Source organism: Uloborus diversus, chromosome 4, assembly GCF_026930045.1.
Source record: "Uloborus diversus isolate 005 chromosome 4, Udiv.v.3.1, whole genome shotgun sequence".
Classification (NCBI taxonomy): Eukaryota; Metazoa; Arthropoda; class Arachnida; order Araneae; family Uloboridae; genus Uloborus; species Uloborus diversus.
In genome coordinates, this window is record NC_072734.1 from 184,196,708 (window position 1) to 184,268,796 (window position 72,089).

The window sequence follows — 72,089 nt, forward strand, 5'->3', positions numbered from 1 at the left end:
GCAGCTTCGGTTATTAGTTTCACAGCTTGCGTGTGACAGGGAAATTTCTCGAAAGTAAACTCTGTAGAATGTTCTTTGCACATTTCTTTCCATTGTTGGTCTTTTAGATGCATTGTAAGAGGTGGCTCTGTTACAACACAGTTTGCCCAATCAACTAAATCAACATAATCAACGGCTTCAAAATTGAGTTTAGAACGCTCAAAAAATCGTACACCATCCGAGCTCTTCGTCTTCTTATTTCTAGAGTTCAGAATGCGCCTAATGTATTTGCCCGAATGTATTTTCTTGAGTCAAACAACATTGTCAACAGTTGCTGTTCAGGATGAGCGAAATATGCATTACTTGAGAGAACTTTGAAAATTATCTCCTTAACGTTGTCTGGAAACTGCCTTGCAAGAGAAATCATTTTCCAAAAATGTTGGGCGCGATAGTGGCAGTTCGGTTTCATTTTTATTTCAAACCACATTGGAGCATAAACTAAAATTACATACTTTACAAGCATTGTAAGGTTTTCTGATGGAGTTGGAGTGTCTATATACAAGCGTAAAAAACGGTTTGTAGTTGTCAGCCATCGTGCATGACTGACTGAGTTTGCCTGGGCTACTGTCAGACACGCTTGAAGGACAACTACCATCTTTTACGGCAAGACAGATTCTATACAAATATTGTTGTTTAGTGCTTAAATTTTTTATATCTTCCATGTCCAAAACCAGAAGATTGCAGTCAATTTTATCAAATTTGACCACCGGATTTTTTTCACAATCTCTAAGAAGTTGTTCGATAGTTCCAGAATATGAATGTGACCTCTTTGTGCAACCGTCCAATTCCAGTACAAGATGCCTCAGTGGCAACTCATTGTGGACATGGACACAAGAGAGGACCCCTTTAATCGCTTAATTCCCAACTGTGGAGTTGTAGAATTACAGCATTTCTTGTCGGGGGGGGGGGGGTTGTCTCTTAAGTGGGTCATAAAGTCGAGAGGAAGAAATGGCTTGAGAAAAAGAAGAATACTTGCGTTCAATTCATTAATCAGTTTAAAGGACTTCAGAGGATTCACATTTTTTTAATACTCAAGGGCTCTATTTGTCAAATATATATAAAATAGTTATAAAATAATCTTAGGAATAATAGAAATAGTTGAGCGCCGTTTATTATCCAGGAGAAACAATTGGAACCGAAGATTAAAAAATTAGCATCTTATGTAACTATTTTTTATTTGAGTGCATTTTTTAAAATTGGCGTACAAATGTCGCATAAAATTGATTGAATTTTCACTGTTTTTTCTAAGTAACGTATTGCGTAACATTTCAGTACTTACTTATTTGGAAACTAATTTTAACTTTTTTTTTTTCATTTTTCCAATGTTTCAGTCTTAAAGGAGCGTAGCTAAATATTCTACGAAATGTATAAAAGTCTTTGAGGATTTCAACTAATTCACTGACAGATACTTCTAATGTTTGCTGAGACTAGCTTCAAACTTTTATTTTCGACCCCCTCCCTTTTTTTTTTTTTTTTGAAAAAGTGCATTTTTGCCCCTTTTTTTCAGTTTTTCAAAGTCAAATAGCGTCGGCTAAATATTAAAGAAATTTAGCGAAATTTTTTATGGGTAATAACGGGCCCATATAGCAACTTTTCCGCACTATCCAAAAACAGACTTCCAAAAAAGTTTTTTCGGCCCACCGTACTGTATAGGATGTCGGATGCACTGTATAGGATCACAACATTTATCGACTTAACAAGTTTTGCAAATTTTAAAAAGACATACAAATCATTTTGAGTTTTAGAAATAACTATGCTTTCGCACCACGACTATGAAAGTTCTTCCAAGTTTCGATTGATTTCGAAATTCAAAGCCACATGCTAAAAGCCACATACTTGCTAAAGCTTATAAAGCACGTAAAATTGTAAAATGTTGCAGTCAATGTGAAGAATACATTGCCTAGCAAATTAGACAACTATACTTAATGACTTATAGTTAAGATATAACGCAAAAAAATATTGACTCGATGATATTATATGAAAACTACTACATTAAAAAAAAAGAATCTGCTTCAAAAAGTTTTGAACGAATGTTTAAATCTGTAGACAAAATGAAAGGATAAATGAAATTATAGGAAAAAATGATTGATTATGTAATTGCATAGATTTTTTTTCTTTTTCTTCGTACCGATTTAATATTTGTCAGCTAAGTATTTTAGCTTACTTTTAAATGAAGAATTAGATATAGTAGTGTACGAAATGACAAAATGGTTACTTAAAACTTACTTTACTCACTAAAAACTTCATGATTTTTTTTTCAAATATTTTACGAATGATTTCGAAGCACCATTTATAAAACGTAAGAGAATTCATGGTGATGATTTACAGCTCGTGATCCATCTTTATCGGTTTTACTTTGTCATCCTGAAATTAAATCTCTGCAAAGAGTAATCATTTTTCAACGCCATCTACGTCTTTTTAGAGACAGAAATGAAGTATGATTCAGAATATCCATTTTTCAATAAAAGGTGAATCGAACATCTTGCTTTGTATCATTGAAAGAACTTCTGAAAGAAGAAAAAAAAGTTTAAAAAAAAAAGTGGCAAAAATAAATACACAAGGAAATAAAATAAAGATTATGTTCAGATATCCAGTTAGAATTCATTAATTTTTTAACAAATTTTTCAGTTCTTCCTTTTTGTTTTTGACAACAGTAAAATTTACTCAGATTTAACTAAGGACATGGTTCATTTCTTTTAAATATTACCTTAAATACTGGTGATTCATCGGATCTTCAAACGCAACTTTCGGCCAAAATGGTATTTTTAATCAAGAAAAAATTTAATCATCCTTAAAAAATAAAGAAATCGTCCTAGAACTAAAACAGCCAACTTTTCCGTGGACTCACAAGAAGTTTATAATACTTACCCTCCCATTCTTCCGACTCTCTTTTCTGCCATTAAATGTATTTCTTAATTACATCAAATGCATCCCTTTAATCATTAAAACAGTTAAATCCCGTTACAACGAATTTCAAGGAGCCTAAAATTTTGTTCGTTGTATCGGGAATTTTGCTGTAAGGGAATGGAAACTATGCAACGGTTATTAACGCGGGACTGAACATTAATTTCGTTGAAACAAATATTTTGTTGTGTTAGTGTTCGTTGTAACAAGATTTTACTGTACTACCTTTTTTTTAAATAAACAAAGTGATTTCTATTTTTAATAGCTGCAGTAAATGAAGATTTTTTTTTTTTTTTTTTTTTTAATTTCTATTGAAATATTTTTTATTTTCAGCTGCATATTTGCGCCGACGGAAAGAAAAATAAGTAGAGACTAAAATATTTTATCTAATGAAATATTTTCTATTGGATAATCATAATTATCTTTTTAATGAGCGATTAAATTTTCGAATTAATTAATGAATGATTAAATAATGCAAAAATTAACTAACAAATAATTAAGGGATGCCAAAATAATGAGTGAACACAATTGAGAATGCATAAAAAAAGAAGTAAACAAATGAATAAATAAGTTAATTAATAAATAATTCAGAATCACGCATTTTTTTTTTTATAAACCACAAATATTACAATGTGTGTATAAAATTCAAAAAAAAAAAAAAATAACAAATGAATTATATTATTTGACATTTAGAGCTATATATTTTTTGACTCGGGACCACATTTTTAAGAACAGAGTTAAAAAATTGATCGATAGGTGGCGCTGGAAACTGAAAATATGTTACCAATTCATTTTGCCCCACTATTAGTTCACTTTACCCCACATTACCTTAACTCTCTTTCACGAAAACTATCTATTGTGCGTAATGTAAGCAATGTCAAGTTACTTCTTTGAAACTGCAAAGCATAATAATTGGTAACTATAACTTGTTTTAATAGAATAATTTTAAAGTCGAGCGCATTTCTGTGTATTTTTAAGAAAAGTGTTTAACCAAACATTAAACAACCAGCATCGCTTATTGTCTCAATTCGATTACGTGTTTAAATCGTTATCTATTCACCTTTCAATCCTATATGATTGTATTATTTCTTATCTTCTACTTAACTTTCAGAAAAAAACGTAGGTTTGTACTTGAAAAATACTCGTAAGTACACTGACTTAAAAAAAAGTTAATTTGAATTTTGACCTCTTTAATTCAAATTCTGTTATTCGCAATCACGAGTGTGTGTGTATGTAGGCGTGAGTGTGGGGGGGGGTATGTGTATGTGTGTGTAAGCATCTGTGTATGTGTCTGTGTGCAGGCATGAGTGTGTGTGCAGTTGTGTGTATAGGTGTGTGTGTATGTGTAGGTGTATGTATGTATGCGTGTGTGTGTATGTGGTTGTGTGTGTTTGTGTGTGTATGTGTTTGTGAATGTGTGTGGGTGTATGCATGTGTGTGTATGTGTTTGTGTGTGTGTGTACGTGCGTGTATGTATGCGTGGAAGTGTAGGATATTTACGCAACCTGGAGACTATTTTCGCTAGAGGAGCAGCATCGTGAGGCGGCCGGTCGACGGTGATACTGCAGAGGGTGCTAGGGGGAAAACAAAATCATAGGACATCAAAACAATCAAATGAAAGCAATAGTAACTTTTAAAATAAGTAAACTGAATGTAAGAAACATGTACTGTAACTTTTTAATTACGTAAACTGAATGTAAAACAATAAGTCCTGTAACTTTTAATATTGGTACACTGACTGTAATTAAACAAGTACTGTAACTTTTAAAATAAGTACTGATTGAAAACACTCTTCATTTATTTTTGCTGCCGTTGCCAATCTAAAATAGCAAAATATAAAAAACAATATTTCGCGAAAAATGTTGTATTACAGTTGCGAGGCCATCTAATACTTCTTTTGGAGCTTCTTTTCTTGAATCAAGTACAAAAAATCACATTTCCTCAAAAAACCTCAATTTGGAAGGCTGTAGCCCTTGGGATTTTTGGGATCAGTGCTGAAAGAAAAAGAATACGAAAATGAAGTTTTACTCCGCTGGATTTACTGAAGGTGGCAGCTTGGGGATATCAATTACGAACGATGTCATCTAACTGCTCCGATTCTTTTGACTCGAGTTAGGTTAATTAGCAAAAGTAAAAAAGTAGGATTATTTTAATGAAAGTCATAGTGAATACTCTAATCTGCTTCTTTATTTAGCAGATGTTTTGTATGGAGGAAATAAATTGATTGCTTCATTTCAAATTGACTAGTATTAGCATGTATTAAAATTAATTGAATAAAAAATAGGCTCATTTTTGAATAAAACTTACTTTTTTTTGCAATAAATCATAATATAAATATGAAACTTATAAAACAAGCAATTTAACTTTACATCACCGTTATTCTTTAAAAAAGGGATCTAAATGTAGGGTGACTGACCCGAGGTAATTCGTACTTTTGGGGATACTATTAACCAGCAGACTTTTATTTCTCTGGGATATTAAAGCACTTGACTTCGGTATGACTACATGTGCCCAATTGTAGTATGGTGTAAAGTTTATAAAATTACGAATTTTTAAACAAATGGCTAAACTTGTCATTTTGAGGAAGGGTCCCAGAGATGCATATGTTAACAAAGATCCTCCCCCCCCCCTCCGGGAAAAAGTGAATCATATGCATAGCTTTCTTCTAAGTCAGACAATACAGGCATTTGCTTAGCGTTTCCAATTTAATTAAAATATGCTAATTAACTGCAGTCGGGTACTTTGTCAAATGATATGATGCCCCTTTCAAAATCGTACCATTATTTAATACTTTTATACTATTTGTTGTCTTTTAGTAGTTTAGATCTGAAGTTTGTTGTAAGTTTAGTTTAGATTAAACAACAAGGATCATCATAAATGCTCTAAAAAAAAAGATTTACGTAAATAATGCTAAAGATTCTGGAAAACCAACTAAAATGTTTCCATGTTCGCAAAGTAAAACGTACCCCTGGACACTCGCTACTTTAATGTTCTTTAGCACTCACTTGAGACTCGTAATCTTACACAAAGAAATAGTACCTCGTTTTTCACGATGCAAACTTTTACTCTTTTATGCTTTGAAATAGAAGTGCCATGATTGAGGTTAAGTTATATCAAATATAAAACTTGCGTATTTAAATTGGAAATTATTTAAAAAGCTTCAGCTAGAAATTAGTCTTACAAAACTGTTCACGACTGCTTAAGATTAGACATTTGGATCGGAGCGCGTGTTTGAGAGGTTGTCTTTTCTGGGGAGTAATCGCGTTTGGTGATTGTTCACAAAGGGCGATTATTAGCGGCATGTGAATTGTTTATTAAATAAAGTATTATTTTCGGCATATTTGGTGAAACGAGAAACTTTGCTATGGTAACCCTAGCTCCGCAACAATAAAAAATCCGATTCAAAATGGCTAAACTTAAGCTGATGTGTCGGCCTATCTACACTGCTTGAAAAATGCTTAGGAACAAGTGATTTATGCAAATTTGTACCTCCGCCACCTGGCCAATGGAAATAAATTCAAGTTTAGATGGCGTGGTAGATCAAGACTCGTTATCTGTATAAAAGACAGTGCATACACGCTCGAAATTCGTACGAAAATTTACGCTGTTTGGTTTTTAACAAAAATTGCGCTGGATGTTAAAAAAGGTTTTTCTCTGAAATTCTGTTTGATTCTTGAAATACTTAAGATTAAAATGTCAGTAAGACATCATTTGAGTATCTACGATCGTGGACGAGCGGTTGGACGACTGGAAGCAGGTCAAAGTGTCACCACTGTGGCTGCTGAAATGGGTGTATCAAAAGTGCCATCTCCCGATTAAAGAAGGACGCTGAAGGTAGAAATGTTTTGCAAAAACCATCTCACGGTGAGTAAATTATGTCGGTTTGTATGCACGGAAGCCCGTACATTGCATCCAAGTTCAACCACGCCATCGTCGAGAAGGATTACGCTGATGTAAGGAACATGTTGGTGGGATCATCAAAATTGGTCTATAGTGATGTTCTTTGACGAATCTCGTTTCAGTGTGACAAGTGATTCTGGTCACTAACTACTGTGGAGAGATCGTGGAACACGTTATGCACAAAAATTTGTTTGCGAACGTGATCGGTACGGCCCAGGCGTCATGGTGTGGGCAAGCATCATGCACAATGGCAGAACACAGCTTCACATTTTTGAATAAGAAAGCGATACGTCGCGAATGTATTGCAGAAATGTTATGCTGGACCATGTTCGTCTTTTTAGGGGGGGCTGTCGGTCCAGATGTTCTCTTTACGGACGACGATACGCGGCCACACTGGAGCATTTAAGTGTCAGACTCACTGCAAAGTAAAAACATTCTCCGTATGTAGTGGCCTACTTACTTTCCCGACTTAAATCCGATTGAACTTACCTGGGAGGCTCTTGGCAGACGTGTTGTGCGAAGAACCGTCCCTCCCAGAACAGTACAAGAACTCAAATCAGCACTGAGAGAGGAGTGGGAAAACATCCCCCAAGCACTCCTCAATAATTAATGGGGAGTATGGAAAACAGATGTAAATTGTGCATCAGTGTCCCTGGTAATCATACATCATATTTAGGTACTCATGTCTCCATCATGTTGACCTAGATCATTTTTTTTGATGTTGTATGAAAATCATCTAAGTAGGATTTTTTTTTTTAATTTTTACTTCATTAATGTAGTAATATCTGTATTATTTTGTACTTATAATAAAGGCACATCCTCCCTACTAACTATATATTTCGTTCTGTTTCTTTAATCATTATCTATTCTTAACTATTCCCAAAAACGTAATCGTTCTTTAGCAATTATCAAGCAGTGTTTTTAGCGGCTCTAACTCGCACGATAGCATGCGTGACTGCATAATTTCTTGGTTGAAACACCAAAAATTCAGTAAGATGTTAAAAATTTGAAAATATTTTTTGGCAGTGCTTGACGTGCAAAAAAAAAAAAAATGCTTTATTTTGACAAGGCTAAGCTGGATCCGGTAACTTAATTGTTTTACTGGTAAGACTGTCATTGTAGGAGCAAGAAGAAGGAAAAAAGTAGTCAACAATGAACGCTATCTACTGGGCGATTCTCGAAAACATGTACCGTGCGGAACGCTATTTTTTTTTTTCCAGCTAACCAAAGCATTTAAAGAATAATGCTGTTGGGGAATAATACATGCTTTAATATACTATCAAAGCGTAACAGTTAATCCCATATTTAATTAATAGTTACTTGAATAAGGTCAAAAACTTAGCTTTACGCACGGGATATTTTTTTGAGAATCGCCCTACTGGAGTTTCAGGTTAATCCACTGGAGTTGTGATTAAAATTCCAAATATCACCAAACAAGTAATTGCTTCGTTTTAATGAAGAAGCAATTTTTACCCGACATACCTTCACGGGCGATTTTCCTGTCACTGAATAAAACCAAATCCGTCCAGATATGGCTGTTCAGAGTGTTACTCCAGTAAATGTTGAGTTTAAAATTTTATTCTTATGTAAAATGTCCGGAGTCAAACGTGCAGTATATCTTTGACTTACAATCAAATATTCATGAACTAAGTTTTGCTTAGTATGATGCTTTGACGATCCAGGAACGAAAAGCAGCTGTCAAATAAATTGGTCAATATGATGTGCTACCAATTGCATCAAATATTCATGAATTCAAACAAGTTCAGCGGAATATATCGCCTTGGATGGCAGCTTTAACATAATTTACTCGGAATTTTAACTTAAAATTGTGAAAAAATGACATGTTACGAAGGAAAATGACTTATTGTTCCGTTATGGAAGCGTGTAGGCATTTAGTTGGCAACAGTCGATTAAAATTTTAAAATTGAGGATTTTCGGACATTTTCTTTTTAAATAATAGGGGAATGTGGGGCAAAGTAAAACGGCTAAGAGATGAATAAGCTTTTTCAAAATGAACAAATTCGAAATTTGTTTTGAAAATTACAATACAACACGAAAGAACATTGCATTGAAACACTATTTTTTATTTTCCGAAGCAATTTTGAGCCTTCAGAAAAACTGGAAATTTTTTCACCTTTTTTTTTCATGGGGCGAAGTGAAGAAAGAAATAATTTTGTAATGAAATGTTTTCTATTTGATTATAAAAAGTAATGTTGATCAAATGAATCGAAATGAAATTTTGAATAAATAAATGAAAAGAAAATGGAACAATAAACAAATAAATAAATTAATTAATATATGAAGAAAAACAACTTCGTAAGCAAAAGAGAGAATGAAAAAGAAAATAAGTAAATGGATGAATAAGTAAGAGAATTGCTAAATGAAGAAATGTTAATGAATAAATTAACAAATGAATATGTACATATTTTAGTCAATGCTTGAGTGAGTAAACAAACTAAGCTATTTCACTTTGCCCCTCATGTACTCGACTACTTCAGCAAAATATATAAAATACCAATAATCTTAATATTAACTAAATAAATATTGCACCGCATATTAGAAAGTCTCAATTCATATTTAAAATTTTAATAACAAGAACTTTATTATATTACTAGTGGTACAATCACGGCTTTGCTCGTAATAGAAAATTAAAAGGTCTTTTGGTTCGCCTGTATATTTACAAATAATGTATGGTGAATTTTCTCGCCAATTGGTTTGTGCCCATGTTACGGTTCCACGTTATGATAATTTCGTAATTTACTCATCCATCTTATGATAATTTTGTTTTTAAAATTGGAATAGAAAAATAACCACATCGAATTTTCGAAAAAGCGCTTCGAGGTGCACACTCCCATGCAACAAACTAACTTTGTGCCGAATTTCATGAAAATCGGCCGAACGGTCTAGGCGCTATGCGCGTCACAGAGATCCTGACAGACAGAGACTTTCAGCTTTATTATTAGTAAAGATAATATCAAAAACTTTAACAAGAAGTTAACTTTAACAAGAACTTTATTATATTATAATATCAAAAATATCTTTTGACTTAAAACAAATCTTACAATAAGAGTATCATTTTTTTAAAAGTTGCCTGTATTATCACAAGCTTCATTCTTCTGCAGTATATATATCTTTTTTTGACTGGAAAAGACTATATGTGCAACTACATTGTTAAAATATAACCAGATAGGTGGTGCTAAAAGCAAATTAAATGTTTCACCTTTTCACTTTGCCCGCTATTTCACTTTGCCTCATATTCCCCTACTTGTATTTAATGGATGTATAAAATTTAAAATGCAAAAATCAATGGTAACTTTAATATAATTTGCTCAGAAATTTTTGACAAAGTCACTTATTTTTGGACTTGTGAAACGTACAGCCATGCTTTGAAAACAATAATCATGTACATTTGTTAAATGTGGGATTTTTTAAAAAACTTGTTTAACTAAATAATATTAATGTTTAATCATTGCATGGAATCAAAACGTTTAACATCCATTGCAGCTTGAATGTAATTTAATGGTTTTTTTCCTTAAATGGGTTTTTCAAAAAAACGACGGGCTGTTTCGATCAAGATCAAACATTTTTTCGGTTGAAAATTGTTTTTTATTTTGTTTTTTAAATTTGCAATATAAGGCATTACACGTAGAAATTTCTAATATTTGCTTTTCAAAATTATATTTGTTCTTAATCATCACAAAGAAACAAAATTGTTAACATCCGTGGCAACTTGAATGTAATTTCAATAATTGCTTTAAAAAAATCACGGACTTTCGAGCAAAATCAAAATTTTTTTCCCGGTTAAGAAGTTGCTGTTGTTTTTTTTTTTTCAATTGACCAGTACAGGCATTAATTGTAGGAGTTTCTAATATTTGTTTTTTTAAATTGTGATCATTGCATAGAAGAAAAATTGGGTAAAAAAAATGGGTAAAAAAATATAGGCTTTCGAACAAAATTGACATCTTATTCGGTAAAAAATAAAATAAAATAGGGTTTTTTTTTTAAAACAATAGTCATTCAAAGTTATTTAATGTAGAGTTTCTTAAAATTTCTTTTCTCAAATAATAGTTGCATCATAAACAAAAAGCTATTTTATTACTGTTCAGTGCAACTTGAAAAATGAATAAAAAAAATAAAAGTTATTGTTTCAGTATCTTGAATTAAATTTTTGGGGTTTTTATTTCGGTGTAAACTCAGTTACATTATTCATGTGTCATATGAAATTTACCTTAATACTAACTTAACAGCCCTATGTTTTTATTTTCCTAACTAAAAGTTCTATGAATAAATTGTGGCAGCCGCTAAATTAAATTTACGATTCTCGCGTTCTAAATAAAACTTGGTCATTCATATCAAACGTCTTAAGTTCAGACTAGGTACCCACTTAACCCTCTAAAAGGTTCTTGACATTTTTATTGGATGTACATATGAAACTAACGTGAAACCACTACAGTTCCATCCTAGTTGTATAACAAAGGCTTAAGGCATGTTAGATTTTTCACCATTCGCTGCCAAAGCTGGCTAAAAATTGCATCTTGGCAAATTTCGACCACACATCATTAGCTTGCATCTTAAGAAAATTTCTTTCTGCAGTTAATTCCTACCTTTTTAATTACATTTACGGCATACCCGGCATTGCACAGTTTACCTAGGAAATAAAAATTGTGTCAAGCAACGCGTGTTCAACAATCAGGCTTAAACAAACAAAAAACAGTAAAGTTTTGTGGCAGATTGCGCAAAAATTACCAAAAAGGCATGAGTAAACGTACTGTCCAACCACGGATTGTATAGAATTTTCAAACGTCCAGATGAGACGAATCTATCTGAATGAGGGGGAAAAGTAAAAATTTGATGCGCGTATTCCGCTCATTTGAATGAGACTCTGCTTCTGAAAAAGCTGACATCGCTAAAAAAAAATAGGGTTGTCCATTTCCGGCTGTAAAACGGATGTTTGTCTTTCCATACAATCCGTGGTCAGACAGTACTAAGCTATTTCCTATCTAAACGTACTATTTTATTTCCCCGGATTACAGAGAAAGCCTTTAAAAAAAGGCAGATTTTTTTTTTTTTTTGAGAAAAAAAATGGCAACAGATCTTTCGTCTCAATAATATTCTTCACACTATAAATTTTAATAAAAGCATTGTTACGGAAAGGTGAGCTGAAGCACTGAATAATAATTTGACTGGAGGAAAACCTTCGAAAAATAGGGATTTTATGCTGAAATCGAAGTATTATAATATTGATAGCTCCGCTATTTATTATCAGAGGATTATGTTATATAGCCAACCGTAAAGGCGGGAAAATTACGAATCTATCGACACCTGGTTCGGTTGTCGGTTAACTGGCGTTCTGGAGAAGTAACTCGGACATAGATACATAGATACATACATAGTTTACACGCATAGATTGGTAACACATAAATATGCTCAATTTTTAGTTACATCTAATATATAAAAACTCCTGTCACGGTGTTAATGTTTGAACTCCTCCAAAGCGGCTCGTTTGATTTTTATGATTTTTTTTTATGTGTAATTGGTAGGTTATGTCATAAAGTATATTTCTTATCACTAGGTTGTTAGGTACACGCCTTGACCAAGTTTGGTGATTGCGTAAATCGATTGGTCTTAACCTTGGAGGTGTCACTAAACACATTACAGTAATAACAATTCACCATATAAACAACCAGTCGCCATATTGTCATTACGGGATCGAGTCGCAAGCTACCTGCGTACGACTCAGCGCGCAACAAATGCAAGTAGCGTTTTCACTGCCTGAATTTTTTATTCACCTCTTCTAATTCAAATTTCATCTCTAATATGTTGCATTAGTTTTTGTCGTGATTCAGGGAACTAAATTTCGCGACCTGCACTTTCTTGACGGGCTTTTTTTGCATTGCGAGAAAGATCTGACAGACGACGTTTCCGAGCTCGCGTCATCATGAGTTACACAGGCTGTGGTTGACTAAAACTCGCGCATTTTTGCTAAATGTCAAGCATTTGTATTTTAAAGCCGCGTTAGGTTCCCAGAGGGAATAATAATCAGTAGCTTAGACCACCGTAGATCACTTAATAATCCTCATGATTTAAACTCTAGCAATAAAATGACAAGATTGCGAAATTTGCCTCTTATAATCATAACTGAGTCAACGAAAATTATCTAAAAAGTGTAAAATAAAAAATCCACCAATTTTTTACTATCATTTGTTATATTTGTGTTTTTGTACCAGATATAAATTAGAGCAATAATTAGCTTCTCCACAGTTGAACAGTCCGTATTCAATAAGCGATTCTTGCATATAACCCAAGAATTATCGATTGGATTGATATAAGGAAAGTTCTCAGGCCATTCCAATTTCTCAATTTGGTTCTCAGATATGAATTTCTTCACCATTTTGGAAGTACAGAAACTATCGAAATCTTGCTGAAAAATTCTCGTTCCAACTGGGTATGTTTTTGAGCAATCACGATTGCTTATTCCTTTCATTTGACCGTCCTTGATGTTCGGTTCCTTTTTCAGCTTGGACCAGGGACACCAGCACCACCGGCCTCTGCAGGCGCGACTCCGAACACTGCCTCCTGGAATCCGTTTCTCCTGGTCGATGGCGTCCATGTCCTACACACACGCGCGCTCATACACATACACACACACGCGCTCATACACATACACACACACGCGCTCATACACATACACACACGCGTTCATACACATACACGCACACGCGCTCATACACACAAGCCTTTACACACATACACACACTCTTACGTTCATACACACAGGTCTACGCACACACACAAGTCTACACATGCATGCACGCGTGCCTACACATACACACACGCCTGCACACACACAATTATATACACGTAACCACCCAGGAGGAGGGGTAGGCTTGGGGGAACAGGAGCTCTTTCTAGAAACAATAGCCCCAAATGAGTAGGGCTCTGTCGCAACTCGTGGTTGCGAAAAACATAATTTGAGTTCAAAATTTCAGCATTCAAATTATTTTTTTTCCAACTCTGGTAAAACCTTTTTTTTTCCAGAATAGTCATATATTGCTCAGAACGCATCGTACTCTCAACAGGCTGCAGAGAACCAACCCCATTGTTACCGAAATACACCAAAACATCGTCTCTTGAAGTCAGACCAAACAACGTAAGTAGAAGCACAAATTTGTAAATTACAGCAGACACGTGTTTCGGCGTTACAGGGAACGCCTTTTTCAATGCAAAAAATAATGAGCTTATGGATGAAAAGACATCCGACAAAAGCCAAGAGCAGATAAGCATGCAGCTTAAAAGATAAAAACAGCGGATTAGCCAAACACCAATGAAAAGTTATAAACCGATCAGGAACCAATAGGAATGCAAGCAGAGGCCAGGAGCTTTCTCTTAGGTACGAACCCAGAAAGAAAGAATTCAGTTGGACAAGGATTAAGCCGAAGCTTAAACAAAAAGAAAAGAAATTGTCATTAACCGTGAATCGCAAGAAAGGAAAAGCAGAATGGAAAACCATGAAATAAAATAAACAAAAACAAAAAATATTCGAAAAAAGGAAAAATAAAGATAAATAGAAGAAAATTGGGGGGGGGGGTGTCAATGAAGACAAAAAGGTAAAAATAAACAAAGGAAGATAGATAAAAATGAGTGGGAAAAAAAGGGGGGGGAATGGGGAAAGGACAGTATTAAAGATATGGGAGCCAAATGTTAGAAAAATATGGAACCGCACTAAGATCGTTAACTAAGTTAGAACTGTTCCTCAAAATATGAAAGGATTCCCAAAAGTCAAGATCTGATGAATTGGGGCATTTTTGGATATTCTGATAAGAGTTAAAATCAAAAGAGTGATTCGAATCCCAACAATGTTGAGCAATACTAGACTTATTTAATTGTTGTTTTTTCACATAATTTTGATGCTCTTTCAAGCGAATTTTTAAAGCACGCCGAGTCTGTCCAATATAGGCAAGTTTACAACTACAATTATTTCTATAAATTCCACAACAATTAAGAGGGTGAATAGGATCTTTAAGAGAAGAGAATGAAAGTTTATTAATAGGAGAGAACACCACCTGGAATTGGAAACGTTTTAGAATCTTAGCAACCTGATAGCTTACAGATGGAAAGAATGGCAAAACAACCAAATTCTTTCTGATGAAGGTTCGGTTAAGAACATTAGTTTGGGATTTATTTGAAAGTTTTTTATAAATGGAATCAATCAAAGTTGGCGGATAGTCTCTATCAATTGCCACAGCTTTAAGATAATTAAGTTCCACTTTAAGAAGTTCCGACGAAGAACAAATATTAATTGCGCGATAAACAAAAGAATTGAAAGCAGAATATTTTTGATTTGGAGGATGAGACGATAGTCTATGAGGAGGTAAAGAGACAGCAAAAGGTTTGCGATAAACAGTAGTTTCAAAACCAATTTCAGTACGAGAAACAAGTACATCAAGAAATGAAATGCAATTATTCCGTTCTTTCTCACAAGAAAACTGAATATGAGGATCAATGGAGTTTAAAATAGATAAAACCTCATCACTCTCAAACTGATTCTGGTTCATTAGAACAAAACAATCATCAACATACCGAACATAAAATTGGAACTGCAGTTTTTGGAACAGCTTAACCTCAAAATAATGCATGTAAATATCACTAAGAATGGGGCTAAGTGGGTTACCCATAGCCAGACCATCTAACATAATATAAAAATTCCCATTAAAAACAAAAGAACATTGCTTAAGACAAGTACGGGTAAGGAAAATTAAATCCTCAATTTCCGTATTGGTGAAATTAAATTCAGAAAGTCTTCTACGAAGGCATAACAATGAACCCTCGACGGGAACGTTCGTAAATAAAGAGTTAACATCAAAAGAAGCCATAAAAGAATTATTTGGAACGAAACTATGAATTTTTTTAACAAACTCAACAGAATTTTTAATAGTAAATAAATTGTGACTCCTAAGGGGAGAAAACACAGAAACTAAATATTTTGCAAGTTTGTACGAAGCCGTACCAATATTGGAAACAATCGGCCTGAAAGGAATACCAGCTTTATGCACCTTAGGTAAAGCATAAAATCTAGCACAATTAGCAATAGATGGAACAACAGAGCGTTTAACATTTGAAGGAATAGACTTAACAGACTTGACAGCAGATGCAATAGTTTTTAACTCTTTATCACTAGGATCTTTAGAAATTTCAGCATATGGCCCAGAAGAAATCAAATCATTAATTTTATCAATATAAGATGATTTGTCATGAACAACAATTTGGCCACCCTTGTCAGCTTTGGTAACAACCAGATCAGAATTCGAAACTAAGTCTTTAACAGAACGGCTAACAGTATTAGCAAATACAGGTTTAGAAATTTTCGAGTTAAAGTCAATATTAGAAGCTATAAGATGCCGAATCGAATCTTTTCGAGAGGAAGTTACGGCACTAAATTTAAAAGCTTTCTCAACAGGAGCAATAAGCTTTGAAAAAGAAGGATTAACACTCACAGCAAAATTATCATTATATTTTAGTGCCTCAATTTGAGAATTACTTAATGGAACGCTAGAAAGATTAACAACAACATTCTTATTAACAACAGGTAAATTATCAAGAGGAACGACATGAGAAGATTTACAAAGCATAGCTAATTTCTTTTTCAAAACAATTTGATGTTTATCAGAGGAACGAGGGGTTCTAGACCAAGAATTTCTGTCAATAATGTTAAAGTTGGGAATGGAATTAGAAACCGAAAGATGTAAATCATAAAGTTCACGTTCAATAAACGATAAATGTTTCCTAGTTTCCTGGATCGAAGCTCTGAGTAAAGCCAATTTCGACCGAAAGATTACTTTGTCAATTTTTACAGAACGTGGTAAATTACATTTCAAAGAAATAAACTTCGGAATAATTTTCTTGCGCCTACACTCTTGAAAAAATTTTAAATGGTTTAAAAAACGAAATTTTTTAATCCGAAGATTGGCAAACCTATTGATTTGAGACATAATCAAAAGCAAAACCAAAACAAATGAAAATAAACAAAATCAAACAATAACAGAATGAATAAGAAACAAGAAGTAAAAAGTCACGATCAAAATACAACAATAGACAAAAATTCCGAAAACAAAAACAAAAACACAAATTGCATAAAAGGCGGAAAATGTAAACGTAAGGCCCGTTTAAGCCACAAATAAAATAAATAAATACCTTTGTGCTGAATAGTAAAGTCAGACCAAACAACGTTAGATGAAGCACAAATTTGCAAATTACAGCAGACACGTGTTTCGGCGTTACAGGGAACGCCTTTTTCAATGCCAAAAATAATGAGCTTATGGATGAAAAGACATCCAACAAAAGTCAAGAGCAGATAAGCATGCAGCTTATGCTTATCTGCTCTTGGCTTTTGTCGGATGTATTTTCATCCATAAGCTCATAATTTTTTGCATTGAAAAAGGCGTTCCCTGTAACGCCGAAACACGTGTCTGCTGTAATTTGCAAATTTGTGCTTCATCTAACGTTGTTTGGTCTGACTTTACTATTCAGCACAAAGGTATTTATTTATTTTATCGTCTCTTGAATCAATTTTACAAATTGGTTCAAGTTCTTTCGTCTGGGAGATTTCCGTTTGTGTTAAGTTTTGTCCTGTACAATGAAATGACTTTTGTCGATAAATAGTACTTTCCCCGAATTTTCAAATGTCTAATTATTGTATTTTAACGTCTTCAAGTAGCGCTTTTTCTTCATTCTTTTAGTCAGAATCTGTTACTTTATCGGCCGATAGGCTTGCCGACTGGCTGCAATATAGTTCCTCTGAAGAGTATATGAGCTAATATTTATATTCCACTCTTTTTTTTTAATTTCTATTAAGTGCTGCATTAGCCTTTGGGGGGGGGGGGGGGTCTTTTACTTTGCATAAGTAGAAAAGAGTCAACTCTTGGTGTTGATTTTAATTTTCGGATACATTTCTCTCTCCGTTTTGGAGAAATTGATCCTGTTTCTCGATTTTGCTTTTTAATGCGGGCCACAGTTTCAATACTCACGCCAACTACCTTTGAAATATCTCTTTGGTCTATGTTCGAAAAGAGTATTAATGTTTACAATTTTGCGGCGTCATATCCATCGCTGATGACAGTGAAATCTCAACTACTGTCCAGCCACGGATTGTATTTAATTTTCAAACGTCCAAAGAAGACGAATCTATCTGAATGAGGCGGAAAAGTAAAAATTTGATGCCGGTATTCCGCTCATTTGAATGAGACTCTGCTTCTGCAAAAGCTGGCATCGCTAAAAAAAACTAATAGATTTGTCCATTTCCGGCTGTAAAACGGATGTTTGTCTTTCCATACATCCGTGGTCAGACAGTAACGTGATCATAGCTGCAGCTTTCATCTACGAAGCTTTCATCTACGAAAGTACCTGCATATGTGCTCTAAAATCAATCTGATTGGTAGATATTGATGATGGGCAAATAATTTATTTTTCAAATTCTTATTTTTTACAAATTGTAGAGTGATTGGTGAATGATTTTAAAATTGATGAAAAAAAAATTGTTTCGATTAATTTGCACAAGGGTGTATATAGGTAAATCACGAGCGAATAAGTTCTTTTCGGAAATTAAAAAAACTTTGAAGCACATAAAATGGTTTATGTCAAGTGGTCTTAAAATATTTCTAATTAAATTTCTTGTAATTAATTTCCAACAATAAATCCTAACGCATAAAAATTACGCCACGTGCTAAAACTTAAAACCATCAGTGATTAGATTACCCTTTAGGATTAACATTTTGAGATTAGTACATCTCTTATAGAACTATTCACAGATATTAGATTACCCGTAAAGATTAACTGATAATATTAGTACGCCTCTCATACCGCTATATATATGATATTTTTGTAGTCATAAAATCTGCAGAAATCTTGTCTAGCTATTACACAGTATGCATGTCCAACCCCTAGGAGATATATAATTTCACCAACCATATGAAGAAAAAAAAAGTTGAACATTATCTCTGCAAAGCTTTTTCGCGGGTATCTCTTCCGTACTGATCTGAAGTTATGACCCTCTAGAGAGCAAGGAAATGTTGAGAGAACGCCATTAACCGCTATTTTTACATTTTTAGGGTTGGGTCAAAGTAAAGTAATTTGAAAGACCTGTGCTCTCACACCAGTTAGTGATATATTCCTTGCTCTGCCTTTGGACATGTTCCCGGAAAAAGAAGAAAATGTGATAGAGTTTTAATGTATAACTACAAAATTATTTTGAATGTATGTAGAGGATTTCAAATTATTTTTTGAAATTCATTACCTTATTATTTGCTGGCTGTGACAGGATGATGTTGTTACTAATTTATAAATGAAAATCTTTTTGTGTTACCAAAAAATAACAACATAGTTAAAGCACAAATATTGCATGCTGTTTTATGGGTATTTTTTGCACAAAGGTCGAGTCATTTTTCTTTATTTTTTTATTGTTTAAAGTACAAATTTGATGCAGTAAAAAAATAGTATAAGCCAAAAGAAAACAATTTTTCTTTGAAAGGGTGCATAATTTGTTACCTACAGTAAAAATACGATAATGTCTCTTTCTAAAGCTTTACCAGTAGTTAATGTAGTTTTGACAAAAAACGCAAAGCAACAAAGGTTGCATCATCTTTCGTGTCAATATGATTAAATACTTCGAAACGAAAAGTACTGTGAAAACAATAAATGAGGAAGCCGTCTTTTTTTTTTTTTTTTTTTTTTTTGCAGCAAAAAAAAGAGTTTAAAAATTTTTGGTATTCTTGAAAACTCTTTAGCTTTAATAATATATTTAATAAAAATAATAATAATTTTTAAAATAATAATTATAATTATTATTATACTCCTTCTCCTTCTCCTCCTGCTACTACTACTACTTGTAACAATAATAATAGTAATAATAATACTTGTAATAGTAATAAAAATATTAGCAATAATACTAATACTACTACAAGGAATAACAAAACTACTATTACTACTACAACTAATAACAATACTACTAATACTACTACAACTAATTACAATACTGCTAATAATGCTACTACAACTAAATAACAATACTACTACTACTACAACTACAACTAATAACACTACTGCTAATGCTACTGCAACTAATAACAATACTACTAATACTACTACAACTAATTACAATACTGCTAATAATGCTACTACAACTAAATAACAATACTACTACTACTACAACTACAACTAATAACACTACTGCTAATGCTACTGCAACTAATAACAATACTACTACTAACTACAACTACTACTATTACTACTACTACTACTAATAATAATGATAGCAATAATAAAAAATAATAATTATTATTATACTGAACATAACATTATTTTTATAATTTAACATCGAAGTGCAAATATTTAGTAGAATGAAGTAAGGATCACGAAGAATCCACAAAACAGAAAATTCAAAGATTTAAAGAATAGTTATAGTCAGCTCCTGATCTACGCTAAGGTTTTACTACTCGTAAGCATACATAATCCCCGGCAATGGCGTTACAATCTCTGGAAAAAAAAACAGGATAATAAAAAAAACTGCTATATTTATAGGTGAATGTAATTTGCAAAAGCAAATTTTAAAGACATAAATGTAGCATCTAGTAAGACTTAGCGTATTCAATGGGCTTCAGCCACACCTTTGTTAGTGTGAAGTCCGATCCTTTATCTTCTGACGCAGCACAACATTGTGTAATGTATTTATATTTAAGGTTACGAAAGTTTTTTTTAAATTTTTTGTTCGAATTGGGGATTAATCAAGACAAAACATACCAAGCGTCATATGATGGGATATTCTTTTTAAAATTTTATCTAGAACTAAAAACGAAAAAGACGAACTGATGTGTGCATCACACGACTTCCTTTCACTCCAATTTAATGTCATTTCCCCATTATTGGCAATTTTAATATGATTCAATTGTTTACTCTCTAAATATCACCAACAGGGGCCAAATTAAAACCAAAATATTTAAAAAAAATCGCCAAATTTGTCGTCAAGTTGGCGACAAAACTTGGCGACCAAAAGACTGGCGATCAATCGCCAAGTGTCCGACAAATTATAACACCACTTGAGTTTACATCGAAATTAACAATGATTTCCCCCCAAAAAGGGGCAAAAAACCCCCTTAGGAACATTCGAATGCAACCAAAAGGGAAGGTGCACAACTAGGCGCCACTAGGAGTCTACGTACCAAATTTCAACTTTCTAGGACATACTGTTCTTGAGTTATGCGACATACATACGCACATCCGTCTATACAGACGTCATGAGAAACCTCGTCGTAATTAACTCGGGAATTGTCAAAATGGACATTTCGCGTGTCCATACGTTCTTAGGCACTTATCCATGGGGAGGGGGGTCGAGTCGAAAAAAAAACTCAATATTCATTCGGGGGTGAGTAAAGTGGAAATTAAGGTCGATTTTTGAGTGAAATTTTTTTCGCGAATACAATACTTACTTTTTTGTAAAAAGAAGTAAAAAAGAAACAAACGTTCAAGTGTACCAAATATATTCTGACCCCGGAAGATTGCATGTCAAGTTCTCCAATTTCCCAAATGGGAATCGTAGCTGCTGAATACAAATAGTCACTATCAGGTGTTACGTTGACGTTGGAAGTTTCTTTTGATATTCTAAACTAAACGCAATTATCTTTCATAAATTGACTCATTCCGCAGAACTCAAATACTTAAAGAACTTAAGATGACTGAACAAATTATTATAAAACAAGTTTGAAATATTTAAAATATTATCATTATTTATGTAGAAATCTTATTTCTTACTTATTGAAAGAATTCGTTAACCTTTAGGGCTTCATCTACATTACTAATTGAAGAATCGCATTTCATTGCTCTTGAAGTAGAACCATATTTCATAAGCATTCAGTTTTCTCGAGTTAACGACTTTTCGAAAGTCATCTGTTAAGATGTATCAACTTTCTTATGATGAATAGCAGCGAGGAAATCTAATGACTTTGCTTTCTACGTCTTTAGTTAAATAAACTCCAAAGTAAAACATTAACTGGCATTCCTTTCCCTAGCTTTGTTTGCTTGAATTTGATCGAGTAGATATAATAAATTATCATCGAATAACCCCATTCACGCAGTATTTTAAAATGCTAGCCCATAGCTTTCCTCATGCATTTTATTATCATCGAAAATGATTATTTAGCTATGAATATCATTTGAACGTTGTATGATTTAATTCAATGACTTCTACATTACTACAAATATATTTTAGCAACACAACAATACCTAATAATATTTATTTAAATTATCATAGCGTAAGTATTTTGCACCCTAATTTTTCATTTAAGTTCCTTATAAATGAATAAAATATTCTGAGTGTTAGTTGTGTAAGTTGCGGGTCTGTTAGTTGTGTAAGTTGCGGTTAGTTGTGTAAGTGGTCTTTAGCTAAAAAAATGTTCAAAAGAAAAATAAATGTTTTTCATAGGTTAAGAATTTGATCGTAATAATAGAACATTTAAAAATTGATTTATTTCTTTTACTTTCATATTTATAATTATACATACGGTCTAAAAAGTCACCGACAAATTTTAAAATTCATTTAAATGTAACAAATTGTAGTGTCAATATATGCATTTTGTGCCATAATACTTCACATGTTCTAGGATTTTTATGACCTTGTTATAAAAAAAAAGAAAAGAAAAAAAGGAAACTTTTTAAAAACAAGGTAAATTACACTGAATGTTATACTGCAACACTAAAAAAAACCAATTCTTACTGTGACAATTCAGCGATTACTTATAAATTTCTTTTTTTTTCTGTTTTTTTATGACGTCATAAAAAAAGTCTTAAACCTATAAATTAGTATGACGCAACAATTTGTTGCTTAGTTGCCTCAAAGTTTCTGCTTGGATAGAGGGTCTGAGCTGAAGTCCTGAGTCGTAGACTATGTACCGTAAAGTAGGGCTACTCAAACCCGAAATTTCGTATTTTTTGCGTGTTTTGCACTAAAGTTTTGGTTAAACCCATAATGTGAACTGATAACCTTGTTTTTACTACTTTTCAAACGTTCTGCTACCACCTTAAGCCTTTTTTAAACAAAAATTTTAACTCTTTATATATATAGATTTTCTATTTTTAAAAATTGGTTTCAAGTAGCCCCGCCCTGGGGCAACTTGATCCCACTCAGAAAATCCATTAGAAAAGGCTGTAAAACAGATCGTGGTATCAAGAAGAACCAATGATTTTGAAAGAAAACTCAAAACGTACATTTAAGCAAGCAAACTATTTATATAAATGTCAAATAATTTATATAAATTAATATAAAATCAACGTATACATAAAAACATATTTTTAGGCAAGCATAATTTCTCAAATAAAAATATAATCTAACTACAGATAAATTCAATTGAAATTATCATTATTTAAACATTAGAAAGAACGAAAACTCCTCTCTGTAATAGCTTGGGTGGATTTATTTTCTCTGATATTATTTAATGCCTGTTCTTCTTAGCTACTAAATACTACATGATGCCCAAGCTTCTTTTGTGGACGATCATTTAATTTCACTTCTAGAGTTGATATGTCAAAATGGGCTGATGCCACTCTCTAAGGTATTTTTCCGGAATTAGTTGAATCTGGACACAATTGTAATTTTTCTTCATAATAATCTGCATTATTTCCTACTTCAAGGGGTTCTCTTTTACTTCCGGATCCTTTTTATCCCCAGATCTTCAAATAGACGGGTATAAATAGTAACTAACCACTTTATTTTAAAAGATTACAAACCTTAATTAACACAATTTAGTGATGAAATGTGGTCTGTGACTGCTTGAACGCTGGGTTCAAGTAGCCCCATTTTAAGGCAACCAGTGCATTTGTACTAACTTATATTAGTTACGTTATTAATTATACAGCTATAACCTTGAAGCACTGTCATTTTATTAAGAAATAGATTACAAACATAAAATTATATTTACCTTGATGACATCAGATGTTTCCATGAACTTACATGTGAAAGCTTGCAGACACTAAAAACAACTGTTTAGACAATTTAGAATCATAACCTCAACCAGAAATAGGCGGGAATAGCAGAAACTTTGTTTCATGCTTCAGCCTTCACCTAGTACAACTACCTGTCAAGGAGAAAGATTTTTAAGTCGATACATTGAGTTTTATAGGACGAGGACAGATTTTAAATACTTTTGCCTCATGGGTTCAAGTAGCCAATGGGGGCTCAAGTAGCCTCATTTTACGGTAATGAGATGTCCGCGATCTTGGGGCTAAACTATAATTTATTTCTATGTTTCTATAATAAGGTAGCTTGTTTTGCTTCTGTTGTTGGTTGTGTTTTTGTTATGCCACTCGGGAACCCAAATCCGAGTAGCGGGGCTACTCAATTTAATTCAGAGAGGTACGGCCTTCGTTTAATCGAGCAGCTATTTAAGTGTGAGTCCGATTTTGCTCAGACAACACGACAGCTGGCAGCATAATCTATGGACAGTTCGATAGTTTAGAGCCGAACCAGAAGTTGAATAACTTCTGGCTTAGCGCCCCCAGAGATATCGTCTCACTTGAAAGACTTTGTGACCACAACCATATTTAACGTCCCCCCAATGAAGAACGGTGTTTTGCTTCTTGACTTTCCACCCTTCGTACACGTTGGAAATTTTAATTTTATAAGTTATTATATCTTCTGTACTGTTATAACGTATGTTTGTTTTCAGTAGTAATTGTGTATCAAGAATAATTAATGCGTATGTTTGAGAATGAAAATCTGGTTGAAAAAGCACGGAAAATTGATTAGGCAACAACATCGATCAAAATACGCAACAACAACAGCATTATTTTTATTCAGAAAACGAAGAATAGTGAGATAAACGTGTAACAAAAAATGACGATGTGTGCTCTCTTTGCGTAAGATCATCTACCATTGATCAAGATCTGAACAGAAGGTAAGTGTCAAAAATACATCAAATTGGCTTATGTAGACTAGAATGATACTAAAAAAATAATTATTATTTGATAGAAGTGCAAATAACTGATTCGTTAAACGTAAAAACTTAATTTCTTGCGTAAGATTAATGTTCCCCTTAATACGAGACATATCATGAAGACAAACTTGTGCCTATTTTTAAAACAAAATCATAACTAAATTTTTTTGTTTAATCATGTAAACTTGTCTAAAAAAAAATTCCTTATTTAAAAATTTCTGAATTCCATTTTTTTCTTATTATTTTTTCTGTAGTTATCCTGATTGTGAGTGGCAAATATAAAAGCTGCTTTATGTTCAGTGCTGTTACTCTAGTTAGTTACCTCGAAGAATTGTAATTAAAGATTTCAACGATTTCTAGAGAATATATCCACTTAATACATTATATAACACAGGTAACTACATCCATGGCGTTTTGAAATATATTATCTCTTTAGATGTAGAAGTAACTTTAATTTTAAGGAACGTTTGTTTATTTGTTACAGAAACTGAACCAATTTCATAACGATAAACGTCTGAAATTTTGCTACCTCATTAGCTTAATAATTTTCAATGCCTTATATTTTCTGTAACCACTAGCAAAATAACAGTTTGCGTTAATAAAAAAAAATGTATTGCATTATAGAACTTTTTAATCAATTTCTTATACCTCTAATATTGCATTAAGTTAGTGTTATTCTTAAATATTTTTTTAAAAGGTGAGTTGTTTTTTTATATTGTCACAAAATTAGACGATACCGAACCATTTTTGGCGTCAAAATTTAATCTGAACTTCTTCTTATACCATCCATCTCCGTACACTATGCCTCGCATGTTGCAGAAAAGTGTAACATTTCCAGATACTGCTTTTAACTGATACACGGCGGAATAATCACATCACAAAGTTGATGAAAGCCTAATCCCGATTTTTTTCCTCCGCTCCTTAACCAAAAAAAAAAAAAAAAAAAACTGCATTTCTAGGGTATTAACTTGTTATTAACATCCAAGTTTGGCTCTATTATAAATAAATAAGTCTATTATTTCATTTAATTCAAAAGGGATTTAAAAACAGAACAATACTTTACGTTAAAGAACTACAAAAAAAAAAAAAAAAAAAAACGATTGGGAGAAGCTGCCTTTATTTGCTTTTGTTCAGAGTAATATTGATAAATTAAAGAAACTTCTATCCCATAACTTTTTATGAGTGGTGATCTTTTAAGTATTGCAATTAAGAAGCAAAAAAGTGGCAATTAAGGGTATTATTAGCTTAGTGAGCTAATTGAAGTTCAATTCTGGTATGAATTAATGGACAGTTTTAGTTAAGGAGATTAAATAAAGTTCGCATTTATTCGCTATTTCTGGACTCTTTTTTTTTTTTCTCAACTGAACTCAGTATTTTGATTAATGCGAATTGTTTTCGTTTTTTAATATGAACTTCTTCAACTGCAATTTGGTGAGTTGTTTCTTTATTTAAATTTGTTTATTTTATAAAGATACATGGAGGATTTCTTCTGCACATAAAAAATGGATTTTATAGTATTAAGCAAAGTAATAGCTTAACCTAATGCGCTTAGTAAGGCAATTTTAAAATTTTTTTCATATATATCTCTCTCAAGCTGAACGCATATAAAAATTAAAATTTCATTGGTTTTTTCATTGTTATTTTAATGAGAAGCTTTCGCTTACATGTGAGCTACAGAATCTAACACAAACGAAGACACAAAAAACTTTAAAATTACATATAATTTATGTCAACAGAAAACAAAAATAATGTGTATGAAAAACATTTTCTTTCAAGCATTATTGTATAAGGTTTGATGTTTACGTTAATCTGGCCGAAAATTTGAAAGCTTGAAATTCCAGTAATGTTCTTCAATGTGCATTTTTCTGCATTTTAGTTAAAACGAACTAGTATAAATGTTTCTTCATTGTGGCTTGTCCTGAACCTTAAAATTGTTTTTAAAGGGAGGGGGGGGGGGAATCGTTTGCGGAAAAATCCAAATGTGCTTGATCAATACTGAATGTGTTTGAGCAACCTTAAATTTATCGTTTATGATATGTGCAACAAGACAAATTATTTGCGTCATACTTCTTTGTATTTTAATCCTTTTAGTTTATATTCAATGTCTTTAGGTTCAGATATAATACCTAATAAGCTTCTTTGTTAAGAAAAAAAACTAAGAACAGGAATTAGTAAATGGAGGCATCAAATCCAATCACTGGCTAAGCAAAAGTTGAGGTGAAAGCCCCAAATCACGTGACTCAACAACGACGAATGTTTGACAAACTTTGCGAATGACTGTCTTCACTCCCTCCAGTTTCTCTCTTCTCAAAGGAAAAAACCCCCTCATATCGGCTTTAAAAATATTTACCCATTTGAATAGCATTCATTATTCAAGTTTTTCACTGGTTTTAAGGAATGCTAAGTAATATAATTTTCAAAACGGTTATTATGTGTTACGAAGCAACATCAATTTAAATTTTTAACACTGCTAAATAATGTCTTACAGGTGCGTTAAATATTCAGGAAAAGCCGCAATGGTCATTTAAATAAAAATCCGGAAAATTAGCCGCAAATGGCCATTTAAATAAAAATCCAAAATAATGTATGGTAACAGAATGTGAGGTATCTAAATATTAGTTCGTACTTTAACCCTTAACAGAGGAGGTGCGATCTCACAGACCGCTCAAAAGTTCATCCGATCACCCCTATTTCATTTTCAGTTCGATTGAATGGTTTTTCCTAATAGCTTTTTGTTTTCTGACCATGAACAACCGCCCCTTGCTTAGCAGTATCTTTAGGAAAGTGCATCTGGTTTAAATTTCATTGCATTCTTAGAAGCGGTCTGTGAGACTGCACCTGCCCTTCGGTGTTACAATTTTCGGCAGTAGGTAGAAACGGCTCTTAACGTTAGAAAACGCGGATTCCTTTAATCTTATCCGCGTTATGTGGAAGAGAGGCAAAAATATACTAGATGAGGTTGGGAGTTATTTAAAATGTTCACAAACGGTTATGCAATGATGTTCTGGGGACAATGAAGGCTGAATTATTCCGCGAAATACTAATAGTTAAAGGGCTGTCAAAATTTTTCCATAACGTGATATCATCAAATTTCTGGTACTAAAAAGTTAATAAAAGTTCAACAAAACATCTAAGAGAAATTACAGGAATGTACTTTATTACATGGTTTTTAAAAAATTTCTAAGTAGAGCGGACTCTGAGACCTCACGACCCCTGTTACGGGTTTAAAAAAATTCCACAATTACTAATAAGAAAATTTTAACAGAAATCAAATATATCGACAGTTTTCAAGCTCATGCAAAATGAAAATCTTATTGTTACATTATTTTGTCTCCACCGATACTAATCACAGAACACATGAAACACAAAAATTAAGCAGGATAACCACTTAACTTACTATTCACAAATCATTTATACCAACCGAAAAATACCATAAAATGATGATGCTAATGAGGCTCACAGGACAACAAAAATGGGTCCTTTGTGTCAAATAAAGGTAAAAATAGAAACAGGTGACATTGTTACAATCTCTTTCAACCCTCTGGAGGGCTATAATCTTGTAACAAGGAATAGAATTGCTCTTAAAAGCTGTTGGGAGATAAAGTACTTCAGGATCATTTTTCGGAATAGTAGCATGTAGTGCAATAGTATCTAAAGTAAAAATAAAGTAATGTTCATATCTATTTAGACTATTGAAGGAAATCATTCTACCTTAAAGTGTTTCTGTCGATAAATATTTTCACTTCTGTTACAGAACTTAACCCGAACTTAGGTTGTTTAATCTTCTTTGTTGCACGTTGGTTATACGAAACCACTAAAACAACTTCTTGTACAAATTTCATTATTTTAAAAGCTATGTTCCCTACTTTGAAAACAAACTGGGTAGTAAAATGCACTTAATATAAAAAGTGAAATTCTAGCGAAAGTACATTAAGAAAATTAACCACTTACACAAACAGTCTAAGAGAAAAGTGGAAAATAAGGAAATTATAGTTTGTGAAATTATTTTCTTGAAACAAATAGCATATGCAAATAATCACTTAACTAAAAATGTTTTTCAGAAATATAATATATTAATCAGAAAGCCTAAAGTGGTGATGCTGATAAGTCATCATTTAAGACAATGATATAATGAGGGTAGGCAAAAGTACATATAATTTCCCTTCTCAATTACATTCAAATAGTTAACAATGGGGTCGTTTCCGAACTTTTAAAAGTATTTCTTTCTGAAAGAGCATGCTTAAAAACATATGATCTGACCATTTTTTTTTTAAATATGTTTAAGTTCAATATTTAAAAAAAAATACTTAAATCGGCGCGCTTTCAATGTTTACGCTTCTGTCCGATGACATCACAAATGATGAACTGAAATTTTGTGTTGCCATTCACACAGCAAAATATTTAATTCGCATCTTCACTCATGTGTATTGGCAACGATACGGTTGATAGAAAGCGTAGAGCGCAATTTTAATTCGCTTCTTGATTATGATAACGTGGAATCGCGGTAGAAAGATGCGGCAAAGTGCATCATTTGTGACGTCATCAAGACCACGCCTTGTTTCAAAAATCGGAAACTTTAAAAAATTAATTTAAAAAAAACTGTTGGGAAAATGAAAATATTTTCTGGGTCCATGTTTTTTTTTTTTTTTTTTTTTTGCTTATTCTATCGATTTCAGTGACAAAAAGTACTACTTTTGACTGAAGGAAAAAACCCCATTCCAAGGATTACTTTCAGCATAATTTTTTTAGGTGCCGAGGTTAAATTGCGATCGTAGCACATTTTTATGTGCTTTTCGGTATTGTCCGGGTGAACAAAATATGAACGATCCATAAAGCATCAAAAACCAAAACCCAATCAAGTCATCTCTCCAGTTTTCTAAACAGAAAGGGAGAAAAGTCAGCTAATACAAATTGTGATCATTACGATTTACGTAAAAAGTAAAGCAAAATAGAGCCATTAGTAAAGCAGTAAAGTAGAGGCTAGTAGGCTAGTGATCACGATGGTGACTTCAATAAAATGCAAAAAAAAAAAAAAAGAGAGAGAAAGATGAGAAATTAGCTTAATATTCTGTTTTGTGGAATTTAATTCAAAGCGAGATAATTCTTAAATGGGACAAATAATTTATTTCGAATACGGAATTTCTTAACCAAAAAAATTTTTAAACGAGGATAAAAAAAAAACACATTTTACTGTACTGCTTGATGGGGATGGGGAAATTACAGTGCGAAAAAAGGAAATTTTGTTCATTATTGTTGTTTGCAGAAAATGTAGGGAAATATTAACTAACCCAAAACTTCTTATACGGAATTAAGCTTTTTAAACACCAAAAAAGGGACTCTATGAAATTATTTTGAGGTATAAATGAAATAAAAACCTTCGAAGACACACACTTCATTGAAACTGTGTCATTTTATCTAGTATATGAATTCAGATTGTCGTAAGGGGTCTGAGGAACTTTAACCTTCAAAATTTTCGACTTTCCGGAAAAAATATATATATTATGCTTATTTTAATTCTGAACAATTTGATACCTTATTTATTACCATACACAAAAAACTTTTTAAGTAATCGTAAAAATGCATAACCTCTCCGTATAGAGATTTATTAGCAGCAGCTGTTTAAGTGCCTTTTTCTCAGGGGCCGGTTTCTTCGATTTTCTCGTTTCGTGCGCATGATATCTTAGAAAGTTTCTTATATATTTCCGTAAAACTTTTAATGTATGTTTATCTGGTTTATATTTATGACCTGAACGTAAATTTGTTTATTTATTTTTTAATTATTTATTTATTTTTTGAAATTTTATAAGTTAATATCGAAAATTTTGGGCAAAAATATATATATATTTTTTTAAATTAACTTTCATTTTTAGTTAAAAATTAGGTTCAGATCATAAAAATATACCAGACAAACATGCATGAAAAGTTTTACGGAAATATGTAAGAAACTGTCTGAGATATGCGCGCAAAACGAGAAAACCGAAGAAACCGGCACCTGAGAAAAAGAGGCTTAAACAGCTGCTGTTTACATAAATCTCTACGGGGAAAGTTTACGCATTTTTACGATAACTTGAAACGTTTTTGGCGTATGGTAATAAATAAGGTATCAAATTTCTCAGAATTCAATTGTGCATAATACATATTTTTTCCAGAAACTCGAAAATTTTGACGGTTAAAGGTTCTTAGACCCCTTAAATACGTTTTCATACAATATCTTATGTTTTCATACATTTAATTTAAGTGCTGATACGTTAGTACATAGTAAATGTCAGCTCGTAGGTGATGATAACTATATCAAAAAAGAAAAAAACTGAAACCAGCTGCGCCTTTAATGAACTTCTTTTCTTTTCTTTTCTTTCTTTTTTTAAAGCTAAGTTTATCAACTATTTAATAGAGGAACATAAAAGTACATTCGTTTAATACGTATGAAAGACACTATTGATCATGATGAAAGTTTTTAGAACTTAAGTCATATCAGATTTAATATGGTTTTTAGAGCAATAGAAATAATTTAACATTATAGGAGTTTTTAGAACTTTAGACAATAGAAATTCGATGATTTCCCATATAGTATATATGTTTGTGTTTTTTTTTTTTTTGAAGCAAGGTAAATTAACCACAATATTCTGCCCACTCAAAACACGAAACCAATCAAATAAATGCACACACGTATTTACAGTGTTTGAAAATAGGCTTAAATATAATTTTTATTATTAATTTTTTGTCTTGTTGATGTGTAAAAAGAAAGCTTATTTTCTTACCGTATGTAAACGTTTTAACGTTCAGAAAAAGCTTTCAATTTTTCTAACCTTGTGCCGAAATAAACAAATCCCGAGCCTTATTTTCTTAAGACGCGTCATTATAAGTTGATGAATCTTGCCAACATCTAAGCCATCTCCGATTCCGCAGAGCATTATCAGATTATGCATGTTGCAACGATTATTTTGCCAGAAAAGGAGTTATATAACAAATAATGCATAATAAGTTAACGAAAAAAAGCCCTAATCCGTGCTCTTTGTTCGCGAAGTGTATAACTTTGTCGATTTCATAACGCGCGTCAAGTTGTACAGTTTCGTAAGTAAATATTTCCGAGTAATGTTACATCATTGCATTAGACATTTAACGTTATTAATTACTTATTTTTGAGAGAAGAGTGAATAATAATTGTGGTCGCAAATATTTTCCGACAATTGAAGAATATTTTATTGAAACATATAATAACTTGTCGTCGCTGTAGGAAAATAAAAAAAATCATCTTGCACGACAGAATGAGAACATTAAAGTTATTATTTTACAAATTGCAATACACATTTCATATTACATCTGCTTTAAAAACAACGATTACTTCTCTATTTCCTTTGACTGCAGATTAGTTTTTTCGTATTAATTTTTTTTTCCTTAAAAACCAAAATCAACGTTAGGTGTACCACATTTTCAAGGGAAACTTCAGGCAGGGCATTCAACAACCTTGAAGTTATACTCAAAAAATATAAAACTATTAATGAAAAGGTTTTCATAAGCTGAAATCTCTTACTGAAAATAAGGTTTGAAAAATCTTTTGACAAGCTCTCAGATTTTTGAGCCAGCTGCATCGACAGCATTCACTTATTATTTTAAAAAATGTTATAACATTACAATAGTTGTAGTCATTAAATACGTACGAAAAAATTAACTTCATTTTTAATTACTTTTCATTTTCTGTTATATTTATAGTTTCCAATTTAATAATTAAACCCTATTGTTTAAATAAATGTAATTGTTTTGAAAGAATTTAAAAAAAATGTGCATCACAACAAAATTTATTTACCTTTATTGCTTGCTCCAAAAATTAACAAGGTTTAGCTTGTCTGCATAATGAGTGTTGTTGCAAATACGAAATCTACTGTCAAGCTTAGAAATCAATACGCTTAAATTAGAATAATGGCTTTTAATAGTTGTACAAGTTTACTTTAACTGAAGACAGTGACACATATCCTAAATTCCTATTTTGCTTAATTTGAACCCATCAAAACAGTAATTTCAATTAACTTGTCTTCTAATTTGTCGCATATTTCTTTTAATTTAAAAATAAGGCCTACATTTTCTTTACAAAACAAATAAGGTATATAATCACATTTATATTAAAAACGTGCTCTTATTTTCATATAAAATGAAAAATACAGGGTGTCCGAAAAGTCCTTGACACATTTGAAAAATTCATAGGAAACCAACAAATTGTCGTATGAATTTGCGGTTTGCACCATAATACTTCACAGGTTCAAGAGTTTTTATGACATCGAAAAAAAAAAGAAAAAGAAAAGAAAAGGGGAACAAAAGAAGAAGAAAGGCAATTCGTTGCCAGGGTGTCAGTATATGCTATGCTTGTAATTCTTCGTTTAGTAATTTTCATTCCTTATTGCGTTTTCCGATGTCAACAAAAACGATTTAAAAGTTACTTTTAAATCGTTTGCAAAATGCTTTTTTTCTTCTTCTTTTTTTCCCCTTTTCATTTTTTTTTTCGATGTCATAAAAACTCTTGAAGCTGTGAAGTATTATGGTGCAAATCGCAAATTCATACGACAATTTGTTGGTTTTCTATGAATTTTTTTAATGTGTCAAGGACTTTTCGGACACCCTGTATCATTTGTTGTTTCTTTCTAATTATAACTTTCAATTTAACTTTCAAAATTATTGTTCAACTGAACCTTGATTGAACAATACTTATTAACTAAGAAGTTTACGATAATATATCTGAAAATATTTTTGCAATAAACCACTTTTGTAAACTGCATCTACGAAAGTACGATCAGATGTGGATTGAATAATTGACTCAGAAAGAGTTTATTGAACATTTGTATTGTTATCCCAATCCAATATTGATTCAAGATAATAAGACGACATCACTGTACTGTCCGATGCAATCGCAATTACAGTGCCGGACTTGAACTTCATTCGCATACTTTTATTACTTGTGTCCAGGCAACGTTAAAGAAAATTATTTCATTATGGGCATTAGTAATCATTGTTGTCTGGAGCATTGTGCTAAATGTTACACACAAACTGGAAAATAAATATCGTATCAATTGGCCTTTGAAGCTTTTGCGTTAAGTGAAATTCCAACAATTGAAACATTGTAGTTATTGTTTAAACTTCAAACTTTACTCGATTTAGATGAATCAATGGTTTTCGACAAACTTCTCCACTCTTAAAAACTACTTTAGTTGATTGTTGTTACATTTTGTTTTTCTTTGTAAGTAATTGATATGAAAAATTGTTTATAAAAGCAAATAAATAAAGTAAATGATTTAGAAAAAGAGAGAATGTAAAGTTAAAAGCCTCGTGTCTGCAATACAAAGCGGTTTATAGATAATACCAAGCAATTATTGTTCAAAAATAGTTCTTATTAAACACATGAGGGCCCTTCCCTGAGAAAGTAGTCATTTCGTCGCGCACGTGACAGATCATACATTTCATGTAAAAGTAATATATTTGAAAGTTAGTGACGAATTTTTGTTTTCTTTAAGAAATCCCAAAATACGTTTGCGATTTTTTAAGCAACAACATTTTGTTCATTGCACTTTTAAATTATTATTATAAATTAAATATTTATATTATATGATCTTATAAAATTGAATGGTTTTTGTATTGTGTTCTTTAATATCCTCTTTCAGATCATATTAAATATAAATATTTCAAACATAATAATTTCAAATTCTTTTGAAAGCTTCAATATGTCGGAACATGGAAGGCCAATGCATACAAACACACGAATCTTATAATGCTTTCACAAAAAGAGTAAACTTCTGAAAGAATAAAGTTTACTAAGCAAAAAATGCTTTTTCTGCATCTTCTTGGAAAACGTAATGTACATATATCAACTATAAAAATACATATCTTTCTAGGTAAAGTCATATTTCCAATTCCAACATCTAACTTTTTTTTCCTTTGTAGTAACACAGCTTATTCGGAAAAGATAATTCTGAGAAAGTTTTGGGGCAGATTTTAAATTTTATATCTCAAATGCACGTGTCAGTTTATTTTGTATTAGGACCCCATTTATGCGAAAAAATAAAAAAGTCCATGTTATGATATTTCGTAGGAAAAATATACATGAATAAATTGTATTTCAACATGTATTTTTCGACTTTAACAGGTGTTATCGTATCGCATTAAAAAACATTTTTTTTTCCGTAATGTCGTTAACTTCTTGCCATTCAATTTGCGATACAACCTAAATTCAAAATAATAGAATATTAGAACTGTTTAAACTAAATTTGTCAGTGAGTCGGGTAAAGTGAACGTATGCTAATTAAGCAAAGTAAAGGATGCTATCAACGATTAGGTAAAAGAATTTCAGTAACTTTGTAGATAGTATTTTTAAATGTTAAGGGTCGTTAACATATTTGAAATTTTTGTTGCCATTTTATCTGAGTCAAAAAATTATAATAGTCAATTAATCTTGGATTAAATAAACATTTTAAATTTTACGGTTTTCAAATTTTTGAAAGTATATAGAAGGACCCACCAATTAAAAAGTACCCGAAGCAAAAAAGGTCTAAATGCTTGTAACAACTGGCATAGATGAACGCAAATTAAAGTAAATTGTCTGAAGTAATCGTTTTAAAATGCTTCTTACATTCAATGTTTGGCTGAATCAATAGTTATAGTTTCCAAACCAACTATACTTGGACGTTTGATTAACTGCAGTTGCATCTGCTGGTCCTTAAAGTAAAATCAAAGATGAAGATGAAGCAGAGACGTGCACACCTATGGCAGTATAATGTAAAAAAAAATGGGAATAAGATTTCAATATCTTAGTTTTGCTTGCCAGAGCTCAGTTTAGAAATGAAAAAGATTATTTTTAAACTGATTTATTTTTCTTATTCTTAAAGTTTTTTTTTAACTACAGATAATATTTAAACATCTTCAGAAACTGAAAAAAAAATGGGCCAAACTAATAAACGTAATAAACTAATAAATATGACGCCACTTAAAACTACTTGTTGGTAATATTTTTCCTTTGATCTTCACTAATAACAAAGTTGAAAGTCTGTGTGGATCTCTCTTTATCTTGGTCGCTCTCTGTCTGGATCGCTTTCTGTCTGGAACTCTCTGACGCGCATAGCGCCTATACTGTTCGGCCGATTTTTATGAAATTCAGCACAAAATTATTTTCTTAACATAGGGATATGCACCTTGAAGCGATTTTTCAAAAATTCGATTTTGTGTTTTTTCTATTCCGATTTTAAGCCCATTTTTAACATAAATTTGATAACACGGGGGATAAATATATTCACATTTTACGCTTTAAGTCTTTCGGAATTAGGAATTTTCTGTATCAGAGGATGTTTTTTCGAAGTTTCTACTAGCATTAGGAAAACTGTGGGAATCATTTAGAGTAAAGCAACATCCAAGGCTCATCTTCAGCAAGCCAAACGACTCAAAATGATTAAGCTCGAGAATAAAAAAAAAATAAGTAATATTAGAAATAATTTTTAAGATGAAATTTAATTCGAAAGTTACCATGTCTACGGCTTTCTCTCCATTCGATTGTTTCATTCTTCTTCTTTTTTTTTTTTTTTTTACGTTTTTGAAAACGTGCCTTTTTTTTACATTTTTAAAAACATGCCTTTTTTGGCGATCAATCCTTTTTTATTGAAAAGGATTTAAATTAAAACATTTCAACTGTTAAGAAAAAATCGTCTGTTTTTTATTTTCTTAATTTTTAAGGAATTACTTTAGTAAATTTTTAAAATGTTGAATTACAACCTTATTTCTATATTTATATGTTTAAATTGGGAAATTTCTTATTTTGTGTTTTAAGCAAGGAAGGGCGTTAACTGTAAATACACTGGCGAACCAAATGACCTTTTACGATTCTACTACGGGCAAAGCCGTGCGGGTTCCGCTAGCAATACAATTTGTCTAGTAGGAGGTATTTGTTTAAAAAAGTAAGCAAAGTTGTGCACAAAGTAGTACAATGTCATGAACCTGGTGAAACACAATTTTAAATATTTGCAAATTCTTAGATTTGAAAAATAGATCGAATTTTTTTGTCAATGTATTTAAATTTTATTAATTAAGATATGTACTAATTAAGAGAGACAACTCAAGTTTTGTGCAAAGTGTTTCTACCCTAACTCAGAATATTAACATATTTTACGTCATCATTTATTATGTTTAACCTGAACCTTTCAGAGGATTTATAAGAGTCTTAGTAGGTTCTATAAATTATATTTCAAACAAAACAGTATCTCTAATTCAAAAATTCTCTAATTCAAAAAGGATTTTAAAGAAGTCAAGTAAAATAAGTGCATTTAATTAAAAAAGGTTTTTCCTTTACAGGTAATCTTGACGTGCTTTTCCTTAGTGTAATTGATTATCTGTAAATGGGGAGAAAGGTTTGTAAGAGAAATTAAAGAAAGAGGGTAAATCACTACCCCTTTAATTTACCAAAGAAGTATCTGGGGGATATCTTTTACCGTTAACATCCTCCAATTGTTTTTTTTTCTTCTTTTGATTAAAATTGCATTAATTAGGAAAAAAATGGCATCCATATTTACTTTGATGGATTTTTTACGAAAAAAAAAGTCCGGTGCAAAGATTTTTGGTTTCTAAGCATTACTTAGATGATTTTAAATGATCCCTTCAACTACAATTGGATGGTCTTATGCCAGAGATGTAATTTCTTTAAAGTTCAACTTTTACACTTAACTATACTGCAAATGTTGCTTTCTATCCCAAATTGATTAGAATGAAGATGTCAACTTCTGCCTTCCTAGTTTATAAAATACAAATAGTGTTTAGTAAGTAAAATAACAAAATGTGCCTAAAAAGTGTAGAAATAAAAACTTCTAAAAATAGTTGAAAATTCAGCAAAAGCTGTTTCGGACCTATCAAATGCAAGCCCCCTTCATCAGCTCATAAGAAGCAGAATGAATGGTTCACCAATGCAAACCAAACGACAATTAACTAGTAGTTAATGATTTGTCGAGTTCATCATTAACTAAACCTTTTCCCTGGTGTTTGAAAATATTATCTTTAAAAAATATTTCGTCCGTGACATTTTCTTCAGTATAGGTGTCCTTGCAATTCTGGTGACTTGTGTCATTTTACTTATTCCACAGTACAAAGTTTTTGACTGTTTTTTAACAAATATGTTTTATGTGTATTTTTCTATGTTAATCTAATTTTGAATCTTCTGCTTGAAAAAAAAAAAGCACACAATGGGGTTGATATTTTACTTGGGTTTAAGACCATTAAATTTAGATTTAGTTAGGAAATACGTTCATGGAGATTTGCTCTATGATTAAATGAATGAAAACTTATTTCATGGTTCATGCCTAATGTAAATTTTGTATGTTCTCAACATTCGCTTCTTGATTTAACTTATTTGTCTGTTAATATACAACTCCAAATATGTGTAAAAATTAATTCGTGAAAGAAAATAGCTTTTAAATTAATACGACAAATATTTGTTTATATTTATGTAATATTCAAATATTCATAAAGAGCATACTCCTTCTTATGATGATGTGACAAGCACAAAAAAATGACTGTCTGCAAAATTTGTCAACGTGATACGGAACTAATTGCATCAAATATTCATGACCCCAAGCAAGTTTTGCAAGACGTGTCAAATCTTTGTAGGTAATTTAAGCATATATACTATTGTAGTTTTAATTAAGTGAAACTTCTATAGTAAAGTAATGTAAGTCTCTTTTTTTTACTTTCGAAAGAGTCAGCAAATTATAATATGGTGTATTAAAAGTCAGGGCTGAATTAAATAATTTTATGCAAAAAAAAAAAAAAGTTAACCAAACATTTTTAGTCAATTCCTGAATACCAATCACAGATGATTCTGTTTTTACATCATCAACAGTACTTGGGTCATAATAGGAAAGAAAAGAGGATGACGGAGCTTTGGAATAATGTTGTATTACGCATTACTGTTTACAATTAAATCAACTATTTGAGATATCCCCTCCGTCGCCCCATCAGTTTACTTCCCATATTTGGCCGTTTCCTCGGAACCTTTTTTTGAAACGATGTCTAATCCATGTACACATACTTAAAATATTATTTAAAAAAGTAAAACTCTTAGGTTTTTAAAATTGACATTTGTAGTGATATATAGAAAGTAAATAAGCTTTACATTATTTGGTGTTACTAATATTAAAGTTAGTGCAAGTACGACACAGGTTTAGGAATTTTTACTGTCTAAAGGTTTCTTTTTTGTTTTAGATACATTTAGTTGAGTGAAAACGATGAATATTTGGGATTTTTCCCTGCATTTGAGTGTGAACATATACGCAGAGTGATCTAAAAATAATGCATTTTTTTGTGACAGAAGTGATCGAGGTAATACCTTTTAAAGCTAATATTTATTCAAAATAGGATCCATTTTACTCAGTACATTGTGAGGAATGATCAAACAACGTATCCATACATATTTCAAATTCGATTTTGGGAATTTTTCAGGCTACCTTAATAGTTTGAAAAACATAGTAAAAAGCTTCTTTCGTTGTAGTTTTCAGTTTAGCGAACAAAAAATAGATTGGTGTTTTTATTACCCTCCAAAATCGCCTGATCTATAACCGTGTGACCAGATTTTGTTTCCGAAACTAAAAACTGAAATGAAAGTAGCTTCTTTGAATTATGTTTCTGTAATTCAAGCAGCCGTCTTAAATCTGCTAAAAAACATTCCCAAAACTGAACTTAGAAAAATAAGTCTGTGGATAAATTGATTGATCGTTCAAAACGTTGTATTGAGTTAAAAATTTGTCCTATATTGAATACATACACCAGCTTTATAACGTACTAGTGGTACCCGTACGGCTTTACCCGTAATAGAAAAATTAAAAGTTCTTTTGGTTCGCCTGTATATTTACAAATAATGTATGGTGAATCTTCTCGCCAGTTGGCGTGTACCCATGTTACGGTTCCACGCTATGATAATTTCGTATCTCGCCAATTGGCTTGTGCCCATGTTACGGTTCCACGTTTTGATAATTTCGCAATTTACTCGTCCATCTTACAATATTTTTGTTCTTAAAATTGGAATAGAAAAAGAACCACATCGAATTTTCGAAAAATTGCTTCGAGGTGCACACCTCCATGCTACAACCTAACTTTATGCCAAATTTCATGAAAATTGGCCGAACGGTCTAGGCGCTATACGCGTCACAGAGATCCAGACATCCTACAAACATCCTACAGACATCCAGACATCCTCCAGACAGAGAGACTTTCAGCTTTATTATTAGTAAAGATAAAGATTAGCACGCTTATTTTATCCTACCAATGAAACGTTCGGTTATTTCTTCATCACACTGTTCATTTTTTGCTTTAAATGGATTTTACAAAATGAATTAAAATTACAAAAAATAACAATTAAAATTTCTTGGATATTTATTACTATAATGTATGAAGATGTAAATACAAAAATTAAATATTTTATTTAAAAGTAAATGTCCTTAGACAAAGCGTCCTCCTCAACAACTAAATGCTTTGTATAGGTTTTCAGAACGTAATTTTAGTTGATTTAGTAATAATTTAACCACGTCCCTACAATTTGCATTTTGAAGCATATTGTATACCTCCAGTTTACTTTGTTGGTGTTACACCTCTTGTTTGCATTACGATGTTAACTTAGCTTCCTTACAACTGATCAAAACACATCAATGAAAGATTACTGTTAAGTAAAATGATTTCATACTTCTACATGGTGTTTGTTAAGCTGCATAGGTAAAAAAATAATCCTTGTTATCGTTTAATTTATTATTGGTCGCATCTTGACTCATGTTATAAACATGAGTTCCTAACTAGATAATTGAAAAATATTCTTTTTTGTTAGGTATATATGTGAAAAATTAGTCCCACACTGTTCAGAGGCGGATCCAGAAATTTTTGTTAGGGGGGTCAAGTTTCAATGGCCAGCGTTATACCTCCAACATAAAAAAAATCAGTTAAGCAGGGGTGCCCCCCCCGACACAAACAAGGCGGATGTGACACACACATGGAGGAGGCACACCTCCTCATATGCTGCGGAGTCCCCCCCCCCCCAAGTGAGATTAAATTTCTTATCCTTTCAAATTACCCCTCCCCCCACCCCCTTCCTTCCCTAAATTTTGTGCAATTTGCGCCATGGATCATATTTCCTCAAATTTTCAATTAAAGTCATATTTCTTTAGTTAAACAAGCTGGACACGTTGTCGTAAACTTTGAATATATTTTTCTTTTAAAAATGAGAGAACAAAAATCTCAAAATACCATTAGCCCAGTAACCGAACTCAGTCAATCCTTTGAAATATGACATGCTGAGAAGAAATACCTTGTAGATAGAACCAAGCAAAAAGCGTTTAACATTGATTTTATGTACTATTTTCTTTTCGGATCAAAAGATTGAAGTTCAGTAATAATCATAACAAAATTCATGCCACGGGGGGGTCACCTGACCCTTTGACCCTCCCCTGAATCCGTCCCTGACAGTGTTCCCTTCACCCTCAAATTTTTCGTCTCACGCTGTGAAACGTTTTGTGTAACCGCACTTGATAAAACCGATGGTAGCATATTTGCAGCAGAGTTACTTAACTGATATAACTGGTGTAAAGTGACACATCGCTTGTGGAAGGTTACACCATAGTAATGTAACTACAGCGTTACGTATCTCTCATTTCTGCGTAAGGTTACCCCTGAATTTTATGTATGCTTACAGAGACATTGATTGAAAGTTTACACATTAGCAAAGATTAAGCTTTCATCTGACTTTATTAAACGGGTACCTATTTTTGATGGTAAGTAGACTTCTTCTTCAAACTAACTTTTCCATGGTTCAAATTTTCCAGACATATAAAATGATTAAATAATATTTTTTCGCTTTGTGCATTTTAAATTACAAATACAAAAACAATTTAGTACGTTGTAATACTTAAAATTTCGTTATATCAGTATTAAAAAAAAAAATCATGCAAGAATCCCTTGGTTTTTCTCTTCTTTATAGCTTCTGCTTTTAATCTTTCATGCTCTTAAAATTTATCGAGTTCATGCTTTTTCACGACCAGTAAACAGCATTTTTTAAATTTATTTTAATAAACAAACAAGATATTTTTATTAAAATAAGGAAGGAAATAACACCTTGGAAACCTGGGTGGTGTTCGAACCTACAATGCGAGTCTCACCGACAGGCCTCAAAGAAGATGTTTTAAAGTTCGGACACAAAGGCTTGTTTTTGTTTCACTTATAAGATTTTTCTACATCCGCACCGATGTTGATCTTGACGCATGCGCTATAAATTATTCTGACTGCAGGAGAGGCTTTACACAAACTATAGTGCACCCCCAACAATTTGAGTTTTTAAAGCAATGATACTTCACACTCCAGAATGCGTGTAATGAAACAGTCAGTTTATTATTGTTTAGAGAAATAACGCAAATGACACCTTTTTTATGAGCATTTTATATATTAACACAATTAATCACAAATAAATTTATTTAGTAGTTATGTCAAATGGTATAATTATGTCACATAATTATACAATTTTGTTCAATTCATTAACAAAAAAGCTTGATTATTTGGGAGAGCAAATTTTTCTATTCGATACGAAATAACGACAGTTCAACATTTTAAACTGGTTAGAACTTTAATTAGTGACTGGAACATATGTACATTGAAAAATGTTTAAAAAGGATGGCACATTTCAAAAGGTTGAGCAAAAACCGTCTCATTTCAAAACTCAACATCGACGGCTGACGAACATTCGAAAAAGCCACGAGCTAATACAGCAACGCCCTTTTTGTAGGTGTCTGTGTTGCCAACAATCAATGCCAAAACTATCGAGTGCTCGTGACACCATTTGTATGAGATAACTACTGAATATGTAATCAGTTACATGAAGCAACAATGGCTTTTACTGGCCATGCAGAAGTTATTGTGGTTCTACAATTCTAGGGGTTTAGATACGCTTACTAAAGTACAATATCTATAAAAAAAATGATGATTGAAAACCATTAGTGACATAAGTGAACCAGTGAAGAAGCTATAAGAGTAAAATTTGTCATCTAGTACAAGAAAATGGAGTTTCCCCCCCAACTCCGCCGTAGTTTGTTTTATATTTTTGAATGTAACAACTTACCCCGTGTTACAAATCGCCCTGATCTCTAGTATTTATAGAGTATTATCGTGATAAATAACAACCGTACTTGGTTTTTGCTGGAAATACTCATATAAATCCCCGAAATATGAAGTACAATTGAATTTTGATTGAAGGAAGCACGTACATTTGTACAAATCTAACAATCAGTTTAAAAAAAAAACGAATCAAGCTGCTATGTAGAGCAGCTTTAAAACGCATTTTACCTGCTAAACAAACTTATTTCGCATTCATGAGTACTAAATTAGCATTTCAGCTACGATGTTACATTTATTCCTCCTCCTACACGCATCAAGTCCATTGAATTATTTATTTTGGGAGGAATTTCGAATTACTGTATAGCATGAAATTTAAAGCTTGAAGCCACCCACAACGCGTCAAATACAATGTTCCAAGTATATTACTATTGCTTATAAACTTTTCGTTAAAACAAAAATTGACAAATACGAAAGGAAAAATATTTGTAAATATTGTATTTTACTACAAAAATGACTAGTTTTGTAGCAGCGAAAAGAAAATATTAAAAGTGTTCGAATGTCTAAAATGCTTTAATGTTTAGAAATATATATTTCAAAGTTTATACATTAATTCATGTATTTTTAAAATAATGTTAGACATAAGAAATATAACGTTTACCTTAGCGCCAATTTCGCATTATTAAAGCAAAAATTTAGTTTTTTATACTTATATAACACTTGTATAATCCTTTATAGCTACTCAGTTTTCGTAACAATGCCATAAGGACGTGTTTTTGTGTCGTTTATGAACAAAATACTTAAAAATTGAAACATGTACTTGTAGTGTTTGTTACTGATTTTACAAACACTTCTGAAAATGTTAAGCCGGCTGTATTACAAAAATGACTTTGCGGGCTAATAAATAAGCCGAAACAGTAGTATTGAGCAATCACGATTGCTTATTGTTCTCATTTGACAGTCCTTGACGTTGGGATTATTTTCCAGCTTGGACCAGCAGCACCACCGCCCACCGGCGCGGTGGCGGCACGGCTGCTCTGTTCCTAAACACTGTCCCCCGGAATCGACTTCTGCTGGGTGGTGGCGTCCATGTCCTTCACACGCATGCTCATACACACTCGCCAACGCGTGAGCGCCTTTACACACATACACAGGCCCACGTGCACACACAACTATACACACATAACCACCCAGGAGGAGGGACATGCTTGGGGGGGGGGGCATTTCTAGAAACAATAACTCTAATGAGTAGGGTCTTGTCGCAACTCGTGATTGCGAAAAACATAATTTGAATTCAAAGTTTCAGAATTCAAATTAGATTTTCTTTTTTTTTTTTTTTTTTTTGGGAAGTTGTTTTGCGCAGCAGCATTTAAGTCAACTGATTTACAATAATCATTAGTTAAATGAGCTCACACATTAAGTCAGCTCTTATTGTCTCTTTTTCAAAGTTGAGAAAATCATTAAGAAAGAAGGGTAAACGGCATAGTTATTGACCCCGAAACAGTTTTTGGGTATTTTAACATTGAGGCTGAACAAAAACAAGGATAATGTTTGATAAGGCAAAAGATTTGAAAAATACTTTACTTTCGGTCACACCCCGACAGAACATCTCATTTCTCGAATTATTATTATTATTATTATTATTATTTTTGGTTTGTGGACTTTTTTTTCCTTACCTTTAAACAAGCTAAAATTATTTTAAGCTATCAAAAGTAAATTAAATTTTTAACGGAATATTTCTTTTTCCAAAACAAGAAAATATAATTCTAAATTGATAAAAATCTTTTTTTTCTTTAAAAAATACCTGAACTAAAAAACCCATTTCTAAAAACAAAGAAAAACAATGAGCTGCTGAGATTCTGATTATTATTACTTTTTATTATAAGTTCTATGTTTCAATAAATAGAAAACGAAACATTAAAAACATGAAATGTTATTAAATACTTAGTTTCACAATTATGTTGCAAATCTCGTTGATGTAAATGATATTTTTTTTCCCTAATTTTTCTATTTATAATTTCGTGTGTTCTAAATATCGTACAAATTCTAAACACATTTTACCTATTAGCAGATTAAGAAAATAAATCACAATCAAAGTTTTGAATGATCCATGCAAAAACTTCATCTCATAATTTGAACAATCTTGTTAGAATCAATTCAGGACGATGAACTAATGCAGCGCGTTTTAAAACAAACAAGGACAATGTTGAAGTTTAATCCGCATAGCATTTTGTGTACTATTGTAAAATAAGTAAGATGACTATAAATGTGTTTTATGAAAGTTCTGTAAGGTAACGTTTCCTGATTTCTTTCTTATTCCTCCCTTAGTTTTTCTTTCCATATTTCTTTATCTCAGTCAAAAGAAACATTTTCACTCAACATTTTCCTTTATTTTTTTATTATTATTTTGCAAAAACTTTGAATAAAACCACTCACTGGAAACAACTAAATATCTACTGCATGCTCCGAAAAACTCAAAAGAAATTCGTAAATCCAAACATGTGTCTTTTAGAAAGTGCTTTCTTACTTGAACAATTTAGAATAGTTGAATTTGAATGAATACAAATAATTGACAATGTGCAAAAAACAATATGAAGGGACTGCAACGGCACATTTGTTTAAACACTAGCTGCGTGCCCGGCGTTGCACGGGCTACTTAAAAAATGAAAGAGATGTCCAACTGATGTTTTTGTATTACTCTGACATCAGTTTCTAAAGCGCTAAGGAGTAAATAAATACGCGTAATGCAAGGTTTGCAAAACACCAGTAGAGCATATTTTTGTCAAAAATCTCTTTAACGTTAATCAAAATTATCAATGATACAAGTTATGAGTATTTTCAATTAGCACAAAAGATGAAAATATATATGCATTATCAACTATAATCTGTGCTCACGTTAAAATGAATTACACCTGATAGACTATATCTGAACTATTTATGTACAATTACAATCGGCTTTTTACATAGAATGACACATACTTTTTGGTTGATTACGTGAAACTAAAGCACCAAGACTAAATAACTACCAATAAGCATTAATTTAATACCAAGTCATCAGATTCCAATTTAGCTTCAGTTAAAATCCTTAAAAACAATCTTTTTTGTTCAACTCTGTTTCACAAAGAAATCCAAATAATCTTAATTTAACATGTTCTTTTAATGATATAAACTGTATTTTAAAAATAGAAACAGGAAGGAAAAAAGAGAGTTATTACAATTCGAAAACTCACCCATGTGACGGGAAAAAGTCCAACAAAATAAACATAATTAGTCGCACCTCCTAAGTGTACCAAAATATGAGACCGGTGAATGATAAACTTACACTACAATCAACAAACATAGCTAAAGAAACAACTTTCATATGCTGAAAAGAGTTAAGAACGTTGAATGTAAAAAATAAAAAAGGACAGACGATAAAATAAAGGCTATGTGCGAATAGGGCAACCAATTTTAAACTAATTTAAAATGAAATTCTAGATGGAAACATTGTTTTAAGATTTGGACAGCAGCCAAAAAAATTTCTTTTAAAACAATTATTAGAATTTTACTTGCTCACCCATACGCAAAATGGCAACAGGAAAGAAATAAAAATTCCCGAATAACGTTATGTTAATTAACCTTTTAATTACTATCTCCGCTAATTAAGGTCGCACAATTACGAGATTGGTCCTATTGTTTTTTCTTTGGAAAATTCCGAATTGATCGGTATCTTGTTTGACTCTCGATTCGCAGCGGTTCTCGAGAAGATTAATCTTCAGACAGACAGACGGACGCGAACAGATTTTAGTATTATAGTGGATTATCTTAAAAATTAAAATACGAATAACACGCATTATTATAACAACAAAATCTCCCGTCAAAGTATGACGAGTGAAAATAGATTCTATATTTAACGAAGCAATTGCCTGCTTGGTGATATTGTGGTAATTAAAACTTTATCCAGTAGATATCGTTCATTGTTGACCACTTTTTTGTTTCTGCATTCTCCTAAAATTTGTCTAACTAGTATAACAGTTAAGTTGCTGGATCCAGTTCAGCCATGTCACAATAGAGTTTTTTTCCTGCGTTTTAAACATTACCAGAAAATATTATCAAATTATCAGCGAGTTTCATTGTTGGTGACGCCAGGATCGTTACTAGATCATCGAATTGGCTATTAAATATATGAGTGTTATGTTTCTATTAAATTGATTACATGTTGACAATGATTATTTTCAAACCAGTGATGTCTAACCTACAGCCCGTGGACCATATGTAAATCATTAATCAGACCTATGTGGCCCGTATATATGCTCATTGCTCAATGTCACGAATTGAAAAATATATTTTAGAAGATTCCGAAACAACTAATACTCTTCATTCTGAATTACGAATGATTGTTGCAAAAATTTGACGACAAATAATTAGACATTCGTTTCCAAAAAATAAATAAATAAATAAATAAATAAAATGAGAACTTCGCATCAATAAAATAAGCATTTAGTAAAATAAAACAACAATTCTTGACTTGAAATTTTCTTTCTTTTTGATTATTTTCCATTGTTATCAAAAACGATTTAAATGTATTTTATTTTAAGTAATTAAAGGTTGGAAACTACTGTTTTAAACTTTAGTTGGTTTTTCTTAATAAGTATAAATGGTAGATATCTAACTACTTTATTGACTTTTTAAAGTTTTACTGCATTTTTATTTACAAAATTTATGTACAATTTTGAAATGTCAAGACAATACTTTCTTCTTTGTCGTAAAAAAGATTATCCAGGCTCCGTCAAGCTTTTTGAGAAGCATTTTTCCATTTTCGCTTTTCTGGCTAACGAAAAAAGAAAGTTTAAAAATATTATTTAAATATTGTTTTGCCTGATACCATAGGTTTCACTCCAAGACTAATCCTTTTTTATGCAAACTCGTACAAGGCAAATATGAGAGCACTTTATTGCTATGTTGTATTACCTAGTCGTTTTTTTTTTGGGGGGGGGGGGGGTATGGCACATTTTGTAAGATTGAAACTATATCATATTTTTTGTTTTTTAAAGCGGTTATCTTACAGAAAAAGTCATTTTCCTCACCTCATTCTGTTTACGATTTTATAATAGCTTACACATATTTTTTTTAGAGATTGCAGTACTTTTGAGAATCGAATTTAACAAGATAATAAAAGTAAAACGTTTTATACTTTATTTAGGTAGTTTTTTTTACATTAGTTATTTTACTTTTTTTTTTTTTTTTGAGTGTAATTTTTGTGACTGTTAAACACCATTAAAATGTCACTCACTCACTTAATCTTACTGTTAACAAAATATAAGCAAGAAATATTTCTAAGCAGACAAAAAACATGTGCATATTTTGCATTTTCCGTTACAAAATAACTAACAATATAATGCAATATATATATATATATATATATATATATATATATATATATATATATATATATATATATATACGAGGGCCATCCGGAAAGTAGTACCCGTTTGTGAAATAAAGACACAGAAGTAAATATTAACAAGTGTAAACATTTTTATTGAAAAGAATACTTCTCCACATAATCTCCAAGCAAAAATTTAAGCATTTGTCATAACGTGTGACGAGTTTTGTATTCCAGCATCATATTCCTCCGCCGCCAGCCGATTGAAATACGTAGTCACGCCGCCTTTAAGTTCTTCATCGCGGTCAAATCTTTTTTTCCGCCAAAAACTCTAAGTTTTGTAAAGAAATGAAAATCTGAAGGGACCAAGTCCGGGCTATACGGTCGATGGTCGAATAGTTCCGAATTGAATTCCTGCAGATGTTGTTGTGTTATCCCCTCTGCATGAAGCCTGGCATTGTCATGGAGGAGAATGACGACATCAGACAATAGACAAGGCCGAACGTTCCTTGCGTTGAGAAATTTTACCTCAGACCTCACTTCACAACTGGCGGCGTTCTCAATTTTTTTAAACATTATGAACGGCTACAGAAACAACACAGGCAGTGTTAGCGTCACGGAACTTGCAACAGAGAAGGCAGACAAGCCACTGAAGCGGTATGACTTTTACCGGCGACTACTCGCGTCGTTAGCTCCTCATGCGGCGGAAACAGGTACTACTTTCCGGATGGCCCTCGTATATATACATACAGGGGCGGACTGACCAGGTCGGCTAGTCGGGGATCCCCGACTGGGCCTAACGCCGAGTGGGCCACTTCAAGCATTTTTTTTTTTATTAAACTTAATACATTTAAATTGAGACCTAACATTTTTTAAAATGTCATAATAAAAAAAAAAAAAACATGTAATTCATTTACTCTATGTGAAAACAGCGTCTGGAAACAGGGTTCCCCCCCCCCCCGCCCGCCCACCCATCCTAAGAAGGGACCAAAGTAAATAGCCGAAATTCACACGTGCGAATGCTTTCCTCTCTTATCAACTTTCTCTCTAGTTTTTAGAGCTCTGGGGGCCATGCAGTTGCGTGCACAGGGAGGAGGGGAGAATAGGCACTTGTTGACCCAGGCCCGAGCCTGAAAGAGGCCGAAGATTTTTTAGGGGGAAATATATGAAGAGACATAGTGTAAAACAATATTGGGGGGGTGGCGTAAAAGCCATTTGTGACTGTCCCGAAAATTTCTGTGCACACCCTTGGGGGCCATGGCTCCCATATTAAGGAAACCGGAGGAGGCCAGAGAAATAGGGTTTCGACGCGGCCTGAAAAAGGGCTCGGGACGAAAAAAGAGCGTTAAAATCTTGTATTTTTACGTCTGGTAACAAAAATTGAAGGGATTAGCAACATTAGGCAAAGCGGCCCCAGTCCTGCTATAAATGCGTGGGCCATGCTTTGGGGGTATTGATACATGAGCAGGAGCATGCACGAGAGGGGGGGATGGGGGAGGGAGAAGGGACACCTGTTGGCCCGGTTCCGTAGGGGTAAACAAGATAGAAGGAGCCCCGTAAAAGTCATTTGTGACGGGCCCCAAAATTTCTGTGCACGACCCTGGTATTCACTGGTTGTTATAGGCTCAACTAAATGCTGTCAGTTGGCAATATATTTCATTGGTCTAATGTAAATTACCGCTATACAAGTATTTTCATCTCAGAATCGCATACGGGAAAGCAAGTCTGGACTACGATAAACTAAATTTGAAACAGGACAATATTTCGACTTAGAAAAGAGATCTCCTGAACATAGGCGGATTTAGGATCGAATTTCAAAAAAGGGGGGGGGGCAAAGTTTTTTAAAGTTTATTTATTTATTTATTTTATTTTATTTATTTATTTTTTTTTTTTTTTTGGGGGGGGGCAACATATTAGTAGTAATCAGGGCCAGATTTCTTAAGGTATTTCAGGTATGAGGTCCCTCTGTAGTCCTAAAATCACCAACGATAGTCTTAAGCCTTCAATTGAGGACTTCGATGCAACAACCAGTTTAGCTCAAACTTTTTTTTTTAATTTATTTTTGCGTGTGGAGAATATAGAAGTTCTTACTGGTGCAACAACGGGACACAAATGTAAGATCAGACCTCTGCTTTCTAGTCAATAATGTGGGAAAGATATTAATTTAATAACCTTTCTGCCGGGCACTGATGTTATTTGATGAACTTACCGAAAACGAGTGAGTCTGAACTTTTGCATCAAGGCCCTCAATTGTGTTTTTCAGATTTAAATATCGAAAAATGAACCTTCTCCATTGAACCTTCGCTATTCCCTTAAAGTCACTAAAGATAGCTTAAACTTTCACTTTTTGATATTTTCGTGGGAGAGCTCTGTAACTCTTTTTTCTGCACTTAAAATTTGTTTCAGTTTCAGAAAAAAAATGCCCAAAAGGAACTAGTGTTTTGTTTCCCCTAGACTAAAAAAGGGCAGTGCGCTTTCAGATAAAAGGGTACTTTTTAAGAGAAGTTTTGTAAAATACAAAAGGTGCTTCTTTTACTTTTTGATTTTCTAGATGCATACAAAGTTTACGCATTTTCGATTGTAATTATTTTTAAAATATTGAAAAGCTTTTGATGTTTAGTTTTAAAGGTGATACAAAAAAGATTTGATATATTCTAATCAGATTCTTGTCGATAAGTTATTGAAACGAGAGAGTGTCGTTTCAAGGATAATCTTGTATGAAGCTTTACCTTTCGCTTTTGGGAAGTTTTGTTTAAACTTTTGAGGGGCAAGAGGGGTTGACCAAGTTAAGGGTCAAAGGTTAGCTTAAAAGCGGAATAGCACGGCGCCCTCCTAAAAATCTTGGGGAAAACACTCGGGAAACCTGTTCCCTTTTCTTTTGAGGTTTTCAAACATATTATAAGATTATATTTTTGAATTTTCAGTGAAGAAAAATTCCAAAGGAGAGTCGCCGGATTCCCTGTAGAAACTAAATGTAGTTTTAAATTGGATAGAGTTTGCTTCAGTTTTTAAATGCTTCAAAATGAGATGAGTAAGCCTCCTCTTCACTTAAAAGTGACCAATGATAGTTTTGCGTTCTTTAATAGTTCAAAGTCGAAATGGTTTCGTAGAGAGCTCCCGATGCTTCCCTGTTCCACTAATTTTTACCAAGCGTGACCTAAAATTGCATTTCTAAAACTTCCCATTTCGGAGAATTTCTGGGAAAAGCCGCCGGCATTCTATTCTAAACAAAGATAGACAAAAATAGACTTCAATGTTGAAAAAAAAAGTTAAGAAAATAAATCGTAGGGGAATCCCTTCTTTTACCTCTCCTCAACGTTACCGAAAATTGTAAATTTCCGTTTTTTGACATCAAACTTGAAAATACCGTTTTGAAAAGATCTAGTCCCGATTCTTTTCTCCTTATGCTTACATAGATCAATAAATTTCGAAAAATTTCCGGGTTAATTTACCTGATCGTATAACCTGATCGTGTTATCCTTTCCACGTGTAATTCCTATATTGTCAGTATAGAAGCCTAAAGATGTGCCTTATCAGACTTATAACCATTAGTATCCTTCTTTAAAGGCACATAAAAAATGTGTCAGTGGTAGCTTTATTTTACGTTTCACAATTTTCTTTTTTTAGAACTTTAAAACTTGATTTAGAAACTTAAAGGAAAACAGAAACTAGCGGTAGTTTAATGTCTTTGCTTGACTCGGAAGAATGGAGATCCGGTACTGGTTAATTTAACTTTTTTAATTTACAGAGGTGGGCCAAAATACTCTTTCACCGACTGGGCCAAAGTCAGCCAGTCCGCCCCTGTATATATATATATATATATATATATATATATATATATATATATATATATATATATATATATATATATATATATATATATATATATATATATATATATATATATATATATATATATATGCGGTTTTTTTCCTTGATTAAATATGTTCTCACAAATGAACTTAAAAGAGTCCAAAGTGCGTTAAGTCATTCCGCTCACATGAATCAATTTACTCTTTTCTACCACATTCAAAAAAAAAAAGAAAGAAAGAAAAAACTACAGTTGGGGCATACCTGAGGTGGCAGCATTGTGAAGGTAACGCAGATCTTAATGACAGCATTACGAATCCAGGTATCTTTGCCTCATTTATAGCATGTTTTCACTATCACGAAACGTTTTTATGAATTTTTCTTTACACTCTAATATCGTTTACTAAGCTATTGCTTCTACTTGTTACTGGCAAAATCAGAATCAGAGCACAAAAATTGAAAGAATATTTGCGCATCTCAGAAATCTCTCTCAGATCCTTATCTTCTGCATAAATGCAAGGAATGATTCTTAAGATTTATCAGTTTAAAAGGGTTTCTTTTACTTTAACGTTAAAATACTTTTTTTATCAAAAAAGTATTTTTATTACTTTTTTCTATTTATTATAATTTTCATAATAGTTTTAAAGATATATTACTGATTATGTTTACTAAATGTGCACTAACTTTTTAACTTTTGGAACTACCTTATTTATTGAAATATTGTGAACTCTTCACAAGATATAAATAATTTTTTCCTAAATCACTGCATACATTTATCTATATGAAAAGTATCGACACTTTTATCCACTGAACTTTTTCCGAATTAATGAGCTCAAAATGATCATTTTCAAGAGAGTGAACCATAAAATAAGCAACTATTGGTTGAGTTCGTTGCACAATTTGTCTTCAAATTCTAGCCTTAAATACAATTTAACCAACAACTATTTTAACGCCATCTTTGACAATTTATCATTTCTTTCTACTTTTTTTTTGAATGAGGTAATTTTTATGTAGCAGCATTCGTTTATTTTCAAAGCTTAAGTCTTAGTAGCTTAACGCGTGGTATATTGTTATAATTAATGCATTATTTACATTTGTTAACCTTTCTACTAACGTATTTGTTGCATTAAAAATTGAAAATATGCCTAAAAACTCAGTTCAGTTTATTTTAGCGCTTTGATTTTTAATAAAAATTGAAAAATGAAAAGGAAAACAATTGTAAAATTTTAACATTACTTTTACATGTTTCCTTATATCTATTTAAATTCAAAATATCGAGCATTTCGAATGTGAAACATTAAAATAGTAGATATATTCCTCATTTCCTTGATATTTTTTATTTCACTCTTTGATTTTGTTTTATGTACTGTTACGGGTTTTAGTGTTTACCGATATTCTACATACTTCTTTAAAATAAATTTTACCCTCGTAAAAGTTAAAGTCGGGAAAGTATCTTTACGCATTTAAGAAATCTACTTATATTTTGACACCTGGCAATACAAAAAGTATGTTAGTGAAATGTCAATATGCATAAACTTTATTTACGAAAAAAAAAAACTGTTGATACTTATAAATGTGAATTGTTTATTTCAGACCATATACGATATTATGTTCCAAAATGTAAAAATATTCTAAATTCCAGAAATAGTAGTGAAACCATTTTTAGTAAGACAGAAACACCAAATTCAAACTTTACTTTGCAACGTCACTTTAAACTGTTTTTATATTTATCTTTAAAGTAAAATTTTCAAACATTCCATGTTCGTGAAATATGAATGTATATAAGCATTTGACGAAAATAATCTGTTGATTTTTATTCTCATAAATGTGAATTTTGCATTTCAACCCTAGCACGGTTTAATGCTCCAAAATATATAAATTTCATAAATTCCACAGATAGTTAAACCATTTTAAGCAAACCAAAAAAAAAAAAATTAATAACTTTTCGCTTATGGCCATAAGAAGAACCGTGTTATTTTCCATTTGTGAATTTTTGATACTTGAAACTGCTCTAAGGACAGGAGAAAAAAGATTTTTCCAACCAATTTTTTCCCAAAGCTAACGGAAATAAAATTTAAGATAAATAAAGCTATCTATCTTACAGACACACGTGCTGGAATGTATGTTTTCTTTGGCCTTTGGGGATACTACCGTCGTAAAAAAAATGATTCATATAACGGAAAGAATATGCTTTTCAATGTTTTCCTTCTTTCTTCGTCAACAGTCACACTTCCTTGGGATACAAAGTCTCTTTCTAATAAAAAATTTAAGTTTTATACTTGTGTCTAATGAAAAGAGAACTTATTATCAGCTAAGTTTTGACAGCATACTGGAAAAAATAATTTTAAGCTTTCTAAATTTATCCCACTGCCGTCGTAGGTCTTTTTCTCTACGAAACACTGAATCATAAAAAAATGGAAGTTAATGCTAGCAAAGCACTTTTTTTTCGCGGATAGTTATTTTCGCGGAAATGAAAGAATGCGCGATGAGAGAATTTCGCGAAATTTTTATGAACAGAATCGAAAGTTTTTAAAAAAGGACGTTCCTGGAAGCTTAAATTTTCGCAAATGTGACGGGCTCAGAAAAACCCCGAAAATCAATGCGTCGCAAAAATAAGGGAATATAATATATTTTATTTAAACAAATGTATTAATAATTTTACAAATATGCGGTTTAGTCAGTGATGTAAGTATCTACACCTTGTGCGAAGAGAAAGAAAGAAAGAAAGAAAAAACATGGTTATAGTTACTGAATGATGGTAGTGCATTTTTTATTTACAAATATATTTTGCTTTATTTTGGAAAAATAAATCTACACCATTGTGTGAATTAATGGAATTAAAATAGGATTTTTAACTTTCAATTTTTTCATGTTATTCAATTTTTGTTTATAGCAGCTGTTTAGCCTACCAGTGATTAGGCTCTATAACCGCACGTTTTTGTTGTCATAAATGTTGTGTTTTGTTTAAGTATAATAAATTTCTGCATTTTTTTTTCTGTTTTCCTCTATCCGGTATTCATTGTTTTTATTTTTTTGTTAACCACGGATATTTCTCCACGTAAGAGGCGAGCCACTGTGACATTAGGGATGTGTCGTTCATGAATAAACGGGTCAAAAATAAAACGAATCCTTAAGATCAACGGATCCGTTCGTTCACCTAAAAAATGAATGGCCGTTCTTTTGAACGGTGAGCAGTTTGTAACCTTGCACTGATGCACTTGTGATAAAATCGCATTTCCTTTCTTTTTTTTTTTTTGAAGTACATTCATCTTCAAATTTTTAACTCTTTAATCACTCTCAAATTTCCTTTTTCTCAGTGCAGTACAACATATTCAGTTCGAATCTTTTTAGTTTCTGCCTTATTCATCATTTTCATTAACCGTTGCAGTTCTTCATTTGCAGTTTTCCCATGTATTCATTCGTAATGTTTTGTGTAATTTGTTTTTGTCGCGAAAATTATTTAAAAAGACCTTTTATCACTTGTCAGGTGATCTTTTTGTCTTCTATAACATCCCTCCTATCAACTACCATCTGTAATTATTTGACTTAATTTTTAACTAGCTTTGCGACTTCCAAGTCGCTTAGTTTTACATTCCATTTTCATTATTCAAAGGTTTTAAATAAAGATTTTTACTGTTTAATTTTTCCAACATTTAAAAAATTGTTGTGTGTGTGTGTGTGTTGTTTTTTTTTTTTTTTTTTGTTCTCATTGGTGCTGTGGAAAATTTTTGAAGCTTCCTAATATTTAGGTTAGCCTTTTTTTTTAAATTGAATAATCCGGTATTCCGGCTGAACTAACAATTTATTTGTTGTTACGCTTTTCGCTATGCCTATTGGTAATACTATATGTATGTATACAGTAGTTTAGCTAGAAAAAAATATTTGAATGACCGCACCTCTTTCTTTTGGGTAGATGTCATGGTTGACAGAAGTTTGTTTTGGAGTCAAAAAAGATCAGTTTTGACACCTTACGCCAATTTTTATGTAAAAAGCAGGAGTTTTATGATTATATTACTTTTAATAAATTTATGTTATTTAAGGTAGGGGAAAAGGGGGCACATATGAACATGGTATGTTTTACTAGGATAATGTCAAGCAAAATTTTTTTAAAAAATCTCAAATAATGGCAGCGCCAGCCCTACTTTCTAACTAAACTTTCAGAGCAAGGAGACAGTGTATGTTCCTCTGGTGACAGCTTCTTTGCATTAGCAGATGCTGATGCACTTTTATCACTGCCTTTTTCGTGTAAAAACATATTTAAACTAACTAATAAGCTAAATTTAATTATTGTAAACCATTGTTTGAACATTCACGTAAATTTATGCCAATGTTTAAATTTTTTAATAAAATTAATAGTTCTTCATTTTTGAAAATTACTTCTAAGGTAGATGAAGGGACACTTGTAAACACAACATGTAGGGTTACATGTGAACAGTTCCTATATCCTCCCCGGAAATATGTAAAGATTTATAATTATTGTTGTGCTGCAATCAGTTAATATATTTATTGTTAATCGTTATTACATAATTATTAATTATTTACTTTTGTATTTTTTAATTCTTAACTTACTTAATAGTTGGCCAAAAATTCAGTGGTATATAATAGTTGCAAGGAAAATAAGGACAAAATATTTTCCTAAAAACTTTCAAGTTAAGACTAATTAACCGACTTCAAAAAGGAGGCGGTTATCAGTTCATACCGTATGTATGTTTTTTTTTTTGTTTGTCCACTCACAGCGTCTCACCTAGCGAACAGATTTTGATGATTCTTTTTTTAATGGATAGGGGATGGCTCAACTTAGGTCCCCTTACTTTGTTTGACCATATTTGTCCTTTAGAAAAAAGTTATGGGCAAAAAGCAATAAATTTCATGCAATTTCCCTATTAAATGATTAAATTTAAAACCCATTGTTATGAAAGTTGGGTGCCATACGACAGTAACATTAATAGTAATTGTAATGATAATTTTGAATGAAGGCTTCTCTGAAGCAAGCATCAAGTTCCTTCAGGGGGGATATTTCGATAATAATCGGGAATCTGGCGCTGTCGTCTCATTTTTGGCGTAAATAATTTTACTTTGGTAGCCTTGCTGATTTATGTGACTTATCGAAATATTCCCTTCTTCAGTGCTATTGCTCCATAGTGGGGGTAAACCTGACCTGGAAGCGTGGTGATGCAGTAATCAGGATCTGCTTAGCCTTCACAATGCTACCATTAGGTTTGCCTCAACTACAGTAGTATTTTTTTCGTTATCATCTATGCCAATAACAAATGATGGGAGCTAAGTAAGAAAATACAGAATTGCATCATGAGCAACTTAAATGCTGTGAAATGTAAATTAGTTAGGAAAAACGTAATACTTAAATGGTTATAATTAAATTAACTACACATTAATTCTAAAGAGGAACAAAGATAAGTTATTAGTGCCAATCGCTTAAAGTTTAAAGCGTGTTTATAGAGTTTTTTTTTTTTAGTATAGAGCATTTTTATGAAAAAAATAAGGTGAAGTTTCGTGTACTATTTCTGAAATACCTACATTTACACTAAAAAGAATGAAATAAAAAAATTTTGAAAAAAAAATAGAACCAACTTCAAAATTGCTCTAAAAAGTGAAAAATAATTTTATTCTTTAAACACCAGCGATAATGCTTTTAAACATAATTTTTGAAGTTGGCGCAAAAACGATATATAAAATCTTTCACAGCCATAACTTAACTACAACTATAAATTTAACCAGTCGCAGTTTCTTCACTATCACATAAATTATGCATTGATGACAACATATTTGAATAACGATATAAATGTTTCTTTCGTAACTTTGGATGCTTTTCTGAAAAAAATATGGAAGAAGCATGATTACACTGGATTTTACGTTTTGTTTTTGCGCCAACTTCAAAAATTATGTTTAAAAGCATTATCGATGGTGTTTAAAGAATAAAATTATTTTTCACTTTTTAGAGCAATTTTGAAGTCGGTTCTATTTTTTTTTCAAAATTTTTTTTTTTTAAATGTATCATCATAATCTGTATGAAGCTTAAACACACTATATAACAAGAATAAACTTTACATAATAAACTATTCTTCGTATTGTTTAGTATTATCAGATGTTTTTCTTCTCGATCCAGTGACTACAACATGCTATGCATCTTTAAAATTTGACAGTGAGCAGAGTTATATAATTCGAAAAAAATATTTTCTTAATGACAGTTACTGTACAATTCAAATTGACACAGTGTAGGTTACAAGCCCTTGAATGTTATTGGTATATACTTATATGATTCATTATGACGACTTTTTCTTTGAAATACGATGCTCGTCCTGCATTTTTCAATCGTGTTCACATTTGCCCCCCTATAGGGGCACATGTGAACAATTGAAGACACTTAAAAAAAATTCCATTAAATGCAGAAATATATATATATATATATATATATAAAATCTGAAAAACATCCATGGCACAAAGAAAAGACCAATTAATCATGAGAACACTTTTTCTGTGAAAAATTGATAATATTTTCTGAGAAATTAAGAAACGAAAAAAAAAATGTGTTCACATGTGCTTCCTTTTCCCCTGCATTGTTTTAATGTACATCTCTTTATTCTAGTGTTTAATATCGTAGACTGTTTTTTTTCTTCTTTTTTGTAGTTCTCTCTGTTATTTATTTCGATTTTTTTAATGGCAATCTGAAGTACAGATTTTTTTTTTCTTTCCACCTGTGATCATACTACGCTTGGACATATGATATTTCTATTTAGAATTAGTGCACTATTTCACGTAAGTTCAATGTTGCAATATTTCCACCGTAACAAAGTTTATTTTTTTTATATAGTAAAATTTAATAATTTAATTTTGTGACGTGCTGAAATGGAACCTGCGATTTTTGGAATGGAAATCATATCTTACCATTCAGCAACTGAGAAATATCTTGAAAAATAAATTGTTTTATACACCTAAACCAGAGTAAAGTTTTTTTTTTAATTCATTTTCATAGCCATATTTTTCTGCTTTTAGATGATTTTAGTTATTTTTCCTTCAAAGAATATTACTGATCTAATGAAACATTTCAAATGTACGTGAGTATGTCGTGCAGAGAGATCGTTTGTAACTTTTTAAATGAACGAGTTAAATAAACGAATCAAAAGAATGAACTGTCCTCTGATGAACGGATCATTAAAAAGAACGACATTGCCCACCTCTATGTGACATTGAATGAAAATCTGATTGCACATAAGAAAAAAATAATGTGTGCTTTGCTAAAAACATGGTTTAGAGATCAAGAATTCAAAGAAAAGTGCAAAACGTTAGTTGACTCTATAAACAGAGAAAGAAAACGGTGCTGGACAAAAGGGGGTGGGGGCATACCAAGGGGTGATTTTGATTTTATAAATAAATGATGTAAATAAAGGTGATTTTGTAAAAAAAGACTTAATTCCGTTTTTTTCACAAGGGTGTACTAGTGCAGTTTAGATTATAAAGAACCTTAATGATCAAAGCAAAAATTTAACCCAAAAACGTTCCTAAAATCGTTCCAGATAAAAATTTGCACAGTAGGTGAGCTACAGGTGGGCAGTGATTCTACGGTTAACTACCAGCAAAAAGTAGAATTAATCTTCTTTTTCTTTTTTATCACGAAACTGCGGTAATGCAATACAAATTATGTAACTGCAGTGAAAACGGCTGAATTTTAAACGCTTCTCATAATCGTTTGTCAATTCGACCAGTAAGTTCACATTTGAGGAGTAGTACTTCTAATTTCTACGGAAGAATTTATTTTTATTACCATGTGTTTAATTTTTTAGAACTTAGACTTAAATATGTTTTTCCGAAAGATTTTGTTTTCTTTTTAAGCATATTACCTTTAATTAACTTTAAATGTAATTAATTGAACATATTAGTTTACGTCGTCAAATTGGGGCCATATGCACGAAATATATGCTAAAATATCTAAACTAATTAGGTAGATATCTTTCCGACGCTCAACTGCATTATAGAACTTTTCAACATTATACATTGTTGTTCTTTTATTACTTATTTTTTTTATTTTTTACTTATTTTTTTCTGATGTAGTGGAATCATAACATCGTTGAAACGAAAAAAATCTTAATTGTGATTTTTTTTCTCTTAATTTCCTTAAATTTATTTTTACTTCCATTTATATAGTAAAAGAAGTATTGTAATTGCTTATAAACCTTTACCTAAATATCTGGGGTTTTTTTCCTTTTTATTCACATTTTAGTTCAAAGCATTTTGTATCAATTTTCATTTTAAAATATCATTGATAAAAGCACATAAATTAATGACAATGATCATTGAAATTTAGACAAGATTGTACCAATATAAGTTTTTCAAGGAATCAGTACTATTTCAAAGCCATGCAGAGCATTTTAAAATCCTACATCAATGATGTCTCTAAGATTCTCCATTACTTTTTTTTCTTGTTCGTATCTTTTGCTTTTTCATCATAATATATTTTTTAAATAAACAGTATAACAATCGCTACAAGTTAGCCAAACTGGCCATTATTAAGCATCGTTTTTTAAAGTGACTCAGTATTAGTGTTAGGGCCATAGGGGAAATAAAAACAAACATTTCATTAGGGCGCAGGTGAGCAAAAAAAATGATATTTACTTTTTATTTCTCTTGCGTCTACGTTGTAGGAAACTGCAGAAACAAGTACTGCATATCACACTTTGACGCACAACACAAAAAAATAGCATTGTAGTAAATTAAGGTTTTACAGTTTTAAGTGATTTCGTTTCAAATATTACAATACACTCAAAACCGTTATAATATGATAGTGACTGAATAGTTTGGGCTTTCTAAATGTTTGTTCACGAAGTTCTAGTTTTTTTTCTAAATAAATAATTTTTTTATGATATGTTATATTGGTTATACCGTTTTTACGCAGTCACGCTTCAAATATTTAAGATGACTTTGTTCAAGCTTTGTGGCAATTAAGAGCGTCACATTTAGATTTAAAATAAGTAGTTCGTTTTCCAAAATTTTAAAATAAGTAGTTCGTTTTCCAAAATTTTCAGTTGGTCAACTTTTCTTGCCGATTTGCGATACGTCGGCATATCTGGTTAACAAATTACTATTCACGTATTTCTTTTAAAATAATTTGTGTGTGCTTCAAGAATAGTTCAGTCTCTGTAAAAAAAAAAAAAAAAAAAAAAAAAAAAAAAAAAAAAAAAAAAAAAAAAAAAATCAGCGAAAATCATCTCTGTGGTTCAATAGTTTTTAATAACTTAACATTTACTGATACAAATGTCAAAGAAAATATGTACGTCAAACGGATATAGTGGTTAGTCAATGGTGCATAAAATATCTTTTTTTCTAAACGCTTACAGCATTACTCACGTTTAAATTATTCACGGAGTATTTTTTTTTAACTTATAAATTCATTTCGTATCATGTTCATCATCAGTCAATCTAAATTTAAAAGACTTAATTTCGTTTCTTTTTGAAAATTCATGTTTATTTCAAATGTTGTCGTCTCTATCTCCAAATTCCCTATCGTCAAGTGTTTTATAAGACATTGTTAGAAAGTAAAAAAAAAAAAATAATTTGAATTTTGTCATCTTGAATTCAAATTGTTTTTCGCAATCACGAGTGTGTGTGTGTATGTAGGCGTGTGTGCTTGTGTGTGTGGGAGGGGATGTGTGTTTGTGTGTAGGAGGTATGTGTGTGTGTAGGCATGAGTGTTGGTAGTTGTGTGTATGAGTGTTTGTGTGCGTGGGGGCGGGGGCGGGGTATGTGTATGTGTGTGTAGGCATATGTGTTTGTGTCTGTGTGCAGGCATGAATGTGTGGGTAGTTGTATTAATGTGTGTGTGTTTGTGTGTGTATGTGTAGGTGTCTGTATGTATGCGTGTGTGTATGTGTTTGTTTGTGTGTGTATGTGTGTGTAGGTGTATGTGCGTGTGCGTGTGTAGTTGTGTATGTCTGCGCGTGTGTGTAGGATATGGACGCAACTTGGAGGCGGTTTTCGCTAGAGGAGCAGCATCTTGATGAGCCGGTCGACGGTGATCTGCAGAGGGTTCTGGTGGGAAAATAAAATGATAGCACCTCAAAAAACAGTCAAATTGAAAGCAATAAGCAATTGTGATTGCTCAAAGAAAAACATAACTAACGGGAATAAAACATCACCATTACCGACAACTAAAGTGTTTTTCGCGTATTACTAAAAATAGTGTGTACCTAAAGAATGCCCCGATCAATGTAAAATATTTTTCACTTGAAAATCATTTATCTGGTTCAATATTTTTCAATAAACTGGCACAACTATTGATACTAATGTCAAAGAAAGTATGTAAGTCCAACGAAAATACTTGATAGTCAGTGGAGCGTAAAATAACCAATTTGTAATAAAGTTTTTGGGTATAGCTTAATCTCTCGCTTCTTTGGACATTTTTCTAACAGTCGCCAACCTTTTAGATGTCTCAGTGAGTGGATGAAGGAAGCTTAACGTTGCGTGAAGGAGAATCCAGAAAAAATTGAACGGTTGAAACACAGTTAAACAGAGCGAGCGCACTGCGTTCAGAAAGTGAAAATCTTCACTCAATCAAAGACTTCTCAAGCAAAGAAAAGAAAGTGTTTTTCAGGGAAAGAAAAACGAAAAAATAATTTTCAAGCTTTCTAATTGAAAATGCAGTACAGTGCATTAAGTGTCGGTAGCAATTATCGCGGAAGCAGCATTAATGTGCACCGGCATTTGATTTTAAATTAATTTTAAATCAGAATAAAGACTTAGGTTTAAAGCGAAAAGTTCGATATTAAAGAATGACAATAATTAATAAATTAATATTTTTAAATTTATGAAAACTAGAGAACCACTCCAAATTTGAGTTTCTAACGTGAGCTAAATTACCCTAAGAGATATATACGACTGCAAATTTCATTCAAATATATATATATATATATATATATATATACAATTTTGATTTATGTCCGTACGCAAATAAGCTATCTCTCTCTATCTCTATCTCCCTCCCTCTCTCTCACACGCACACAAAAATAAACTTAAATTTACATTTTGACCTTCACGAATCCATTTTTCTCAATGCTATTGTGACTTCTGTATGAGTGAATGAGCCTCGTACTCAAAAAAAAAAAAAAAAAAAAACTAGTTGTAGAATGCTAAAATATCGTATGAAGGATGAATAGTATGTCTATGGTTAGGTTCTAACCTGGCAAAGACGTATTGCTGTGAATCTGCGTAACCTTCACAATGCTATCAGTTTAGGCTTGCTCCTACTAAAATAATGCGCCAATCTTTTCTGCTAAAATCGGATGTTCCAATATTAATTTCAAATTCTGTTTTGCATAGTGCAAGTGAAAGTGTCGTCTTAAATTGGTAACCATTTGACAATAAATCGTCAAAATCGCAACACATTTGGTACAATAAATGATATGTGAGATCCAGTGCTAAATTTGCAAACTAAAGGGACGTCCTTAAGCGGCCATCATGTGTGAATACATCACCGAGCATGTCTATAAAACTATTTCCTGCATCGGTTTGTTTAGAAAAGGCGGGTTATAACATTTAAAATCATATATTACTCGTTTTAAAGCATATTTTAAAAAGGTATTGAAATTTCACTGACTTAAGCAAAAGTATCACTTTTTTTTTTCAGTTTTAGTAGTTTATTCACCATGCTTTGCAGGAAAAGAAAATTAAATGAAAATTCATTTACAGAAAACGAAATATACATTAAAATATGCATTTAAGGGGAAAATCGTCTCGCTCGTGTATACTTGAAACTTTTAATTTTAATTATTAACATAGCGTACGAGGAGTTTTTTTATTATCAACTTCGAACTACCCAAATTAGCACGAAAAAAATAATTTAAACACCACATGATATTTTTGTGACCCCATAAAATTATATACACTTATATTAACAGATAAAGTAAAATGAGTTAGTGATGCAAAATGTATTAATGAATATTTAGCTTTGTCATGAGTTCTTACACACATTTTTTCCTACACCTCCAAAAAAGAGCGCACGAATTATGTAGTGTGTAGTATCATTGTTTTAAAAACTCGAATCGTTGAGAAACCTGGCACTATGGCTTGTGTAGAATTCAAAGCGCATGCGTAAAGATCAGCATAGGGGCAGAACAGGTAAACTGGAAACGAAAACAGGCTTCTGTGACCGAGCGGTAAAAACTCTTGCTTTGCGACCTGTCTTTGAGACTTGCTTTTTGCGTTCAAACAACACTCAGGTTTCCTAGGTATTATTTCTTTGTTTTGTTCAATAAAAATGTCTTGTTTTTGCAGTAAAATAAGTAAATATTTGGTATATATCGATTGTGAAAAAGCATGATCTTGACACAGACTGAATAAACCAATGATTGAAAGCAAAAGCTGTAAAGAAGAGAAAAAACAATAAGTTACTCCAGAGCAATTGAGGCAGCTATGCTGAAACCGATTTTAGGGAGTAAGGTTACACAAAATGTTGACAGTGAGTGTATATAGAGAACTAGCTGTACCCGACGCGCGTTGCTACGCCAACAAAAAAAATACATCATTATACTGATTTTCATGACAATCGGTTGAACGGGGCAGAAGTTGCTACTCTGCAGTGCCACCTGGTGGCGAGTGGCTTCAATGAGCATATTATGCACCTTCTCCGTGGAAAAATACACATATATAGCCAATTTTCATAATAATCGGTCCAGGTATCAAGTGAAGCCGTGACTATACTCAAATTTTGTACTCACGCAGTTTGCAAGATCAATCAATCGCTAAAAATATCAAATAGAAAAAGTTTTAAATCCTCCCGTTGCATGAAAAGCCATAAAACAATAAAGAAAGAATTTATTTGTTCAAACTCAAGAAAAATGGCAACAGCTAACTTTTTATCAATGAGATCTTTCACGATTCCTGCAGCCGATAATTTCATCCGTATTTATCTAATGGATTGTGACTTAAATTGGAATAAAAAAGGAACTATCGATCGGATTTTTTTCGAACTGGTCTATAAACATTCCCAGTACCAAAAATAACAAACGGTGAAAGTTTCAGCCAAATCTGCCGGGTAGTTTTTGAGTTCATGGGTGACATACAGACAAACATTCATTTATATATATATATAGATGAGATTTTTTAATTGAAACGCAATTGATGCTTTTGCTTGTGTTTTAGGTCTAACAAAAAACAGCAAAAACTGAAAGAAAATTACCTCCCTAGAAAATCGTCAAACTCCATAGGTTTTTGTGAATTGATCCAAGTGTTGTTATCTCTAGCAATAGAAAAACCATTTTGCAATTCATTTTATAAATTTGCGCATAAATGTTTCAGCGCAGTCCGCGAAATATAAGTATAGCGTTTTGATGTGTCTCATGGAAGAGATAACGGAAACGCACGGCTGCTTTACTGCAAATGATTATGGGTGCTTTGATAATGTTTGATAATGCTTGTATGGGAACGTTACTTAGTTTGCCATAGTATTTTGCTGACAAGTTATCCATTTATGATGTTACTTCATAACGCATAAAAGTCTGATTTGCTTCAAAAAAAGTAAAGTACCTTTAGAAAACCCCTGATTTGAGCCATATGTGGATGTGGAGTTGCATATCTAGTTATTGTACAGAATCTACATTCGTAGTTTTTTCGATTTAGCAACAAATTGTCATATGATTGTGCTGTCTGTGCATCACAGGTTCAAAAATGTTCTTATGTCATTGTGAAAAATGAAAAAGGAAAACGAAATTGTTTAATTATAGATAATCGCTTTATCGCAACAGAAAGAACCGTAAACGTCATGTGAGACGGTGAGAAAGTAAGCGAACTATTTATAGTTTCGAGTAAATCGCGCTTGAATTTTAGATCTTAAGTAGACTTTTATTACATTTTTTAAAATCATGCTGTACAGCAGCACACACCCTAGCTAGTAGTACCTCGTCTTGCCCCAAAATAGAGGAGAGATTCTCCTACCATTTGTACTGGTTATCTCCAAATGTTTATTTTATCCCTTACGTCCCTTTGCTTCGCACTGCCTCATGTGAGGAGTTTAATCTTTTTATTAAACATAAAACAATACCTTTATTTACAAGAATTCAAAGTGTGCACCGTATGTTGCTCGAACCACATCAAGATGGTACTCAAGTTCATCCATGTCCATTGACAGTACACACATTGAACTCTGGTAATGTTTTTTTTGAGCAATCACGATTGCTTATTGCTTTCATTTGACCGTCCTTGGCATCTGGTTCCTTTTTCAGCTTGGACCAGGGACACCAGCACCACCGCCCACCGTCCTCTGCAGGCGGCTGCTCCGGTCCTGAGCTATCCGCTTCTCCTGGTCGGAGGCGTCCATGTCCTACACACATGCGCGCTCATACACACACACACACGCACACACACGCCTACGTCATACACACAGGTCTACGCACACACACACAAGCCTACACATGCACGCACGCGTGCCTACATATACACACACGCCTGCACGCACACACACAACTATACACACGTAACCGCCCAGGAGGAGGGGTAGGCTTGGGGGGACTGGAGCTGTTTCTAGAAACAATAGCCCCCAAGGAGTAGGGCCCTGTCGCAACTCGTGATTGCGAAAAACATAATTTGAATTCAAAATTTCAGAATTCAAATTAATTTTGAAAATTCGAAATTTTTTTTTTCCCACTTAATAAAATGATTCAACAACTCAAATGACTTTTTTTAATGCATGACAATACAGCGATTACCAATAATATATATTTTTTTTATTATTCCATTTCCCTTTTCTCCTTTTTTACCATGTCATTAAACATTCTTCAACCTATAAAGTATTATAGCACAAACTGCAAGTTCATACAACAATTTGTTGCTTTTCTATGATTTTTTTTTTATTCATCAACTACTTTTCGGACAGCCTGTAAATCATATTTGTAAGTTTTCAGATAATTTCATCTAAATTCAACACAAAAGACAAACAACTGGGAAAACTGCTTTCCAAAGATTTTTATTTCTTTAAGTTGGACTAGAGACTTGGTTAACTGATGTTATTACTTTTATGCTCTGTGTGAAAAGAAGGAAAAAATGTCTTGATTCACTTTGCCCTGAACTCTCTTCACATTGGAAACTCGAGATCGAGGGGGGAAAAAAAGTAAAAAAAAATGTAGGTTTTTCAGATAGAGAGAGAGAGAAAACTGTTAGTTCAAATGCAAGTCTTGTTTCACCTTTTCAAAAGTTGAAGAGTCGCGAGCTTCGGTAAAATATTTCCTTATTCATCACATTGTTTCTCCGAAAATTTCTGAAGCATCCGTATGAAGTAAAAAAGAATATCTTATCATTCGGAAGACATTTCCAAGCTTTGATGTCACTCATTCCTTTTCAATTCTCCACTTCTCTTTGGAAATGAACAGCGAAAGTGAGCATGAATCAGGGTCTATTTAAATTGCTTGTTGAAATTCATGGGAATTTCAGTCGCTCGGCTGAACGCAACGCATTTTAGTGTTTTCCGAGATGAATAATTCAGAGCGTCACCACAGCGTTTTGTCTGCATATTTTGCACGATATATTTTGCCTTCTATAGCGAATACTTTATTGAATGAAATGGAGTTTCGCCGACTGGTGTATTTTTTCGGTGATAAGGAAGAGTCATTTTTCTGCACTTCTGTCGTTTTTTTCCCCCTGATTTGCGTGAAATATAGCATGATACCTGAAATAACGATACGTTTTTATTAATGCAGTTTTTTCCCCCCTTGCGTAGCAGATTTATTATTCCTCTGAATATCTTACTTAAGTGTACTGCCGACTTTTATTGGGTGGATTCTTTTCATTTTGAAGTTGTATGTATATTTTTATAAAGTTTTTGGAAGTAAATACTCTTAGCTTGCATTGTGCATTTAACAACTGAATTCTCAATTAAGTTAACCTGGTATGAATGCCTAGAGAAAAAGTGACAGAAGAAGTTTCAAGCAAATAAGGTATTATCTGAATATTAACTTTAAAGTTATATTTTGCAGTTCCTTTTTACAATTATTATTATTACTATTATTATTATTATTATCATTATTATTGTTATTATTAGTAGTAGTAGTAGCAGTAGTAGTATTAGTAGCAGCAGCAGCAGTAGTAGTAGTAGTAGTACTCTTATAATTATTATGATTATTATTATTACTATTATTATTTATTCTTACTATTATTATTGTTGTTTTTATATTGCTGCTTAATTTTTGTCATCATTGTTGTTTTTGATAACTATTAATATCAACGTTATCATTGATATTTTTATCATCATCTTTACGAAAAATGTTCCACTCGTATTTCGCTCTTAATTGCTATTTTTCGCACACGTAAATGAACACGCACACGTAATTTTTGGCGCTCACGTGCATATGTACCTAACAATATATTGTCAACAAAAATATCACTTCGACCATGCGCGAGCAAACTTTCACGAGTTACACGTCTTGAATTGGCGACCATTTTGCAATACATCTCCATGCTGGCGACAAATTTGGCACAATAAAGGACGTGTGAAACCTAATGGGAGTTGTGCAAACTTAAGTGACGTTTTAAACTAGAGATTGACTGTCTATACATCACCAAGCATCTCTAAATAACTGTTTCTTGATTGAGTTTGTATCAAACTAAAATAATATTATATAATAAATAATATATAATAAGGGGTATAAAAAATACAAAAATGATAATTTTAAACGCATTAAAAATTTTGAATATTGTGTTTAACTGGCAATTTCACTTTTTACACGAAAAAAAATCAGATTCCGCTTAGTTATTAAGTGTCACTCTTTATTTACCATACTTTATAGGTAAAGGAAACTGAATGAAAATTCATTGAAACAAAACTAGAGATACAATAGAATATGTATTAAGCTTCTAAATCTTCTGTTTCATGGATACCTGCGCCTATTTCGTTTTTAGCATTCGAAAAAATTATTTAATAGGCGTACTTGGAGTTTTTCTTTTTTCAGTTTGGATTTTCTGTTTTTTACACAAAATAAACATTAAAGTGTAATTTAAGCATCGTATGCTTCTTTTGCTTTCTCGCGACGTATATGTACATGTACGCAGAACGTATGTATGCTTGCACGCACGTCTTTGAAGTTGTGTGAAGTCTAGTTTTGCTTCTTTTCTTTGTGTTGCAATCATATGTAAAAATAGCGCGTCTTGTGTGACAAATCTATGTTAACTTGATTGCAGACGGAAGTAATGTCGTAAACTGGAGACCAATTGACAATATAGCGCCAAGTTTTTTGCGATATATTGCCAAATTGGCAGCAAATTTAGTTTACAAAAGAATTCAATAGCATTGTGGTGATATTGATGATATTTAGCAGGATCATGCATAACCAACGTTATAATGGTCGATTTGAAGTATAAATAAAAAAACACGGTCTTTGCAGCACCGATTGGCATAATGTAAGTAGATTAAATGATTTTCAGTTCACTTTTAAAAACTAATATTCTTTTGTATACTTGTTTTACATATAAATCTGTAAAAAGAGCAAGCCTTTGAGCTCGTCCCATTAGCTATTATTGTGAAGTTATAAATATTAGTAAATAAGAATAATGGTTTTTGCAGTGGTTTGCACTACGCATTATAAAACAATGCATGTTTAAAACGTAAAACATACTTTGTCAAAGCTAAACGCATAAGTTTAACCACGTTGATCAGAAAGTAGAAGAAATGTTATCACTGTGACATCTGTTGAATACTTTGCTGACAACCGACTGATTTAATAATTCATGTAAACGCAGTACTTTAGATATGACAAATAATCTTGAATCAAACCTTTCTGATAGCCATAAAGAAATTATTTTTCGCTTGGCAGCAAATCAAATTATACTTCAAGGAATCTGGAAAGTAAAAATAATTATTATTATAAAAAGCCACGCATATCTTTTTTGCTAAAAAGCAGAAGCAAATGTTTTGAAAAGTTTATAAACAAATTCAATATTTTTACACCATCATTTATTTACTTGCCCCAAAGTGGCTGTTATTTCAAAAACTCTCGGTCAGCGGGCCTAATAAACTTAACGTAGCATGAAAAATAATGGAGCAAAAAGGAAATCAGCGGAATGCAGTTAAATAGAGCATACTACATTACTGAGGAAATGCTCAATCGATTATCGATGATGCTCTTAGTAAAGAGCAACGCTATAAGCATGTTTTTTTCCCTCTAAAGCGTCCGAATTGCTTTAGAGAAAAACATCAATTTCTCTAACGTTAAAGTTTTGTTGTTTATTTAACAAAAAACTTGATTTCGAATTCAAATCTATTATACTTTTAATCGACTCTAATAAAGTAAACATGAGGTAACATTTCTGTTTTTTTATATATATGCGGTAAAATTTTACGTATGAATTTGTTTTTCTTCACTTTCTTATGTAAAAAAAAAGAGAAAATACGTTAAAGATTTAATATAGTGGGAGAGACAGATTCATTTTCATAACATAGTTACGTATATGTTGGAAGTATTTCTTCGATTGTAAATGTACTTACAAAAACTATATTTCTTACTTTTATTAAAATAAAATAAAATAAATGCTTGTAAACTAAACATGAGAAAAAGTAACACGTTCGTTATACCAATGTTTACTTTAAAGTTTAATTTGATTTTCTCTACGTTAATCCCTTCTTTTTTTATCTTAAAAAATAATTTGAATCAAAGATTTTTGATATTAAGATTGTCACATTTATTTTTAAATGTATTCATGTTTATTTTGGAAGTTTGTCTCAGAGACTTGTAAATATACGTATAGTAAAATCATTTTCTTGATGTTGATTGGATAATGATGCATTCTAAATGATTTTTCTGGAATTCGAATCATTGCACTCTCAATATGAAAACTAAAACGTCTCTAGACAGTATCAAATAGTTATGTCAGATAGTGATAATAGTGATAGAAATACATGTATTTGATATGCATTTTACTATGAATGAGTAAGAGTTAAAGTAGATTCAATGTTAAGTTCATAATGTTTGATTTTTATGTCAGAAGTAACTTTCTTTATCAAGTCTTCCCTAAATAATATCCGTCGCATGACTCATAAATACGCAAAACTTTTCTGAATGTACATCTGAAAAACATGTATGCCTAAGTGTTCATCCTTTTTGAATAACATTTACTTATCTAAAAGAAAATATGTATACGTCTGAGTACAATGCCACTAAAGAATGAGTTTCCATTTGCTATTATTTAATTTTATAGAAATCAGTTTTAATTTATTCCTTGATTTAACTCTATTTGAATGCTAATAAAATATTACTGCCATAATGCTCTCACGTTAACTATTCTCGCATTTCAAAGTTTAAAATGATACTATTATATTATAATTTAACTTATACAACTAAATTCGTGGCTACTAATTATCACATAAGAACATCACAGAGCTAACCGTCAAACATTTAACTAATATTTTAGCGCAAACTATTTATCTCTAATCCAACAGTCGTTAACATATATCTGCCTTTTAAACCGAAATTTCAGCATTCTATATAGCATTATTAGCTACACCCTCGTATCTACGGCAAGCATTTAGAATTAAATCTAATATGAAGCGAAGAATGAGCCCTTTCAGTTGCTAACCTATTGTTAACCTAGTTGTTAACTCCTCTTTGAGCGATTAATATTAATTTGCTTAAACTCAAAACTAGTCCAAATTAAAAAATCCCTTCCGATTCAAATTCATTAAATTTACCTAGAAAGAAAATTAAATCAAATTATAATTTCAATGCAGTAAAAATTGTAGATCAAAAAATAAGTGCTGCATTAATCATTTTAAATGAATCACTGGTAAATAAATAACTACGCTGCTGTGTACAAAGCGGTTTTAGTAATCGTAAGCGGCAATTATATATATATATATATATATATATATATATATATATATATATATATATATATATATATATATATATATATGCTGTTTTAAGCTTATAAAATATCTTTTCAGGTATAAAAATTTATAACAGTTAATCTATTCATGTTTATCACCTTTAACGAAAACCAGATTT